Raw genomic sequence first — 55,414 nt, 5'->3', positions numbered from 1 at the left:
TGCATTATTTATTTATTTTTCATTATTTATATTTTTATATATTTAACTATTTTTTTTAATATTTAAAATATTTTCATTAAGTTTAGCATAAAAAGAACATAATTAAATAAATGATATTTTTATTATTATATGGATTTCTTTATCTTAAATTATATTAAATTTTTATCTTATTTTAAGAGAACAAAATAATAATTTAATAATGATTCAAAGGACAACACAACAAGAAATAAACTATAAATTGTGTTATTAAAAAATATTTAAATAAATAATACTATTTATTATTAATGGTTACATTTTTATTATAATAAAATAATAAATAAATAATATAAATTATTATTTTTAAATAAATAAATTTTATTTTGTATTCATTCATCATTTTCTATTTCAAACAATCTTCATTTTCTGTTATTTTTTTTTAATTTCTCATACTTCTGTCCAAAGAAAATGAGAGATAATATATTAATTGTATTAAAATATATTATATAAAAGAATATAATTAGTTAAATAAAAATCATGATATTAAAAAGCTATAATGATACTAAACAATTAAATACTTAATTTTTATTTTTTACATATTGATAAAGAGGTAAAATATATCTGAAATTAACAAAAGTTTATTTTCTTTTCTTTCTTCCAAAAACAATTTTTGCTTAAATTTCTGACCACACAAATTGTAAAAGTTTTGATATGTCAAAATTATTTTTTTATAAAAAAATAAATTATTATTTGCCGATTCTTCTAACAAACACACTAAACCACCATGTTAACTATATACGTAATAAATGAAGGGATACAATACAAAATTTTGGATAAACAAAATTTAATAATTATTCAATTTAATAATTATTCAAAGTACAACGCAACAAGAAATAAACTATAAATTTTGTTGTTTGAAAATATTAAAAAACATTCAAATAAATAACAGTAATTTTAAATCTTCCCCGCAGATAAGATGATATTTGCACACGTTCACATATCATATCTTTTAACTTACTTATTTATATTTTAAATATTTATAATTAATGGTTAGATTTTTATTATAATAAATAAATAATTAAAATAATAAATAAATAATATAAATTATTATTTGTAAATAAATAAATTTTATTTTGTATTCATTCGTCATTTTCTATTTCAAACAATCTTCATTTTTTTGTTATTTTTTTTTAATTTCTCATACTTTTGTCCAAAGAAAACATGAGAGATAATATATTAATTGTATTAAAATATATTGTATAAAAGAATATAATTAGTTAAATAGAAATGATGATATTAAAAAACTAATGATACTAAACAATTAAATACTTAATTTCTATTTTTCACATAATCGTGTATGTGAAATTGATAAAGAGGTAAAATATATCTGAAATTAACAAAAGTTTATTTTCTTTTATTCCTTCCAAAACAATTTTTGTTTAAATTTGTCACCACAAAAATTGTCAAAGTTTTGATATGTCAAAATTATTATTTTATCAAATAAAAAATATTATTATTTTTCGATTCTTCTAACAAACAGACTACACCAACCAACATGTTAACTATATACGTAATAAATGAAGGGATACAATAGAAATTTTGGATAAACAAAATTATAATAAATATTAAAAAACACATGAAACAATTATTAAAAACCAGTTGTAAATTATTAAAAGTCGCTAAAAAATTAAGAAAGAAAAATAGTTGATCCCATTAATTTAGCACAGTGTAAATATAAATTAACTAAGAAAATTAAGCTCTCATTTAATAAAATATAAGGACTCCATTCTCTAGTGTAAATAGCAAGGTATACTATAACCTCCATGAGAAAAGTAAGTGAAGGAAAAGTGAACTTAAAGTTGTTTTTTATTGAAAAGTGAAAATAAAAAAATTTGAGAAAGTGAAAATGGGAAATTTTGATAGAAAAATGTAAAGAAAATTAATGTATTTGGATTGAGATATGTTAAAGTTTGTTTGTGAAACTTTTTTTATTGAAATTTATAATTAATGTGATGTGAACAAACCCTACAAATAGAAACAGACTAGTATTGGAGGGTGGGGGTCGACCATTATACGATTCAACGCTTTGCGGCTATTCTAAATTGTGATGTGATGAATATTCCTTTCAAATACCTTGGGATACCGGTCGGGGATGTCATAGGAAGGAAGTGTTTTGGGATGGGGTGGTGGAAAGAATAAAGAGTAGATTGGGAAGATGGAAAGGTAGGATTATCTCGATGACCGGGAGGATTTGTCTAATCAAGTCGGTTCTTTCACCTATCCCTTTGTTTTATTTTTCTATGTTCAAAATACCTTCGGTTGTGGCGAAGAAGATCGTGAAACTGCAGAGGAACTTTTTGTTGGGATGGAGGTTTGATGGGCGAAAGATTGCATGGATGTCCTGGGAAAAGGTTTGTGAACCTTTAAAGGTTTGTGTCCTTGTTGGGGAAATGGATTTGGAGGTTGGGTTCTTCCAAAGGTGGTTTGTGGAAGGAGGTGTTAGATTCCAAGTATGGAGGCTGGAGAAGCCTGGAAGTGTCCAACACAAACAAGGAAGTGTGGGGGATGAAGGAATGGGGTGATAGTTTCGAAGATTGCTTTAAGTGGGAACTCGGTAATGGGAAGGGTATTAAGTTCTGGGAAGATAGATGTGTAGGGAATGTCGCCTTGAAAGGAAAATTCCCGAGATTTTTCTCATTGTGTGGTGATAAAGATATTTTTTTGGAGGGTTGTGGGAATTAAGTCGATGTTGTTTGGAGGTGGAATTTAGTGTGGCGAAGAAGTTTGTTTGACTGGGAGATGGTTCAGGTGCGTCATCTGCTCAAGGAGATAAATGGGTTTAGCCTTATTTTGGGTTCTGCTGACTCTTGGTCTTGGAAAAATGGTACGTCTTTAAATTTTTCGGTTAATTCTCCTTATGGTATTGTCAGGGGGAAAAGAATAGGGGAGTAACCGTTTTCTTACAAACTTTTTTGGAGTTTAAAGGCCTTGCCCGCGGCCCAGGTGTTGGCATGGAGGGTGTTGGAAAACAAGATTGCTACTAAAGTTAATTTGGTTAGGCGTGGAGTTGCGGTTCAAAGTATTCTCTGTTGTCTATGTGGTGCACATGAGGAATCTACCAATCATCTGTTTTTTGGTTGTAGAATAGCTTGGCTAGTCTGGAATCAATGCTTTACATGGTTAGGTTTGGTGTCGGTTACCCCTCTTGATTCCTTCTCACATTTCATTCAGTTCTCTATTTATAATGCATCTACATTTGTTAACTCTGTTTTAGGGTGTATGGATTGTTGTGGTAAGAGAGATTTGGAGCCACAGGAATAAGGTCATCTTCAGTGGTGGAGTGGTGGATCATTTAGAAATATTCTCTTTGGCTCAATTAAAGGTTTGGTCTTGGGTTACTTCTAAGAATCACATTGCTCAATTTTCTTTCTCTGAATGGTGCCTTGCTCCTTTACCTTGTCTAAATATGATGTAATTTATTTTACTTTGATAGTCTTTGGTCGGATGTTTACGTGGGGTGGTGTATGGTGGTTGGTGATGTTGATGTTGTTTTGCTTTGCCAGGTTGGGTTCCTAGTGTAGTTGATTTAAGTAGAGTTAGGTGTTTGTTATTTTATGATAGGTGGTGGTTTCGCTCTTCCTGTTGGGAGTGGTCTGTAAGGTTTGGTTTGCTTTTGTCTACTGTTTTGTATAAGGGTTGAATCACTCCTGAAGTGGTTCTATTTATTCATTCTTTCTTGCTGATAAAAAAAACAGATTTTTGGTATGAGGAGTACATCCATAAAGAGAAACAAACTCTACAAATAAAAACAAACCCTACAAATAAACACCTTTGTAAGAAAAAATTGATTAGTCAACAAAAATTGAGAAGGTGACGTATCATCTCTCAATAAAACCTTCATCACACAACTTGTAACTTTTTTTTGTCCTTTCATAAATCATGCACACATGACTACACCATTTTAAACTATCTTTGACTCATCCGGCCAATAAATCACAGTATCACGCTACTGATAGCTTATGGAATGAATAAATGAATGACCATGTAAACAGTGTTGCACAGACCAAAGATTTGTGAGTTCCAAAATTCTATATGACCGATTAGGTCTGGATACATAATCAATCCTAGTTAAGATGATTAAGGTTACACCTACTCATGTGCTTTTTTTTATACGAGAAAAACAATAATTATGAACAAATTAATTAATATATTATTAAAAAAGAAATATGAGAATTTGATAGAATAAATGAATAATTGTAATATTAAATGATATAGTATGTTTTTTTCTAATTTATTGCAATTAATTTCATAATTTAATTTATGTTGTGGATGGAAGAAAGAATTAATTGAATTCTATCTCATTTTATTTAGCAAGCAGTCAAATATCTTATCTTATTTAAAATTCTACATATTTCTTACTGAATGGTTATTTTCTGTTTTTTACATATTTACAAGTGATAATGGATTTTAAAAATGTTCTTTTAGGGATGTTAAAAACATTACAAACAATTATTTGACATTCTAATAACATTAAATAAAGTTTATTATTTTAGTTGATATATATATATATATATTTAACTTTCACCTAATATTTTTCTGAATTATAGAAGAGTTTAGTTAATATGATAATTTAAAGTGAATTTATGTCTCTTACCCATGAGAGTAAACATTCAAAAGAATTTTACTTAACTTTGTTTTGTTTTTATATTTTTAACAATGATTTTACAATAATTATGGTAGGAATACACATCCTTATTATAATAATAACATCATGCACTATGTTGCACAGGATAAAGAAAATAAAAAAAAAAATAAGAATTCATCTTTTCTTATAATATTTCTATAAGAGTTTATCATTCTTTTATGTATAAAAGAAAATAAAAAAAAAGAGTACATACATTATTTATATTTTTATATATTTAACTAATTTTTAATATTTAAAATATTTTTTCATTTAGTTTAGCATAAAAAGAATATAATTAAATAAATGATATTTTATTATTATATGGAATTCTTTATCTTCAATTATATTAAATTTTTATTTATGTTATTAAAAAATATTAAAAAACATTTAAATAAATAATAGTTGCACACGTGTAACTTACTTATTTATATTTAAAGTACTTATTATTAATGGTTACATTTTTATTATAATAAAATAAATAATATAAATAATTATTTATAAATAAATAAATTTTATTTTGTATTTATTTATGATTTTCTGTTTCCAACAATCTTCATTTTCTGTTATTTTTTTTTTTAAATAAATAAGAGTATCACGTTTGGTGGAATGAATAAATGAATAACCATGTAAAGAGTGCTGCAAAGACCACCAAAGTATCACGCTGATATTGGAATCAATCAATAACCATGTAAAGAGTGTCGCGCACAGACCACGAGCGCCGTATCAAAGCATTTGAGCAGTTTTCCTGTCGCAAAGCCAACCAAGAAAACCAATGGCGAAGTTCTTCCCTTTATATTGTTTGAATTATAGAAGAGTTTAGCGAATACAATAATTTAAATAATTTATATCTCTTACCTACTTAATGATAGTGAACATTAACAGAATTTTACTTAACTTTGTTTTGTTTTATGTTTTTAACAACATACATTGAATTTACTTATTTATATTTTAAATATTTATTATTAATAGTTAGATTTTTATTCTAATAAATAAATAGTATAAATTATTATTTGTAAATAAATAAATTTTATTTATACTATTCATCTTTTCCAATTTCAAACCATCTTCATCTCCCTTTCTGTTATTTTTTTTTTATTTCTCATATTTCTGTCCAAATAAAATATGTAAGCAAATATATTAATTGTATTAAAATATATTGTATAAAAAAACATAGTTAGTTAAATAGAAATCATGATATTAAAAAAATAATGATACTAAACAATTAAATATTTAGTTTTTATTTTTCACACAATTTTCTTTATCAACTTATTTCGTTTTTACTTTTTCTCCTTTCAAATATCTTATCTTATCTTATTTAAAATTCTACATATTTCTTACTGAATGGTTATTTTTTGTTTTTTACATATTTACAAGTGATAATGAATTTTAGAAAAGTTCTTTTTAGGAATGTTAAAAACATTACAAACAATTATTTAACATTAAATAAAGTTTATTATTTTAGTTGATATATATATATATATATATATTTATTTATTTATTTATTTATTTAACTTTTAACCTAATATTTTTTTGAATTATAGAAGAGTTTAGTTAATACGATAATTTAAAGTGAATTTATATCTCTTACCCATGAGAGTTAACATTCAAAAGAATTTTACTTAACTTTGTTTTGTTTTATATTTTTAACAACGATTTTACAATAATTCTTGTAGGAATACACATCCTTATTACAATAATAACATCATCCACTATTTTGCACAAGATAAAGAAAATAAAAAAAATAAAAATTCATCTTTTCTTATAATTTTTTTATAAGAGTTTATCATTCCTTTATGTATAAAAGAAAATAAAAAACAATAAATGCATTATTTATATTTTTATATATTTAACTATTTTTTTAATATTTAAAATATTTTCATTACGTTTAACATAAAAAGGACATAATTAAATAAATGATATTTTATTATTATATGAAATTCTTTATCTTCAATTATATTGAATTTTTATCTTATTTTAAGAGAATAAAATAATAATTTACTAATGATTCAAAGGACAACCCAACAAGAAATCAAGAAATAAACTATAAATTGTGTTGTTAAAAAATATTAAAAAACATTTAAATAAATAATAGTTGCACACGTGTGCATGTATTTTAACTTACTTATTTATATTTAAAATATTTATTATTAATGGTTACATTTTTATTATAATAAAATAAATAATATAAATAATTATTTATAAATAAATAAATTTTATTTTGTATTTATTTATGATTTTCTGTTTCCAACAATCTTCAATTTCTGTTATTTTTTTTTTTAAATAAATAAGAGTATCACGTTTGGTGGAATGAATAAATGAATAACCATGTAAAGAGTGCTGCAAAGACCACCAAAGTATCACGCTGATATTGGAATCAATCAATAACCATGTAAAGAGTGTCGCGCACAGACCACGAGCGCCGTATCAAAGCATTTGAGCAGTTTTCCTGTCGCAAAGCCAACCAAGAAAACCAATGGCGAAGTTCTTCCCTTTATATTGTTTGAATTATAGAAGAGTTTAGCGAATACAATAATTTAAATAATTTATATCTCTTACCTACTTAATGATAGTGAACATTAACAGAATTTTACTTAACTTTGTTTTGTTTTATGTTTTTAACAACATACATTGAATTTACTTATTTATATTTTAAATATTTATTATTAATAGTTAGATTTTTATTCTAATAAATAAATAGTATAAATTATTATTTGTAAATAAATAAATTTTATTTATACTATTCATCTTTTCCAATTTCAAACCATCTTCATCTCCCTTTCTGTTATTTTTTTTTTATTTCTCATATTTCTGTCCAAATAAAATATGTAAGCAAATATATTAATTGTATTAAAATATATTGTATAAAAAAACATAGTTAGTTAAATAGAAATCATGATATTAAAAAAATAATGATACTAAACAATTAAATATTTAGTTTTTATTTTTCACACAATTTTCTTTATCAACTTATTTCGTTTTTACTTTTTCTCCTTTCAAATATCTTATCTTATCTTATTTAAAATTCTACATATTTCTTACTGAATGGTTATTTTTTGTTTTTTACATATTTACAAGTGATAATGAATTTTAGAAAAGTTCTTTTTAGGAATGTTAAAAACATTACAAACAATTATTTAACATTAAATAAAGTTTATTATTTTAGTTGATATATATATATATATATATATATATATTTATTTATTTATTTAACTTTTAACCTAATATTTTTTTGAATTATAGAAGAGTTTAGTTAATACGATAATTTAAAGTGAATTTATATCTCTTACCCATGAGAGTTAACATTCAAAAGAATTTTACTTAACTTTGTTTTGTTTTATATTTTTAACAACGATTTTACAATAATTCTTGTAGGAATACACATCCTTATTACAATAATAACATCATCCACTATTTTGCACAAGATAAAGAAAATAAAAAAAATAAAAATTCATCTTTTCTTATAATTTTTTTATAAGAGTTTATCATTCCTTTATGTATAAAAGAAAATAAAAAACAATAAATGCATTATTTATATTTTTATATATTTAACTATTTTTTTAATATTTAAAATATTTTCATTACGTTTAACATAAAAAGGACATAATTAAATAAATGATATTTTATTATTATATGAAATTCTTTATCTTCAATTATATTGAATTTTTATCTTATTTTAAGAGAATAAAATAATAATTTACTAATGATTCAAAGGACAACCCAACAAGAAATCAAGAAATAAACTATAAATTGTGTTGTTAAAAAATATTAAAAAACATTTAAATAAATAATAGTTGCACACGTGTGCATGTATTTTAACTTACTTATTTATATTTAAAATATTTATTATTAATGGTTACATTTTTATTATAATAAAATAAATAATATAAATAATTATTTATAAATAAATAAATTTTATTTTGTATTTATTTATGATTTTCTGTTTCCAACCATCTTCATTTTCTGTTATTTTTTTTTTAAATAAATAAGAGTATCACGTTTGGTGGAATGAATAAATGAATAACCATGTAAAGAGTGCTGCAAAGACCACCAAAGTATCACGCTGATATTGGAATCAATCAATAACCATGTAAAGAGTGTCGCGCACAGACCACGAGCGCCGTATCAAAGCATTTGAGCAGTTTTCCTGTCGCAAAGCCAACCAAGAAAACCAATGGCGAAGTTCTTCCCTTTATATTGTTTGAATTATAGAAGAGTTTAGCGAATACGATAATTTAAATAATTTATATCTCTTACCCACTTAATGATACTGAACATTAAAAGAATTTTACTTAACTTTGTTTTGTTTTATGTTTTTAACAACATACATTGAATAATATTATCATTTTTATTATTATTAATAATAATATAGATATTATTATTAATAATATAGATATTAGTAGTATTAATAATAATATAAATATTATTAGTATTATTGGTAATATAAATATTAGTAATATTATTAATATCATATATGATATTAATATTATTAATATCATTAATATTATAAATATTGTTAACATTATTAATATTATTAAATATTATTAATATTAATAAATATTATTAATATTAAAAAAATATTAATATTATAAACATTATTAATATTATAAATATTATAAAAATTATTAATATTAATAATATTATTAAATACTGTTTTAAGAAGTATTTATAATATTATTAAATATTATTAATATTATAAATATTATAAATATAATAAATATTATAAATATTATAAATATTATGAATATTATAAATATTATGAATATTATAAATATTATGAATATTATGAATATTATAAATATTATAAATATTATGAATATTATGAATATTATAAATATTATGAATATTATAAATATTATGAATATTATGAATATTATAAATATTATAAATATTATGAATATTGTAAATATTATAAATATTATAAATATTATAAATATTATAAATATTATGAATATTATGAATATTATGAATATTATGAATATTATAAATATTATGAATATTATAAATATTATGAATATTATGAATATTATGAATATTATGAATATTATGAATATTATGAATATTATAAATATTATGAATATTATGAATATTATGTATATTATGAATATTATGAATATTATGAATATTATAAATATTATAAATATTATGAATATTATAAATATTATAAATATTATAAATATTATAAATATTATGAATATTATAAATTATAATAATATTATTAATATCAATAAAAATATTTTAATTATTATTATTAATATTAACATAATTACTCCTAATATTAATATTAATAAAATATTATACTAATAATAATTAATATTATTATTATTATTCGTAATATTAATATTGTTATTATTAATATTAACTCCTTTACATACCTTTTTAATCTCAAGAAAAATTAAAACTATGCATGTAAAGACTATGAGAAATTAAACATGCATGTAAAGACTATATAATTAAAAATGACATGTATTAGAACTGTAAATAAAGTTTATATATAATTATAAAGATCAAATGAGAAATTAAACTTTAATATAATATCAACTTTAACATATTATATATTTTTCATCTAATATATGTTCATGTTATATATATTGTGTTGTTTGAAAATATTAAAAATCATTTGAATAAATAATATTTTGTTTTTAATCTTTCCAACAAATAAGTTGATATTTGCACATATACATGAACATCTCTTTCAATTTATTTATTTATATTTAAAATATTTTATTATTAATGATTACATTTTTATTATAATAAAATAAGTAAATAATATAAATTCTTAATTGTAAATAAATAAATTTTATTTTGTATTTATTCATCCGTTTCTATTTCAAACCATCTTTATAATCATTTTCTTTCGGTTATTTTTTTTCATATTTCTGTCTAAAGAAAACTTGAGATAATATATTAAATATCCTAAAATATATTGTATAAAAAATATAATTAATCAAATAGAAATCACAATATTAAAAAATTAATAATATTAAACAAGTAAATAATTAATTTATATTTTCCACAATATTTTCTTTATCAACAGATTTATTTTCTTACTTTTTCTCCTTTCAAAATCAATTAAGACACAAATATAAACATATACTTAATAAAATTATTATAAATATTATAAACATTATAAATATCATAAATATTATAAATTATCATATTTACTAAACTCTTATATAATTCAAACAATATATATAACATCATATTTATATATAAACTTTCTTTATAGTCAAATTACATGTCATTTTTAAGTCTTTAGTCTTTACATGCATAATTTTAATCTTTTTTGGAATAAAAAATTGTATGAAAAAGAGTTAAAAAGGGTGATTTAAGTTTACGTACTAAAAATAATGTTTATATGATTATTGATTGATTTATTGATTCTAGTATCAGCGTGGATATTTTGGTGTCTCTGTAGCACTATTTACATGGTCATTCATTTATTTATTCCATAAGCTATCACTAAGCGTGATACTGTGATTTATTTTAACAAAATAACAGAAAATGAAGATGGTTTGAAACAGAGAATGATGAATGAGTACAAAATAAAATTTATTTATTTACAAATAATAATTTATATTATTTATTTATTTTATTATAATAAAAATGTAATCACTAATAATAAGTATTTTAAATATAAATAAGTAAGTTAAAATACATATCATGTACACGTGTGCAAGTATTATTTATTTTAATATTTTTTAATAACACAATTTATAGTTTATTTCACAAACAAACTTTAACCTATCTCAATCCAAATATAATTCACTTTCTTTACATTTTTCTTTCAAATTTTCCAACTTTCACTTTCTCAAATTTTTTATTTTCATTTTTTAATCAAAAACGACTTTAAGTTCACATTTGTTAGTTTCAGATATAAATATTGTAAACAAATATTGTAAATATTGTAAATAAATATTGTTAATATTGTAAGTAAATATTGTAAATATTGTAAACAAATATTGTAAATATTGTAAACAAATATTGTTAATATTGTAAGTAAATATTGTAAAACATGGTAAATATTGTTACCATTGTAAAATTGACATTGTAAATATTGTAAACATTATAATATTTACTAAAGTCTTCTATAATTCAAACAATATATATAACATCATATTTATATATAACTTTCTTTATAGTTCAATTACATGTCCTTTTTAAGTCTTTAGTCTTTACATGAATAATTTTAATCTTTATTGAGATTAAAAATGTATACAAAGGAGTCAAAAGGGGTGATTTAAGTATACGTACTAAAAGATAATGTTTACATAGTTATTGATTGATTTATTGATTCCAGTATCAACGTGGATACTTTGTTACTTTGTTTTGTGTAGCACTGTTTACATTGTCATCCATTTATTCATTCTATAAGCTATCACCAAGCGTGATACTGTGATTTATTTAAAAAAAGTAACAGAAAATGAAGATTGTTTGCAACAGAAAATGATGAATGAGTACAAATTTATAGTCCAATTACATGTTCTTTTTAAGTCTTTAGTATTTGCATGAATAATTTTAATCTTTATTGAGATTAAAAATGTATACAAAGGAGTCAAAAGGGGTGATTTAAGTATACGTACTCAAAGATAATGTTTACATGGTTATTGATTGATTTATTGATTCCAGTATCAACGTGGATACTTTGTTTATAATGTTTACAATGTTTACAACATTTACTATTTACAATATTTATATCTGAAACTAACAAATGTGAACTTAAAGTTGTTTTTTTATTGAAAAATGAAAATAAAAAAATTTGAGAAAGTGAAAGTTGGAAAATTTGAAAGGAAAATGTAAAGAAAGTGAATTATATTTTAGATATGTTAAAGTTTGTTTGTGAAATAAACTATAAATTGTGTTATTAAAAAATATTAAAAAACATTTAAATAAATAATACTTGCACACGTGTAAATGATAATGTATTTTAACTTACTTATTTATATTTAAAATACTTATTATTAATAGTTACATTTTTATTATAATAAAATAAATAATAAATAAATAAATAATATAAATTATTATTTATAAATAAATAAATTTTATTTTGTACTCATTCATCATTTTTTTGTTTCAAACAATCTTCATTTTCTGTTATTTTACACTTGGTGATAGCTTATGGAATGAATAAATGAATGACCATGTAAACAATGGTACAGAGACAAAAATATTCATGCTGATACTGGAATCAATAAATCAATCAATAACCATGTAAACATTATTTTTCAGTACGTATACTTAAATCACCCCTTTTAACTCCTTTTCATACATTTTTTATCTCAAGAAAGATTAAAATTATGCAGGTAAAAACTTAAGACTTAAAAATGAGATGTAATAGAACTATAAAGAAAGTTTATATATAAATATGATGTTATATATATTGTTTGAATTATATAAGAGTTTAGTAATATTTATAATATGTTTATAATATTTATAATATATTTATATATGTTTATAATATTTATCATATTTATAATATATTTATATATGTTTATAATATTTATAATATTTATAATATATTTATAATATTTGTAATATTTGTAATATTTATAATATTTATATCTGAAACTAACAAATGTGAACTTAAAGTTGTTTTTGATTGAAAAATGGAAATAAAAAAATTTGAGAAAGTGAAAGTTGGAAAATTTGAAAGAAAAATGTAAAGAAAGTGAATTATATTTGGATTGAGATATGTTAAAGTTTGTTTGTGAAATAAACTATAAATTGTGTTATTAAAAAACATTTAAATAAATAATACTTGCACACGTGTACATAATCATGTATTTTAACTTACTTATTTATATTTAAAATACTTATTATTAATGGTTACATTTTTATTATAATAAAATAAATAATTAATAAATAAATAATATAAATTATTATTTGTAAATAAATAAATTTTATTTTGTACTCTTCATCATTTTCTATTTCAAACCATCTTCATTTTCTGTTATTTTTTAAAAAATAAATCACAGTATCACGTGATAGCTTATGGAATAAATAAATAAATGACCATGTAAAGAGTGCTACACAGACCAAAATATCCATGCTGATACTGGAATCAATAACCATGTAAACATTATTTTTTAGTACATATACTTAAATCATCCCTTTTAACTCCTTTTCATACAATTTTTTATTCCAAGAAAGATTAAAATTATGCATGTAAAGACTAAAGACTTAAAAATGACATGTAATTGGAATATAAAGAAAGTTTATATATAAATTTGATGTTATATATATTGTTTGAATTATATAAGAGTTTAGTAAATATGATAATTTATAATATTTATAATGTTTATAATATTTATAATATTTATAATAATTTTATTAAGTATATGTTTATATTTGTGTCTTAATTGATTTTGAAAGGAGAAAAAGTAAAAAAATAAATATGTTGATAAAGAAAATCATATGGAAAACATAAATTAATTATTTAATTGTTTAATATTATTAATTTTTTAATATTTTGATTTATATTTAATTAATTATATTCTTTATACAATATATTTTAGGATATTTAATATATTATCTCAAGTTTTCTTTAGACAGAAATATGAGAAATTAAAAAAAAAAAATAACCGAAAGGAAATAATTATAAAGATGGTTTGAAATAGAAACGAACGAATGAATACAAAATAAAATTTATTTATTTACAATTAAGAATTTATATTATTTACTTATTTTATTATTATAAAAATATAATTATTAATAATAAAATGTTTTAAATATAAATAAATAAGTTGAAAGAGATGTCCATGTATATGTGTAAATATCAACTTATTTGTTGGAAAGATTTAAAACAAGTATTATTTATTTAAATAATTTTTAATATTTTCAAACAACACAATATACATGAACCTATTAGGTGAAAGGTATATAATATGTTAAAGTTGATATTATATTAAAGTTTAATTTCTCATTTTTGATCTTTATAATTATATATAAACTTTATTTATAGTTCTAATACATGTCATTTTTAATTATATAGTCTTTACATGTATAGTCTTTACATACATAGTCTTTACATGCATAGTTTTAATATTAATAATATTTATTAATATTAATAATATTTAATAATATTTAATAATATTAACAATATTTAATAATATTAACAATATTTAATAATATTAACAATATTTAATAATATTAATAATATTAACAATATTTAATAATATTAATAATATTAACAATATTAACAATATTTAATAATATTAATAATGTTAACAATATTTATAATATTAATGATATAAATAATATTAAAAATATTTATATTATAAATACTATTAATATCATATATGATATTAATAATATTACTAATATTTATATTACCAATATTACCAATAATATTTATAATAATACTAATAATGTTTATACCAATAATAACCAATAATACTAATAATATTTATATTATTAATAATACTACTAATATCTATATTATTATTAATACTAATAATATCTATATTATTAATTTTAATATTTATATTATTTATAATAATATCTATATTATTAATAATAATAATAAAAATGATAATATTATAAAAGAACTTGTTTGTGGTTAAGCTTTTTTGTTCCTCAAAGAACTTGTGTTGTATGTAATAACAAATTTGATTGTAATGTGGATATTATGAAATCTATATGGATCTTTTGATAGTTCTCTTCAAATATCTTAATATCTACTTCACTCAATTTCAGTGTTTTTGGTCAGGATATGACAATAACTGACTCACAACACCGACTGCATACCACAAAAGAATAAGACACTCTTCTCATTCTTTATTTTATTCTTCACTGGTCAGACATTGCATTGTGTTCAGCAAGTGGAACACTAACACGTTTTTTCTTATCCACATTAAATCTCTTGAGAACTTTCTCAATGTATTTCTATTGTGACATTCATATCAATTTTTTGAAATAATCTTTGATCACCTTCCCAAGGACATGATTTTCAGGATTAAGTCTTTCGTGACAAAAAAACTTTTTTAAATATTTTTTAACATGAAAAAACCTATTAACTTGAGAATTTATTATATATTCGTTTTTTTTTTTAATTTCTCACATCTTTAAGTGTAATATATTAAGTGTCTTAAAATATATTACATAATAAAAATTATTAGTTAAATATAAATTACAATATTAAAATTTGAATGAAGAAAAATCATTAATATTTTAAAAGTCTTAAAAATTTCATTCATAATCAATCAAATTTATTAAGTATGTTTATGTTTTTGTCTTTATTGATTTTGAAAGGAGAAAAAGTAAAAAAGAAATAAGTTGATAAAGAAAATTGTGTGAAAAATAAAAATTAAATATTTAATTGTTTAGTATCATTAGTTTTTTAATATCATGATTTCAATTTAACTAACTATATTTTTTTATACAATATATTTTAATACAATTAATATATTTGCTTACGTATTTTATTTGGACAGAAATATGAGAAATAAAAAAAAATTAACAGAAAGGGAGATGAAGATGGTTTGAAATTGGAAAGGATGAATGAGTACAAAATAAATTTTATTTATTTACAAATAATAATTTATACTATTTATTTATTAGAATAAAAATCTAACCATGTTTTATACTAAACTTAACGAAAATATTTTAAATATTAAAAAATATTTAAATATATAAAAATAAAAATTATGAAAACTAATAAATAATGCATGCATGAAGGAATGATAAACTCTTATAGAAAGATTATATAAGTAAAGATGAACTTTTTTTTATGTTTTTTCTCTTGTGCAAAATAGTACATGATGTTATTATTGTAATGAGGACGTGTTTTCCTATAAGAATTATTGTAAATTCAATGTATGTTGTTAAAAATATAAAATAAAACAAAGTTAAGTAATTTTTTTTTTTTGAATATTTACTATTCATTGAGTGGATAAGAGATATAAATTTACTTATAGAAAGATTTAAAACAAGTGTTATTTATTTGAATGTTTTTTAATATTTTCAAACAAAAAAAATTATAGTTTATTTCTTGTTGCGTTGTCCTTTGAATCATTATTAAATTTTATTTTATTCTCTTAAAATAAGATAAAAATTTAATATAATTTAAGATAAAGAAATCCATATAATAATAAAAATATCATTTATTTAATTATGTCTTTTTTTTTATGTTAAACTTAAAAAAATACTTGAATACATAAAAAAAAATATAATGAAAACTAATAAATAATGCATGCACTATTTTTTTTTCTTTTCTTTTATATAGTGATAAACTCTTATAGAAAGATTATAAGAAAAGACAAACTCTTATTATTGTCATGATATCATTATTGTAATGAGGATGTGTTTTCCTAAAAGATATAAATTTACTTTAAATTATCATATTTACTGAACTCTTCTATAATTCAAACAAATATATATAACATGAATATATATTAGATGAAAGTTATATATTATATTAAAGTTATGATATTATATTATAGTTTAATTTCTCATTTGTTCTTTATAATTATATATAAACTTTCTTTATAGTCCTATTACATGTCATCTCTAATTTTTTAGTATTTACATGCATAGTTTTAATCTTTATTGAAATTAAAAATGTATCTAAAGAAGTTAAAATGGGTGATTTAAGTATACATACTAAAAGATAATGTTTTTGTAAATATAGGAATCAAATGAATAATTAAACCTATATTTAAACCTATATGATCAATCAGAGTGACTACAAGATGCAATTTGGCTTAATATAGTATAAACTTTCAGGATATTGCTGTAGTTTATGCTGTTATGACTACAAGATCAATTGATATGGATTGGAAAATGAGGACACTTCGTGTTTTGCCAATGTTTCTTGTGTCTGCACTGGCATCTGCTGCCAGCATTTATAAGCTTCACAAGGATGTGTAAATATTTTAAGCTTTATAGTTAACATGCATCACATTTTTATCTATATTTAATAATCAAAGTTTTGTGTGGTCAACAGTAATTGAGTATGAAGTGTCATTTATGTTTATGGGATTTTAAAGTTTTTGTTATAAGTCCAGGATTGATGTAATTGGGTGGTACTCATTGATCTAATTCATCTCTGCCATTAGAATTTTGTCCAATAAAATAACATGAGAATATTTTCAATTAAAATAGGATGACAAGTTTCAAAGTGAGTTTAAGTAAAACTTGTTGATACACTTCTGTGTCAATGCCTTCAATAATTGATAGAGCCAGTGTAAAAGTGTGTAGTTTAGTACTTCCTAAGTGAATGCTTTTTTATGAAATAATGCCTTATATTCTTCATGCTGTCGTATTCATAGCTCCATGCAAATACTGATCACAGTAGTATTTAAAGTTCATTAGAAGTTCCTGCAGTTCATGTAATCATAATGTTGAAACGTTTCTAATGAAACTTGTCTAAATACAGATGCATGATGGAGCAGCATTTGATACTAATAAGTAATTTCTCACTGGTAATAATTAGTTTCCATGACATTCAACACCCATGTTTCTATTTTCCTGAAGAATCAATAATGTCAGCATGTGAATAAAGTCATGTGACTGAGTGCTGTAAAGGTTCATTTATTTAATTGATTTTAAGCTGTTGTGTCAATGTGTAACTCTATAGTGCATTAGTGAAGAGCAGCCCTTGATGGTATTCATTTGTATGTATGTTAATACTATTGTGTGTTATGCTTGTGATCTATTCAGAGATATGATCCAGACCCAGCTGCAAAAGCAGCTGCTGCAACTGTTTTAGCATCTAAGGTGGGTGCAGATTCTGATTTGAGAGTGTATCTGGTAGATGAACTCAATTGCCGTGTTCCAATAGAGAAGAGCAATGATGTTGAACTTATGCAGTCCTCTGGACTTGGAAATGGGAGGCAAGTTCAATCTAGATGCACTAGTCCAAGGGCATGCAGGCACACCAAATCCTGGTGATGAACCTGTTGTTGTTGAACACCACCAACCTCAAAGTTCAAACACACAAGATGGTGGATGGATTGCAAGAATTGCAGCTTTGCTTGTGGGTGAGGATCCAGCACAGTCTGATGCCCTTTTGCATTAGATCATGTTGATGTGTATTTTTATCTATTATTATTTTCTTTGAGGTCTATCTCGGAAGGAGGATTTCCCATTTATCACACTGTCATGCCCTAAACAAACCTAAGCAAGTGGATGAGCCTATCTCTGGTGGTCTTACTTCTCCAAACACGGGACTCTCAAAAAACAGACAATAGTGTCAGTGATGCATTTAAGAATATTAGGGTTTCTGCAGCCGAGAGTGTAATCACAGGCTGTAGTCCTGGAAGTGCTTCTAGCTCTGAGATTGGGGAAGTAACAGAAGGGGCAAATATGGATGAGAAAGTTTATTAAAACAACGGCTCTTTTTATGATCCAGCTGTTGGGATCACATGTCTCCACACAAACTAGGGATCACATGTCTCCACACAAACTAGCCGTTGGTTTTCTTGGTTTGCTTTGCCAAAGGAAAACTGCTCAAATGCTTTGATACTGCTCGTGGTCTGTGCACGGCACTTTTTACATGGTTATTCATTGATTCCAGCGTGGATACTTTGATGGTCTTTGCAGCACTCTTTACATGGTTATTCATTCCACCAAGCGTGATACTCTTATTTATTTTAAAACAAGAATAACAGAAAATAAGATTGTTGGAAATAAAAAATCATAAATAAGTACAAAATAAAATTTATTTATTTACAAATAATTATTTATATTATTTATTTTATTATAATAAAAATGTAACCATTAATAATAAGTACTTTAAATATAAATAAGTAAGTTAAAATACATGCGCGTGTGCAACTATTATTTATTTAAATGTTTTTTAATAATTTTTAACAACACAATTTATAGTTTATTTCTTTATTTCTTGTTGCCTTCTCCTTTGAATCATTAGTAAATTATTATTTTATTCTCTTAAAATAAGATAAAAATTTAATATAATTGAAGATAAAAAATTTCATATAATAATAAAATATCATTTATTTAATTATGTCCTTTTATGTTAAACGTAATGAAAATATTTTAAATATTAAAAAAATAGTTAAATATATAAAAAATATAAATAATGCATTTACTGTTTTTTTTTATTTTCTTTTATACATAAAAGAATGATAAACTCTTATAGAAAGATTATAAGAAAAGATGAATTTTTATTTTTTTTTTCTTTATCTTGTGCAAAATAGTGGATGATGTTATTATTATAATAAGGATGTGTATTCCTACAATAATTATTGTAAAATTGTTGTTAAAAATATAAAACAAAACAAAGTTAAGTAAAATTCTTTTGAATGTTCACTATCATGGGTAAGAGATATAAATTTACTTTAAATTATCGTATTAACTAAACTATTCTATAATTCAAAAAAATATTAGGTGAAAGTTACAAAAAATATATATATCAACTAAAATAATAAACTTTATTTAATGTTATTAGAATGTCAAATAATTGTTTGTAATGTTTTTAACATTTCTAAAAATAACTTTTCTAAAATCCATCATCACTTGTAAATATGTAAAAAACAGAAAATAACCGTTCAGTAAAAAATATGTAGAATTTTAAAGAAGATAAGATATTTGATTGCATGCTAAACAAAATGAGAAAGAATTCAATTCATTCTTCCTTCCATCCACAACATAAATTAAATTATGAAATTAATTGGAATAAGTTAGAAAAAACATACTATATAAATTAATATTATAATTATTCATTTATTCTATCAAAATCTCATATTTCTTTTTTAATAATATATTAATTAATTTGTTCATAATTACTGTTTTTTTCATAAAAAAAAATCACATGAGTAGGTATACACCTTAATCATCTTAACCAGGATTGATTATGTATCTAGACCTAATCGGTCATATAGAATTTTGGAACTGTTTACACTGTTTACATTTTTTTTTATCGATAAAGAATAAATAAAATAAAATGAGACACTTCAGGGTGTCCCAACCCTTATACAAAACTCAAAAAACAAGTTTTCTAGCACCCTACCAACTAAGGATCCAACAAACATTGCACTACAGATCAAGATAAAATCCCAGTACAAGATATATAAACTCAACAAATACAGTTACATCAACCCCTCAAAGAGGTCACACCCTCAATCAAGGACATACATCCAACAACTAAACAAGGTTTTTGCCATCATGAAGTACCATAATCAAGTGTCAAACTCGACAAACCAATACAAGACACAACATCCAACAACTAAGCCATTTGTAGCAAGCTGAATTGTACCAAATAACCAAGTGCTAACATCAACAAACCGATCCTACGAGAAGAGTACATAAACCAAAGATGACCTGCAAAAGGCACATAGCAGCTTCTCAAACTGGACACAACAGTAACAAAAAACGACACATATACATTTGCCACAGCTCAAACACCCTAAAGATTCCAACACCAAACTGATAAGCATACATAAAAAACACTTCCTTTACCGCAGTCCAGAACAAAACCATCAGTCCGACCTTGCCAAATAGAAATGACCCAGACAACCTGCACAAACACACAATACCTTCCAAACCTGGATAAGAATACACAAGAAACACCAAATATTAATCTTTCAAATACCTCATATAACATTGAGGTTCCAAGCACCAGTCTGAGTAGGAAAAATTAACCACATTTTCCTTTGTCGTGACGTAGGACCAAGTCTTCCTTTGTGTCAAAGAGAAAACCTCCACTATATCTACACGCCCGTTATAAAAAACAACCCTATTCGTATGGTTCCAAATTTCACTTACTATGCCTACCCAAATACCCCCCACCTACCAATAGCATGTTTCGCACCTATAGGTTTAAACATCTTAAAGTGCAATTGTGCATCACAATGTAGGACCGAAGAATACCCCAACCACTCGAGACACATTCCCCAAATTCTCCAAGAGACCCTACACTCAAAAAATATATGCCTAACGGTCTCTTCCTCCACACCACATAAGGGACATCGAGCACACACCATAGGTATACCACGTCTCAAGAGATTGTCCTCAGTAGCTATCACATTACATAACACCTTCCAAGCCGTAACTTGTGATGATGGTAAAATCTTTAACTTCCAAAACTCCACAAATGGGTCCCCAACCAGGATAGACTCCTCCCCCAAGAGAATATTATAGGCAACCTTCACAGAAAATTTCATACAACCTGTATCCCTCCAAAGCCATTTATCAATTGTACTTTCACCTTCTCTTGTTAACCTCTTGTTCTCCAATTCCTGCAATAAAAGATCAGTCAGACTAGATTCCCACACAAAAAGATTTTTTCTCCAGCTCAACTTCCACAACCAATTATTATTGTTCCAAATCCCAACTTGTGATATGGTGCGACCAGTATCCAAAGATAACGAGAAAAGTCTAGGGAATTTATGTTTTAAGGAAACATTGTCCACCCATTTATCCTTCCAGAACCTAATTTCTTTTCCATCCCCTACTTCCCACCATGGTCATTCATTTATTCATTCCATAAGCTATCAGCAACCTGATACTGTAATTTATTGGCCGGATGAGTCAAAGATAGTTTAAAAGGGTGTAGTCTTGTGTGCATGATTTATGAAAGGACAAAAAAAGTTACAAGTTCTGTGATGAAGGTTTTATTGAGAGATGATACGTCACCTTCACAATTTTTGTTGACTAATCATTTTTTTCTTACAAAGGTGTTTATTTTTAGGCTTTGTTTTTATTTGTAGAGTTTGTTTCTCTTTATGGATGTACTTCTCATAGCAAAGATTTGTAGGGTTTGTTCACATCACATTAATTATAAATTTCAATAAAAAAGTTTCACAAACAAACTTTAACATATCTCAATCCAAATACATTCATTTTCTTTACATTTTTCTTTCAAATTTTCCCATTTTCACTTTCTCAATTTTTTATTTATTTTCACTTTTCAATCAAAAACAACTTTAAGTTCACTTTTCCTTCAATTACTTTTCTCATGGAGGTTATAGTATACATTTCTATTTACACTAGAGAATGGAGTCCTTATATTTTATTAAATGAGAGCTTAATATTCTTAGTTAATTTATATTTACACTGTGCTAAATTAATGGGATCAACTGTTTTCCTTTCTTAATTTTTTAGCGACTTTTAATAATTTACAACTAGTTTTTAATAATTGTTTCATGTATTTTTTAATATTTATTATAATTTTGTTTATCCAAAATTTATATTGTATCCCTTCATTTATTACCTATATAGTTAACATGTTGGTGTAGTGTGTTTGTTAGAAGAATCGGCAAATAATAATATTTTTTATTTGATAAAAAAATAATTTTGACATATCAAAACTTTTAAATTTTTGTGGTCACAAATTTAAGCAAAAATTGTTTTGGAAGAAAGAAAATAAAATAAAATTTTTGTTAATTTTAGATATATTTTACGTCTTTGTCAATATGTAAAAAATAGAAATTAAGTATTTAATTGTTTAGTATCATTAGCTTTTTAATATCATGATTTCTATTTAACTAATTATATTTTTTTATACAATATATTTTAATACAATTAATATATTATCTCTCATTTTCTTTGGACAGAATTATGAGAAATTAAAAAAAAAATAAGCGAAAATGAAGATTGTTTGAAATAGAAAATGATGAATGAATAGAAAATAAAATTTATTTATTTACAACTAATAATTTATATTATTTTATTATAATAAAAATGTAACCATTAATAATCAATATTTTAAATATAAATAAGTAAGTTGAAACACATGATGATGTACACGTGTGCAAGTATTATTTATTTAAATATTCTTTAATAACACAATTTATAGTTTATTTCTTGTTGCGTTGTCCTTTGAATCATTATTAAATTATTATTTTTTTTTCTTAAAATAAGATAAAAATTTAATATAATTTAAGATAAAAAAAATTCATATAATAATAAAAATATCATTTATTTAATTATGTTTTTTTTATGCTAAACTTAATAAAAATATTTTAAATATTAAAAAAAATAGTTAAATATATAAAAATATAAATAATGAAAACTAAATAAATAATGCATGCACTTTTTTTTATTTTATATTCTTTTATGCATAAAGGAACGATAAACTCTTGTAGAAAGATTATAAGAAAAGATGAATTCTTATTTTTTGTATGTTCTTTATCTTATGCAAAATAGTACATGGTTTTATTATTGTAATAAGATTGTGTATTCCTACAAGAATTATTGTAAATTCAATGTATGTTGTTAAAAACATAAAACAAAACAAAGTTAAGTAAAATTCTTTTAATGTTCACTATCATTAAGTGGGTAAGAGATATAAATTATTTAAATTATCATATTCGCTCTTCTATAATTCAAACAATATATATATATATATATATAACATGAACATATATATTAGGTGAAAATTACAAGTATATATATATATATATATATATATATATAAACTAAAATAATAAAGTTTATTTAATGTTATTAGAATGTCAAATAATTGTTTGTAATCTTTTTAACATCACTAAAAGAACAATTCCAAAATCCATTATCACTTGTAAATATGTAAAAAAAACAGAAAATAACCATTCACTTATCTAAGAAATATGTAGAATTTTAAATAAGATAAAATATTTGATTGCATGCTAAACAAAATCTGATAGAATTCAACACTTCATTCTTTCTTTTCCATCCACAACATAAATTAAATTATGAAATTAATTGCAATAAATTAGAAAAAATATACTATATCATTTAATATTACAATTATTTATTTATTCTATCAAATTCTCATATTTATTTTTTAATAATATATTAATTAATTTGTTCATAATTATTGTTTTTCTCATAAAAAAAACCCACATCAGTAGGTGTACACCTTAATCATTTTAACCATCTTAACCAGAATTGATTATGTATCCAGACCTAATCGTTCATATAGAATTTTGGAATTTTGGAACTCACAAATATCTGGTTTTTTTATTTCTTAGCACAGAAAAAACCTAAATTCAACGGTCATTAGGCATGCAAATTTGTGAGATAAGGACATAATGGTGATTCATCATTAATGGTCACAAGAACAGAACCTTCCAAAGACCTTCAAACAGTTAATCCAAGTAAGGGGGTTGTTTTTTTTTTATCAGCAAAGAATGGAATTAAAATTAGAGGAGATACAAAGGGGTATCTCAACCCTTTTACATAAAACACCCTCATAGAAAAAAGAGGTTGAACTGTTTGCAATAAAACGCTGCAAAAGCTAGCATTAAAACAACACCATACCTCTAATTACACTAAGAAAACAAGAACACACAGAAGCAACAACGTCATTAGGCATCCCCACATGCCACAGCACCTCCTTCCTCCTCTCATTCTATATAGTCTAGCAACAGAAAACATAGGTCAAATCTGCATAAGTCAGAGATTTGTGTTGTTTGAGCAATGTCCACCAGCCAATCTCTTGTTTTTGCTATTCATCTGTATTGACTCGCCATTGCAAAAGTGTGGCCAAAAGCGGCTTCCCGGTGTTGGCATTCATCATTCACCTCGCCACGCGACGAGTTACCCATGCACATTGCATAACTTCGGCGACCACTGACTACACACAGATGGAGAGCGCCGCTTCCTCGACGGACGATCTTGTTGACCTTTGCATAACTTCGACGAGCACCGACTACGCACGCATGGAGATCGCCGTTTCATCGACCGGCGATCATGTTGACCTATGGAGAACGCCGCTTTATCAACTGGCGATCATGTTGACCTTTGCATACGTTCGGCGACCACCGACTACGCACACATAAAGTTCGCCGTTTCATCGACCAGCAATCATGTTGACCTTTGCATAACTTCGACGACCACCGACTATACACATATGGAGAACGCCGCTTCATCGATCGGCGATCATGTTGACCTATGGAGAACGCCGCTTTATCAACCGGCGATCATGTTGACCTTTGCATACCTTCGGCGACCACCGACTACGCACGCATAATCGGTGCCCGCTGCTTCAAAGGCTGCATAGCAATTCTTGTCTTCTGCTCTCTCCCACTTCAGCCATGCATTAACTTCAGTGATTGCATTTCCAACTAAGCCATGGAGTTTTTGAGCATGGTCCACCAAAGATTATGGGGTTTTTGCCTTCAGTGGTTTTTGAACATGGAATTTTGTCAACGCTATAAGACTACCTCATTTTGTACCGCCCTGATACTAAACAAGCTCTGTTTCTGACATATTTCTTCCAAGGAGCACCAGAAAACTATGGATCCCCACTAAAGGCTGCAGAATTCAGAAGAATAAAACACACACTCCTTCTACACCCCCATCTATCCCTCAGATTTACGCTACCGCAGTAACAAACACAGCAAAAAGATCCATCTAGAAATAACAGGAACAGCAGAGGCCTGTCCCAGGGGAGTACCAAGTCCACTTTCAGGGATAAACTCCCGAAACCGGCTACTGCCAACAGCAAAGGCGCGAACACCTTAAACCTGCTAAAAAACCACCCTCACTTCCTTACTACGCCATACCTGTTCCAGCCCTTGCTTCAACCACTCAGCGAACCAAAAGGAGGCACTGGTTCGGATACAAAAGCCAGTCCGAGAAAGCGTACGAGAAATCTGATGTTTTGTGCTTTAACCACAACCAGGACTGCAGCTGAGCGTTCTGGAAAATCTCATCGGGTCAGGCACCCCTTGTCTAAACGCCACTATGTTCCTGTGCTCCCAAATACAGCTAACAACGGCCGCCCAAAAACCTAGCCATACTTGATTCTGTTGACTGGACAAATGGGTTAGATGAAAATTCATAAAGTGGTTCATGAGATCTTTATTTTGGACACCTAGAATACCAATCCACCTATAACACTGAGACCACACTTGTTGAGCAAAATCGCATTCTAGAAAAAGGTGTTGAGAGGATTCCTCCGACAGATTACAAAGAACACAATGAGTTGATGTCACCTGCACACCTCTTCTCAACAAATTAACTCTATTAGGAATTCTATCAATGAGAATTCTCCAGGCTGTCGTAAGTACCTTGGGCATGGCTTTAGCTTGCCATAGGAGACTAAACACACCTTCTCTTGCAGTTGAGCATTAGTGATTATCCAACATAGAGTACGCTGACTTAACAGAGAACATACCCTTCTGGTCCCCCTTCCATAGTAGTTGGTCAAGGGAATCCTTCCACACAGCGCCCGTACTAAGTCTGGACAAGAGATCATCCTCCATATCCGTCTCCCATTGGAATCTACCCCTCCTCCAGTTCAGATTCCACTGCCAGGTAGTCTCTTCCCATACTCCTACCTCCCCCACCCTTTTACCTTGATCAAGAGACAAGGAAAAGAGTCTAGGGTAAACCGATCTAAGGCATTCATTCCCAAGCCACACATCCTCCCAGAATCTCACTCTGGCTCCGTTACCTACTTTCCACCCAATGGCCTTTTGGAACCAACCGTCTTCGACACCTTCACCACAGATTTTAGTGAGATCCTTCCACCACCATGATTGGTACTTCGACCTCAGGTTCATATTTTCGGCTCCTGTATCGTATTTAGATTATATAATCTCTTTCCACTTACCTCCTTCACTACTCATGAGCCTCCATCTCCATTTAGCCAGGAGGGCCACATTAAAGTTCTTCATATTCTTCACCCCCAAGCCTCTTAACTCTAGGGGCTTACACACATTATCCCAGCTTACCCAGGATATCGACTTAGTCTGCTTTCCCCACGCCCATAGGAACTTCCGCTGAATGCTACTGATTTTATTGTACACTGCTACAGGAGCTTTAAAAATGGAGAGATAGAACAGAGGAATGGCTGTGAACACTGATTTCAACAAACAGATTCGTCCTGCCATTGAAAGAAATCTCCCCTTCCAAGAACTAAGTTTGGCTTCGACCTTTTTAACTACTGGATCCCAGAACTGTATCTTCCTCGGGTTACCACCCACCTCAACCCCCAGATATTGGAACGGAAGCTTCATCGTATTACAATTCAGAGTTTTGGCATACGTGCTCATGGCAAACCCGTCCACTTTAATACCGGACAACTTGGACTTATGGAAGTTGACTTTCAGACTCGATGCAATCTCATAGCACCGAAGGATAGCCTTAATTGCAAAAATGCTATCAAAGGAATCCTCACACAAAAAAAGTGTGTCATCTGCGAACTGTAGCAGACAACATTCAACATTATTTCTTCCCACCTTGAGCCCCCTAAGGACATTCGTTCTCAGCGCTTGTCTGACCAAACCTGCTAAACCTTCAGCAACCACTAAGAAAAGGAATGGAGCCATTGGATCTCCCTGTCTCAACCCCCTAGAAGGTTTGAATTCCTCCGTAGGGCTCCCATTAACCAACACAGATACTGACGATGAAGCCAAGCATCCTTTAACCCACGAGATCCACTTAACATGGAAGCCTAGCCTGTGTAGCATATCGAACAAAAAACTCCATCTCACCGAGTCGTATGCCTTTTCAAAATCCACCTTGAAGCACACCCCACTTTTACCATTTCTCTTTATATCCTCAAGGATCTCATTGGCCATAACGACACTGTCCAATAATCCTCTTCCACTAATAAAGGCTGACTGACATTCATCAATGATAAACGACATAATATTCTTCATACGGCTTGACAAGACTTTAGTAATAATCTTGTATATTACACCAACAAGAGAGATGGGTCTGAATTGATCGAGCGAGGACGGATCTCTTACTTTGGGGATAAGCGCAATGAAGGAAGCATTGCAACCTTTCGGAAGAGAACCAGTCTTATGGAAAAGTTGCACTGCTGCCATAACATCCACCTTAAGCACTTCCCAACAACTCTTAATGAAATTGAAGTTGAACCCGTCCGGGCCCGGGCTTTTTGAGCCTCCACATTCCCATACGGCATTCTTCACTTCTTCCTCAGTGAAGCTGACTACCATATTCCTGCTTACCTCCAAGGGCAACGACCTGAATTCCACTGAACCCAAATGTACACCAAAGTCCTGCGTAGCCATGAATCTCTTCTCAAAGAGAGACTTTACTTCCCTCCTTACAACTTCTGGTTCCTCACACCACTGAGAGTTCACCACAACTCCTTTGACCTCATTTTTTAACCTTCTCCATCGAATCGCAGAATGGAAAAAATTGGAGTTAGAGTCCCCATGCTTTAGCCAATTCACCCTTGCTTTTTGCCTATAAATGGAATCTAGCTTTCTATTAACCAACCCCAGTTGACTGATCAGATCCAGCCTTCTCTGCCTTCCCTCGTCCTCTAGAGCATCAATGTCATCCTCCCCGTCTAAATTCTCAATTTCCATCTCAATACGTCTTTTTTCCGATTCCACACAACCAAAAACCCTTCTATTCCACTCTTTAAGATCAGCCTTTAAGAGTTTCAGCTTTTCTTTCAGAGCGGAAATGCGATTACCTTCCACCTGATATGATTCCCATTTAACCTTTACCATTGCAATGAACCCTGGTTCCTTCAGCCATACATCGAGGGTTCGAAAAGGTTTAGGCCCCCAATCTTTAACACATGATTTTAAGACTAGAGCACAGTGATCCGAGACGACTCTCTGTTGCACATACTGTTTGGATGCTGGCCAAATTTGGAGCCACTCTTCAGAGACCAGAAATCTATCCAGTCTACTCTTTGCTGTGCCATTCGCTTTAAACCATGTAAACCTTTTCCCTACGCCAGGAATGTCCATCCAACCATTATTTTGAATAAAATTGTTAAAACCTGCAATCTCCTTCTTTTGACTTGAGTGGCCTCTAATCCCTTTCCTATCCTCGGGCCTCCTAACAGCATTGAAATCACCACATAGACACCAAGGCAAATTCTGGTACGATTGCTTGAGAGTCGTTAATGCTTCCCACAAGAGAATTTTATCATGTAAATTACATGCTGCATAAACATTTACCACCACACAATGACATTTTGTTTCAAGATGATAGCCCGCTATAGCGATAAAGCCAGTCCCAATAGCGCGGCTTCCATACTCAAATGTTTCCTTATTCCACATTGTTAACATACTTCCTGCCCCATTAATCCCTTCATGATGGATCCATCCAATATTACTACTCTTCCACAACAGAAAACATCTGGCATCTGAGAAAGAGGAAGTTTTCGTTTCCTACAAACAGAGGAAAACAGCACCCTCCTTAGACACAAGGTGACTCAAATACCTTGCTTTTATCCCCCCTCCCAACCCTCTAATATTGAGACTGATTATAATCATGGTAACTCCTTCACACTTCCCACCCAAGAAACCTCTTTATCATCCTTATCCCTTTCCTCTAGCCGATCCAATTCTTCAACTAGATTCCCCTCGCCCCCTGAACACTCCAATCCGAGATTGCGTCCCAACTCCCAGATTCGCACTGATTCCGCATCATTGACATCCAGCTTCAACCGATCGTTGCAATGATGAATGTCTGTGCTCGATTCCGCCAAGGAACAGTGGCTAAGCCTAGAGACAGGGTTTACCCCATGATGGAGTGTTCCTACTCCCCCATTCGACCTCCACTTTGGTTGTGCATTTTGCGTTCCCATCCCTCCCATAGACCTCAGTCTACGAAATTCCGATGATGACTTACAACCAACTTCTCCTTTAGACAAAGCGTCGTGTTCCACACTTGATTCTACACCGTTGGTCCTCTTGCACCACTTAACACTTTCGCTTGATTGGGGGGTCCGAGCTCCCCGTAGATGAGCTCTCTCTCTCGCTACTACAGTGGACAGCTTGGCATGGGTTAACATCAGATTCATTCACCCGTGTTTGCATCTCTGCACAATGATCCCCCTCTTCCTTCGTACGATGTGGATTTGACGCAGCCATGGTAGCAAGCCCTTCCTTCCCACTGCGACTAACCGTTTTTCCCCCGTTGCTTCCTGACATTGGGCCCCTTATAATTCCTTCTTTACTAACCGTACCTCTCATTGTTGATTGGGCCTGACCTTGCTTCGGCCCATTTGTTGGGAAGTTGCACCCATAAGCCCCTTCTATTAGGTTAGCCAACGAGTCCTGGAATACCTTGCATGCCTCGTTGACTTGGCTCACAGCAGCTAAAGCTGCTCCTCCTTCAGACCCTCCTTGCACACGTTTTGCCATTTTAAGGAAAGAGAACCCACCTTTAGACTAACACCCAGTATCGCTCGCAGCCTTATTCTCTAAAACTTTCGGTTAGTTGGTATCGAGGTTTGGGTCAACCCCACCACCTCGGGGTCCTCATCCCGCCGCGGACCACCGTCTTCGCACTCTTCCCCTTCATCGGACAACCTTTCGGCGTGGTATGTTTCCTCCACCACGGTATCCGATGACGATATACTATCGGAGGATTCGTAGTGATCATTGTGACACAAACATTCTCCTCGTTCTCTACTAGGTATCTCCTCTGTAATGACAACATTACAGACCTGCCCGTTGATCCTATACTCCTTCACCATATCCACTTTGCATGCTTTGCGTACTCTAACCTGCAAACGGGCGAACTCCAAGTTTTCCCATTGTCTAGTAGACTCATCAATCTGTACCAGGGATGCTACTTCTCCAACCACCTTCTTGAAACACTGTTCACTCCACAAGGTTAAAGGGATCCCATAGCACCTTACCCAAACTATTTTATGCTTTGCGACATGAGATTCGGACCAGGGTTTGATGTCATCGAAAAGGGAGACGAACCATTCATTATTGAGCTTAATGATATCCTCCATTCTATCACCGTCTTTGGGCGTTAGAAGCACAAGGTTATCACCCATAAATCTAAGCTTGATTCTGCTCATACCCCCCTTTAAAAATTCTTCATTCAAAGTATCAAAGGACATAGAAGAGGACATCCATCCAACTGCACTCAAAGCCAACCACGCCGGTGTGTTAGGTATTGTTTCAAAAGCAGGGCCAGTCCAAGCAAGGGGGTTGTGATAGCAGTGTTCTCCACCATGTTTGCCATTACACTTATCTTAATTACTTTTATATGTGAAGTTGTGCAGAGTCAACCCTCATCAGCTTAATTCATTCGCAGCTCTTCTGTTCCACGCATGCTCCTTTTGCACCTCCTCCGTTACCGATAAGCAAAGTATATGAGTGTTTATTTCCAACAAATTTTATTTAAAACATAAAAGAAAATAAAAAATTAATAAAATTAAACCTATTAACTTTAGAATTAATTAATATATTCGTTTACTTTTTAAAAAAATTCTCACATCTTAAGAGTAATATATTAAGTGTCTTAAAATATATTACGTAATAAAAATGATTAGTTTAATATAAATTACAATATTAAAATTTGAATAAAGAAAAAATCATTAATATTTTAAAAGTCTTAAAATTTTTATTTTTAAACAATCAAATTTATTAAGTATGTCTATGTTTGTGTCTTGATTGATTTTGAAAGGAGAAAAAGTAAAAAAAAAAATTTAATAAAGAAAATGTGTGAAAAATATAAATTAAATATTTAATTGTTTAGTATCATTAGTTTTTTAATATCATGATTTCTATTTAACAAACTATATTCTTTTATACAATATATTTTAATACAATTAATATATTTTTTCACATGTTTTCTTTGGACAAAAATATGAGAAATAATAAAAAAAACAACAGAGAGGGAGATAAAGATTGTTTAAAATAGGAAAGGATGAATGAGTACAAAATAAAATTTATTTATTTACAAATAATATTTTATATTACTTATTTATTATTTTAATTATTTATTTATTATAATAAAAATCTAACCATTAATTATAAATATTTAAAATATAAATAAGTTAGTTGAAAGACATGATATGTGGACTTGTGTAAATATCATCTTATCTGCGGGAAAGATTTAAAACAAGTGTTATTTATTTGAATGTTTTTTAATATTTTCAAACAAAAAAATTTATAATTTATTTCTTTATTTCTTGTTGCGTTGTCCTTTGAATCATTATTAAATTTTGTTTTATTCTCTTAAAATAAGATAAAAATTTAATATAATTTAAGATAAAGAAATCCATTATTTTTTTTCTTTTATTTTATACAGTGATAAACTCTTATAGAAAGATTATAAGAAAAGATGAACTCTTATTATTGTAATGAGGATGTGTTTTCCTAAAAGATATAAATTTACTTTAAATTATCATATTTACTGAACTCTTCTATAATTCAAACAAATATATATAACATGAATATATATTAGATGAAAGTTATATATTATATTAAAGTTATGATATTATATTATAGTTTAATTTCTCATTTGTTCTTTATAATTATATATAAACTTTCTTTATAGTCCTATTACATGTCATCTCTAATTTTTTAGTATTTACATGCATAGTTTTAATCTTTATTGAAATTAAAAATGTATCTAAAGAAGTTAAAATGGGTGATTTAAGTATACATACTAAAAAGATAATGTTTTTGTAAATATAGGAATCAAATGAATAATTAAACCTATATTTAAACCTATATGATCAATCAGAGTGACTACAAGATGCAATTTGGCTTAATATAGTATAAACTTTCAGGATATTGCTGTAGTTTATGCTGTTATGACTACAAGATCAATTGATATGGATTGGAAAATGAGGACACTTCGTGTTTTGCCAATGTTTCTTGTGTCTGCACTGGCATCTGCTGCCAGCATTTATAAGCTTCACAAGGATGTGTAAATATTTTAAGCTTTATAGTTAACATGCATCACATTTTTATCTATATTTAATAATCAAAGTTTTGTGTGGTCAACAGTAATTGAGTATGAAGTGTCATTTATGTTTATGGGATTTTAAAGTTTTTGTTATAAGTCCAGGATTGATGTAATTGGGTGGTACTCATTGATCTAATTCATCTCTGCCATTAGAATTTTGTCCAATAAAATAACATGAGAATATTTTCAATTAAAATAGGATGACAAGTTTCAAAGTGAGTTTAAGTAAAACTTGTTGATACACTTCTGTGTCAATGCCTTCAATAATTGATAGAGCCAGTGTAAAAGTGTGTAGTTTAGTACTTCCTAAGTGAATGCTTTTTTATGAAATAATGCCTTATATTCTTCATGCTGTCGTATTCATAGCTCCATGCAAATACTGATCACAGTAGTATTTAAAGTTCATTAGAAGTTCCTGCAGTTCATGTAATCATAATGTTGAAACGTTTCTAATGAAACTTGTCTAAATACAGATGCATGATGGAGCAGCATTTGATACTAATAAGTAATTTCTCACTGGTAATAATTAGTTTCCATGACATTCAACACCCATGTTTCTATTTTCCTGAAGAATCAATAATGTCAGCATGTGAATAAAGTCATGTGACTGAGTGCTGTAAAGGTTCATTTATTTAATTGATTTTAAGCTGTTGTGTCAATGTGTAACTCTATAGTGCATTAGTGAAGAGCAGCCCTTGATGGTATTCATTTGTATGTATGTTAATACTATTGTGTGTTATGCTTGTGATCTATTCAGAGATATGATCCAGACCCAGCTGCAAAAGCAGCTGCTGCAACTGTTTTAGCATCTAAGGTGGGTGCAGATTCTGATTTGAGAGTGTATCTGGTAGATGAACTCAATTGCCGTGTTCCAATAGAGAAGAGCAATGATGTTGAACTTATGCAGTCCTCTGGACTTGGAAATGGGAGGCAAGTTCAATCTAGATGCACTAGTCCAAGGGCATGCAGGCACACCAAATCCTGGTGATGAACCTGTTGTTGTTGAACACCACCAACCTCAAAGTTCAAACACACAAGATGGTGGATGGATTGCAAGAATTGCAGCTTTGCTTGTGGGTGAGGATCCAGCACAGTCTGATGCCCTTTTGCATTAGATCATGTTGATGTGTATTTTTATCTATTATTATTTTCTTTGAGGTCTATCTCGGAAGGAGGATTTCCCATTTATCACACTGTCATGCCCTAAACAAACCTAAGCAAGTGGATGAGCCTATCTCTGGTGGTCTTACTTCTCCAAACACGGGACTCTCAAAAAACAGACAATAGTGTCAGTGATGCATTTAAGAATATTAGGGTTTCTGCAGCCGAGAGTGTAATCACAGGCTGTAGTCCTGGAAGTGCTTCTAGCTCTGAGATTGGGGAAGTAACAGAAGGGGCAAATATGGATGAGAAAGTTTATTAAAACAACGGCTCTTTTTATGATCCAGCTGTTGGGATCACATGTCTCCACACAAACTAGGGATCACATGTCTCCACACAAACTAGCCGTTGGTTTTCTTGGTTTGCTTTGCCAAAGGAAAACTGCTCAAATGCTTTGATACTGCTCGTGGTCTGTGCACGGCACTTTTTACATGGTTATTCATTGATTCCAGCGTGGATACTTTGATGGTCTTTGCAGCACTCTTTACATGGTTATTCATTCCACCAAGCGTGATACTCTTATTTATTTTAAAACAAGAATAACAGAAAATAAGATTGTTGGAAATAAAAAATCATAAATAAGTACAAAATAAAATTTATTTATTTACAAATAATTATTTATATTATTTATTTTATTATAATAAAAATGTAACCATTAATAATAAGTACTTTAAATATAAATAAGTAAGTTAAAATACATGCGCGTGTGCAACTATTATTTATTTAAATGTTTTTTAATAATTTTTAACAACACAATTTATAGTTTATTTCTTTATTTCTTGTTGCCTTCTCCTTTGAATCATTAGTAAATTATTATTTTATTCTCTTAAAATAAGATAAAAATTTAATATAATTGAAGATAAAAAATTTCATATAATAATAAAATATCATTTATTTAATTATGTCCTTTTATGTTAAACGTAATGAAAATATTTTAAATATTAAAAAAATAGTTAAATATATAAAAAATATAAATAATGCATTTACTGTTTTTTTTTATTTTCTTTTATACATAAAAGAATGATAAACTCTTATAGAAAGATTATAAGAAAAGATGAATTTTTATTTTTTTTTTCTTTATCTTGTGCAAAATAGTGGATGATGTTATTATTATAATAAGGATGTGTATTCCTACAATAATTATTGTAAAATTGTTGTTAAAAATATAAAACAAAACAAAGTTAAGTAAAATTCTTTTGAATGTTCACTATCATGGGTAAGAGATATAAATTTACTTTAAATTATCGTATTAACTAAACTATTCTATAATTCAAAAAAATATTAGGTGAAAGTTACAAAAAATATATATATCAACTAAAATAATAAACTTTATTTAATGTTATTAGAATGTCAAATAATTGTTTGTAATGTTTTTAACATTTCTAAAAATAACTTTTCTAAAATCCATCATCACTTGTAAATATGTAAAAAACAGAAAATAACCGTTCAGTAAAAAATATGTAGAATTTTAAAGAAGATAAGATATTTGATTGCATGCTAAACAAAATGAGAAAGAATTCAATTCATTCTTCCTTCCATCCACAACATAAATTAAATTATGAAATTAATTGGAATAAGTTAGAAAAAACATACTATATAAATTAATATTATAATTATTCATTTATTCTATCAAAATCTCATATTTCTTTTTTAATAATATATTAATTAATTTGTTCATAATTACTGTTTTTTTCATAAAAAAAAATCACATGAGTAGGTATACACCTTAATCATCTTAACCAGGATTGATTATGTATCTAGACCTAATCGGTCATATAGAATTTTGGAACTGTTTACACTGTTTACATTTTTTTTTATCGATAAAGAATAAATAAAATAAAATGAGACACTTCAGGGTGTCCCAACCCTTATACAAAACTCAAAAAACAAGTTTTCTAGCACCCTACCAACTAAGGATCCAACAAACATTGCACTACAGATCAAGATAAAATCCCAGTACAAGATATATAAACTCAACAAATACAGTTACATCAACCCCTCAAAGAGGTCACACCCTCAATCAAGGACATACATCCAACAACTAAACAAGGTTTTTGCCATCATGAAGTACCATAATCAAGTGTCAAACTCGACAAACCAATACAAGACACAACATCCAACAACTAAGCCATTTGTAGCAAGCTGAATTGTACCAAATAACCAAGTGCTAACATCAACAAACCGATCCTACGAGAAGAGTACATAAACCAAAGATGACCTGCAAAAGGCACATAGCAGCTTCTCAAACTGGACACAACAGTAACAAAAAACGACACATATACATTTGCCACAGCTCAAACACCCTAAAGATTCCAACACCAAACTGATAAGCATACATAAAAAACACTTCCTTTACCGCAGTCCAGAACAAAACCATCAGTCCGACCTTGCCAAATAGAAATGACCCAGACAACCTGCACAAACACACAATACCTTCCAAACCTGGATAAGAATACACAAGAAACACCAAATATTAATCTTTCAAATACCTCATATAACATTGAGGTTCCAAGCACCAGTCTGAGTAGGAAAAATTAACCACATTTTCCTTTGTCGTGACGTAGGACCAAGTCTTCCTTTGTGTCAAAGAGAAAACCTCCACTATATCTACACGCCCGTTATAAAAAACAACCCTATTCGTATGGTTCCAAATTTCACTTACTATGCCTACCCAAATACCCCCCACCTACCAATAGCATGTTTCGCACCTATAGGTTTAAACATCTTAAAGTGCAATTGTGCATCACAATGTAGGACCGAAGAATACCCCAACCACTCGAGACACATTCCCCAAATTCTCCAAGAGACCCTACACTCAAAAAATATATGCCTAACGGTCTCTTCCTCCACACCACATAAGGGACATCGAGCACACACCATAGGTATACCACGTCTCAAGAGATTGTCCTCAGTAGCTATCACATTACATAACACCTTCCAAGCCGTAACTTGTGATGATGGTAAAATCTTTAACTTCCAAAACTCCACAAATGGGTCCCCAACCAGGATAGACTCCTCCCCCAAGAGAATATTATAGGCAACCTTCACAGAAAATTTCATACAACATGTATCCCTCCAAAGCCATTTATCAATTGTACTTTCACCTTCTCTTGTTAACCTCTTGTTCTCCAATTCCTGCAATAAAAGATCAGTCAGACTAGATTCCCACACAAAAAGATTTTTTCTCCAGCTCAACTTCCACAACCAATTATTATTGTTCCAAATCCCAACTTGTGATATGGTGCGACCAGTATCCAAAGATAACGAGAAAAGTCTAGGGAATTTATGTTTTAAGGAAACATTGTCCACCCATTTATCCTTCCAGAACCTAATTTCTTTTCCATCCCCTACTTCCCACCATGGTCATTCATTTATTCATTCCATAAGCTATCAGCAACCTGATACTGTAATTTATTGGCCGGATGAGTCAAAGATAGTTTAAAAGGGTGTAGTCTTGTGTGCATGATTTATGAAAGGACAAAAAAAGTTACAAGTTCTGTGATGAAGGTTTTATTGAGAGATGATACGTCACCTTCACAATTTTTGTTGACTAATCATTTTTTTCTTACAAAGGTGTTTATTTTTAGGCTTTGTTTTTATTTGTAGAGTTTGTTTCTATTTATGGATGTACTTCTCATAGCAAAGATTTGTAGGGTTTGTTCACATCACATTAATTATAAATTTCAATAAAAAAGTTTCACAAACAAACTTTAACATATCTCAATCCAAATTCATTCATTTTCTTTACATTTTTCTTTCAAATTTTCCCATTTTCACTTTCTCAATTTTTATTTATTTTCACTTTTCAATCAAAAACAACTTTAAGTTCACTTTTCCTTCAATTACTTTTCTCATGGAGGTTATAGTATACCTTTCTATTTACACTAGAGAATGGAGTCCATATATTTTATTAAATGAGAGTTTAATTTTATTAGTTAATTTATATTTACACTGTGCTAAATTAATGGGATCAACTGCTTTCCTTTCTTAATTTTTTAGCGACTTTTAATAATTTACAACTAGTTTTTAATAATTGTTTCATGTAATAATAAAAATATCATTTATTTAATTATGTATTTTTTTTATGTTAAACTTAAAAATATACTTGAATACATAAAAAAAATATAATGAAAACTAATAAATAATGCATGCACTATTTTTTTTCTTTTCTTTTATACCGTGATAAACTCTTATAGAAAGATTATAAGAAAAGATGAACTCTTATTATTGTAATGATGTCATTATTGTAATGAGGATGTGTTTTCCTAAAAGATATAAATTTACTTTAAATTATCATATTTACTATACTCTTCTATAATTCAAACAAATATATATAACATGAATATATATTAGATGAAAGTTATATATTATATTAAAGTTGATATTATATTAAAGTTTAATTTCTCATTTGTTCTTTATAATTATATATAAACTTTCTTTATAGTCCTATTACATGTCATCTCTAATTTTTTAGTCTTTACATGCATAGTTTTAATCTTTATTAAAATTAAAAATGTATCTAAAGGAGTTAAAAGGGGTGATTTAAGTATAAATACTAAAAAATAATGTTTTTGTAAATATAGGAATCAAATGAATAATTAAACCTATATTTAAACCTATATGATCAATCAGAGTGATTACAAGATGCAATTTGGCTTAATATAGTATAAACTTTCAGGTGGTACTCATTGATCTAATTCATCTCTGCCATTAGAATTTTGTCCAATAAAATAACATGAGAATATTTTCAATTAAAATAGGATGACAAGTTTCAAAGTGAGTTTAAGTAAAACTTGTTGATACACTTCTGTGTAAATGCCTTCAATAATTGATAGAGCCAGTGTAAAAGTGTGTAGTTTAGTACTTCCTAAGTGAATGCTTTTTTATGAAATAATGCCTTATATTCTTCATGCTGTCGTATTCATAGCTCCATGCAAATACTGATCACAGTAGTATTTAAAGTTCATTAGAAGTTCCTGCAGTTCATGTAATCATAATGTTGAAACGTTTCTAATGAAACTTGTCTAAATACAGATGCATGATGGAGCAGCATTTGATACTAATAAGTAATTTCTCACTGGTAATAATTAGTTATGAGAGCTATTCTTCACAGATCTAATGGATTCCAATTTAAAAAGTGCAGTTTTTCACCCACAACTAGTGCTCAAAATTTTATAATTCATATGCCAACTGAAAATAACATTTTCTTATTGTTCCTAATTATCAGCTAAGATGAATATTTTTTTTTTATCCATGACATTCAACACCCATGTTTCTATTTTCTTGAAGAATCAATAATGTCAGCATGTGAATAAAGTCATGTGACTGAGTGCTGTAAAGGTTCATTTATTTAATTGATTTTAAGCTGTTGTGTCAATGTGTAACTCTATAGTGCATTGGTGAAGAGCAGCCCTTGATGGTATTCATTTGTATGTATGTTAATACTATTGTGTGTTATGCTTGTGATCTATTCAGAGATATGATCCAGACCCAGCTGCAAAAGCAGCTGCTGCAACTGTTTTAGCATCTAAGGTGGGTGCAGATTCTGATTTGAGAGTGTATCTGGAAGATGAACTCAATTGCCGTGTTCCAATAGAGAAGAGCAATGATGTTGAACTTATGCAGTCCTCTGGACTTGGAAATGGGAGGCAAGTTCAACCTAGATGCACTAGTCCAAGGGCATGCAGGCACACCAAATCCTGGTGATGAACCTGTTGTTGTTGAACACCACCAACCTCAAAGTTCAAACACACAAGATGGTGGATGGATTGCAAGAATTGCAGCTTTGCTTGTGGGTGAGGATCCAGCACAGTCTGATGCCCTTTTGCATTAGATCATGTTGATGTGTATTTTTATCTATTATTATTTTCTTTGAGGTCTATCTCGGAAGGAGGATTTCCCATTTATCACACTGTCATGCCCTAAACAAACCTAAGCAAGTGGATGAGCCTATCTCTGGTGGTCTTACTTCTCCAAACTCGGGACTCTCAAAAAACAGACAATAGTGTCAGTGATGCATTTAAGAATATTAGGGTTTCTGCAGCCGAGAGTGTAATCACAGGCTGTAGTCCTGGAAGTGCTTCTAGCTCTGAGATTGGGGAAGTAACAGAAAGGGCAAATATGGATGAGAAAGTTGATTAAAACAACGGCTCTTTTTATGATCTAGCTGTTGGGATCACATGTCTCCACACAAACTGGCCGTTGGTTTTCTTGGTTTGCTTTGTCAAAGGAAAACTGCTCAAATGCTTTCATACTGCTCGTGATCTGTGCACGGCACTCTTTACATGGTTATTCATTGATTCCAATATGAGAGTGGATACTTTGATGGTCTTTGCAGCACTCTTTACATGGTTATTCATTCCACCAAGCGTGATACTCTTATTTATTTTAAAACAAGAATAACAGAAAATAAGATTGTTGGAAACAGAAAATCATAAGTATAAAATAAAATTTATTTATTTACAAATAATTATTTATATTATTTATTTTATTATAATAAAAATGTAACCATTAATAATAAGTACTTTAAATATAAATAAGTAAGTTAAAATACATGCACGTGTGCAACTATTATTTATTTAAATGTTTTTTAATATTTTTTAATAACATAAATAAAAATTTAATATAATTGAAGATAAAGAATTTCATATAATAATAAAATATCATTTATTTAATTTTATTCTTTTTATGCTAAACTAAATGAAAATATTTTAAATATTAAAAGATTAGTTAAATATATAAAAATATAAATAATGCATGTACTGTTTTTTTATTTTCTTTTATACATAAAGAATGATAAACTCTTATAGAAATATTATAAGAAAAGATGAATTCTTATTTTTTTTATTTTCTTTATCCTGTGCAAAATAGTGCATTTATTATTGGAATAAGGATGTGTATTCCTACAATAATTATTGTAAAATCATTGTTAAAAATATAAAAACAAAACAAAGTTAAGTAAAATTCTTTGAATATTTTACTCTCATGGGTAAGAGACATAAATTCACTTTAAATTATCATATTAACTAAACTCTTCTATAATTAAAAAAATATTAGGTGAAAGTTACAAATATATATATATATATATCAACTAAAATAATAAACTTTATTTAATGTTATTAGAATGTCAAATAATTGTTTGTAATGTTTTAAACCTCCCTAAAATAACATTTCTAAAATCCATTATGATTTGTAAATATGTAAAAAACAGAAAATAACCATTCAGTAAGAAATATGTAGAATTTTAAATAAGATAAGATATTTGATTGCATGCTAAACAAAATGAGATAGAATTCAATTAATTATTTATTCCATCCACAACATAAATTAAATTATGAAATTAATTGCAATAAATTAGAAAAAACATACTATATCATTTAATATTATAATTATTCATTTATTCTATCAAATTCCCATATTTTTTTAATAATATATTAATTAATTTGTTCATAATTACTATTTTTCTCGTATAAAAAAAATCACATGAGTAAATATACACCTTAATTATCTTAATCAGAATTGATTATGTATTCAGACCTAATCGATCATCTCCACCATGTTTGCCATTACACTTATCTTAATTACTTTTATAAATGAAATTGTGCAGAGTCAACCCTTGTCAAATTCATTCTCAGCTCTTTTATTTCAGAGTTGTTTGAGGTTTATAGATGTAAAACTATCATAATCCTTGAAAAAATAATTTTAAGTGAGTTTCCATTAGAAATCCGATATCAAAATTTTTGTTATTGTAATTATTATAATAAAATTTATTTTGTAAAAAGAAAATGTACTTCAATTTGATTAAAATCCTACTTTTTTTAAATGATTTTAATTTTATAATAATACTTATTTTTTTTATTAATATAATAAAACTAAATCTCGACATATTTATAAAGCATTTAATTACTAAGATATACCTAGTATAGTAAGATTTCGCTTGTCTTCTTTCACTTTTTTTTTAAAGAAAATTTTAAATTTATTATTTATAAGTGTAGTTCTATCTTGGTAAGTATGCATATTGACCTAATCTAGTTTCATCCTTTTAATATTTAATTAACTTTTAATGATTTCCAATGATAATAATTATAATAATAAAATAGTGATAATGTAAAAGGGATAAAAAAGTGATTATGTAGGGGTAACCTCAGGCACAGGAGCTGAGCCCTCTGACTCAAACTTGACCCATCCGTTTTCCCCCTTCTTAGTTCTGACATGACATTTACATCCAAACCCACCCAACCTCTGTCCCCTTTCAATCCCTTCTCTCTCTCCTTTCTCTCACTCTCACCCTTTCCGCTTCTGCTTCCTCAAAGGTACTTCTGTAATTTTCTCCATTCACATTCAGTAATTCTCTACAAATAAAAAATACTTAAATCAAATTAAATAATTCTTCTTAATCCTCTCTTTTTATTCTCTTTCTCCACAATCTCAAGTGTATTTTGATCTTGCAGTTCATATAGCAGCTTCCTTCCTCTCCTCTCCACAATCTCTTTCATCTCTCTCTCTCAGGTATCCATCCTTTCTCCCTTCTTATCATCCTTCTACCAACTTCTGCTTTTTTCTGTTTTGGATTTTCGTCAATTTTCCAAACCTTCATCTTTTCCAAACACTCTCATTCCTTTCTTGAATTGGACACAAACACAAAACTCTAGGGTTCTACGCAGCTCACCCTTTTCTCCAATTCGGTTTGTGTCTTTTTCTGCGCTGCAATGATCGCCCAAACCTTGGTTTTCGATAATGTGTCTGCTTCGTGGCCATTACTTTTTTTTTAATTTTTTTTAATACCTTTTATGCTATCATGTACTTTAATAAGTTGAGAGTTATATTGCTTGCATGTATGCGCGTAAGTGATGCAAGTGATGTATGTGGCATGAACATGAATATGCATGGGATATAGCTTATTAAAATGGACATGGTTTGTTGAATTGGTATTTTTGAGTGTTTTACCCTGAGAAAGTTTTTCGGTTTTGTCAGAATAGATTGTATTTTTACTCTAGAATGAGTAGACCGACAACCCGAAGTAAAAATAAAAGACATAGACAAGGGGATGATGGCAACGGTACTGCTGAAATATGGAGGTATAACACCAACTTTCTAGTTTGTGAAATGAAAATTTATATGCTGGTAGCTCTTTATAGCTTATTGATTGTTTTGAAATGTCTTTTCTGGATAGGAAAATTCACAATAGCGGTGTGGTTGCTGAGGATGATATGAATCAGTTATATATGATCTGGAAGCCGGTTTGTTCAGGCTGTCGGGTCAACACCAAAGACAACCCTAATTGCTTCTGTGCGTTGATTCCACCTCAAAATGGAACCCGGAAATCTGGGTTATGGCAAAAGATGTCAGATTTTGTTGAAAGTCTTGGCCATGATCCAACTAAGGATCTTCGTGCAACTGCCAATTGTCCTGCAGGTCTCACAAATCTTGGCGCAACATGCTATGCCAACAGTATACTTCAGTGCTTGTACATGAATCAATCTTTTCGAGAAGGCATCTTTTCTCTAGAACGAGATGTTTTAGAACAACAGGCTGTGCTGGATCAGCTGACTCGACTTTTTGTGCAGTTGCATGTTAGCAAAATGGCTTTCATAGATTCTTCTCCATTTGTAAGAACGCTTGAATTAGATAATGGAGTTCAGCAGGATAGCCATGAATTTCTGACATTGCTCCTCTCTTTGCTCGAGGCTTGTTTAAGCCATTCCAAAGTGCCAAAGGCAAGAAGGATAGTGCAAGATCTTTTTCGGGGAAGTGTGTCTCATGTGACAACGTACGAATCATTCAATCTCTGCAACTTATTACTAGTGGACAATTATTTTTTTTTTCTTGTAAAATTATAGTTTTTGAGCCTTTTATATATTGCTATGTATGCTATAGTCTATTATTTTAATTTTTCCCCCTCTCACTCCTTACACCCATGTATTAAACTAAGAACCTAACAGCAATCACAAATGATGCTAACATGCAATATGGTTGTTTTTAGAGAATCCTTACAAAATGTATATATTAGTGTATTTTCTCTGAGAGTGTTTCTTATTTTTTCTTTGATTATCTTACATTAATATGTATGTTACTTTAATTCTGTATAACTGGTCAGAATGCTGGAGTAACTTCTGTAATTTATGTACATATTATGGTCTTCATATTAAATTATGTCTGACCAGTGACCATGTTTATGAGTTATGAATATGATTCTCACATTTCTTATAATTTAATGGCGTTTTATGCAGGTGTTCACAATGTGGAAGAGACTCTGAAGCTTCTTCCAAGATGGAAGATTTCTATGAATTGGAGTTGAATGTCAAGGGATTGAAAAGTTTAGATCAGAGTCTAGATGAATATCTCACTGTTGAAGAGCTTAATGGAGACAATCAATATTTTTGTGAGTCATGTAAAGGAAGAGTTGACGCTACTCGCAGCATCAAACTGTGTACATTGCCCAAAGTACTTAATTTTCAACTCAAACGCTACGTCTTCCTTCCTAAGGTATTGATAGACTATTTTAGTAATTTCCCGTGTTTTTTATTATTACTCTGAGCATTGTTCAACTAAGTGTGCATTTTCAATTATTTATAATTATTATTTTTTGATAGAAATAACTAATAAGCATCTGACAGAATGATAAGGAATTTACCAAAAGTTAGTAAAAAAAATCTCTGTTTGGATATCTTTATCAGCCTTGAAAGGGAAGATCATATGGTGAAATGCGATTTTATCCCTATGTATATTGCATGTACAATTTCTGTCCTTTTAAGAAACTGTGCACAAGTGTTCAGGAAATCTTTTCTCTAAAATATTTTTCCTCTTTACAAATACTAGATTAACTTAATTAAATACAAAAAAAATCTCTCTTAGATGTGTCTTGTCATTTAAACCAAACATTTTAATCTAAAAGAAGCTCTGGAAGGACCTTGATTTGTTTTCTGCTGTTCTTTGTATGCAATTTTGTTCTTGGTTATTTCTCTTAATATCTGATCCTTTTTATCTTGTACATCTCTCAGTTCTCTAATAATTTTTTTTATTAAAGAAAAGTAAAAGAGGACATATTTTGAATGGTTTAGAAGTATTACTTTTTTACTGTTTGTTTCAGTTTGCAAAACTCTTGTGATTCTTGATAGTCTCAGTGGTTTGTTATTCTAGAGTTTCTGTTATCTGAAGTGTGAATCTATATTAGTTACATTTTTTTTTCTCTCTTCTGAGAGGACCTTTCCCACATACCCCCAAAATTTTAACCATCCATTCTGACTGTCTGATAAAAAAAAGTAAAATCAATTCTAACCTCATTAATGTTATTCTTGTTCTGAAAGTCTTGCTGATATGTTTGATTGGTTGTCTTCCATGATTTTCTCCAAATTGTCAACTCTGCTCTCCTTGGCGTTCTTTCTCTTACTCATTATATGCAGCAGCCACAATGCTCTTAGATCAGAGATATAATACCACTTGAAAATTATTATTTTTTGATAGAAATAACTAATAAGCATCTGACAAAGAATGATAAGGAATTTACCAAAAGTTAGTAAAAAAAAATCTCTGTTTGGATATCTTTATCAGCCTTGAAAGGGAAGATCATATGGTGAAATGCGATTTTATCCCTATGTTTATTGCTTGTACAATTTCTGTCCTTTTAAGAAACTGTGCACAAGTGTTCAGGAAATCTTTTCTCTAAAATATTTTTCCTCTTTACAAATACTAGATTAACTTAATTAAATACAAAAAAAAATCTCTCTTAGATGTGTCTTGTCATTTAAACCAAACATTTTAATCTAAAAGAAGCTCTGAAAGGACCTTGATTTGTTTTCTGCTGTTCTTTGTATGCAATTTTGTTCTTGGTTATTTCTCTTAATATCTGATCCTTTTTATCTTGTACATCTCTCAGTTCTCTAATAATTTTTTTTATTAAAGAAAAGTAAAAGAGGACATATTTTGAATGGTTTAGAAGTATTACTTTTTTACTGTTTGTTTCAGTTTGCAAAACTCTTGTGATTCTTGATAGTCTCAGTGGTTTGTTATTCTAGAGTTTCTGTTATCTGAAGTGTGAATCTATATTAGTTACATTTTTTTTCTCTCTTCTGAGAGGACCTTTCCAACATACAACCAAAATTTTAACCATGCATTCTGACTGTCTGATAAAAAAAATAAAATCAATTCTAACCTCATTAATGTGATTCTTGTTCTGAAAGTCTTGCTGATATGTTTGATTGGTTGTCTTCCATGATTTTCTCCAAATTGTCAACTCTGCTCTCCTTGGCGTTCTTTCTCTTACTCATTATATGCAGCAGCCACAATGCTCTTAGATCAGAGATATAATACCACTTGAAAATTATTATTTTTTGATAGAAATAACTAATAAGCATCTGACAAAGAATGATAAGGAATTTACCAAAAGTTAGTAAAAAAAAATCTCTGTTTGGATATCTTTATCAGCCTTGAAAGGGAAGATCATATGGTGAAATGTGATTTTATCCCTATGTTTATTGCTTGTACAATTTCTGTCCTTTTAAGAAACTGTGCACAAGTGTTCAGGAAATCTTTTCTCTAAAATATTTTTCCTCTTTACAAATACTAGATTAACTTAATTAAATACAAAAAAAAATCTCTCTTAGATGTGTCTTGGCATTTAAACCAAACATTTTAATCTAAAAGAAGCTCTGGAAGGACCTTGATTTGTTTTCTGCTGTTCTTTGTATGCAATTTTGTACTTGGTTATATCTCTTAATATCTGATCCTTTTTATCTTGTACATCTCTCAGTTCTCTAATAATTTTTTTTATTAAAGAAAAGTAAAAGAGGACATATTTTGAATGGTTTAGAAGTATTACTTTTTTACTGTTTGTTTCAGTTTGCAAAACTCTTGTGATTCTTGATAGTCTCAGTGGTTTGTTATTCTAGAGTTTCTGTTATCTGAAGTGTGAATCTATATTAGTTACATTTTTTTTCTCTCTTCTGAGAGGACCTTTCCCACATACCCCCAAAATTTTAACCATCCATTCTGACTGTCTGATAAAAAAAAATAAAATCAATTCTAACCTCATTAATGTGATTCTTGTTCTGAAAGTCTTGCTGATATGTTTGATTGGTTGTTCCATGATTTTCTCCAAATTGTCAACTCTGCTCTCCTTGGCGTTCTTTCTCTTACTCATTATATGCAGCAGCCACAATGCTCTTAGATCAGAGATATAATACCACTTGAAAATTATTATTTTTTGATAGAAATAACTAATAAGCATCTGACAAAGAATGATAAGAAATTTATCAAAAGTTAGTAAAAAAAAATCTCTGTTTGGATATCTTTATCAGCCTTGAAAGGGAAGATCATATGGTGAAATGCGATTTTATCCCTATGTTTATTGCTTGTACAATTTCTGTCCTTTTAAGAAACTGGGCACAAGTGTTCAGGAAATCTTTTCTCTAAAATATTTTTCCTCTTTACAAATACTAGATTAACTTAATTAAATACAAAAAAAATCTCTCTTAGATGTGTCTTGTCATTTAAACCAAACATTTTAATCTAAAAGAAGCTCTGGAAGGACCTTGATTTGTTTTCTGCTGCTGTTCTTTGTATGCAATTTTGTTCTTGGTTATTTCTCTTAATATCTCATCCTTTTTGTCTTGTACATCTCTCAGTTCTCTAATAATTTTTTTTATTAAAGAAAAGTAAAAGAGGACATATTTTGAATGGTTTAGAAGTATTACTTTTTTACTGTTTGTTTCAGTTTGCAAAACTCTTGTGATATTTGATAGTCTCAATGGTTTGTTATTCTAGATTTTCTGTTATCTGAAGTGTGAATCTATATTTGTTACATTTTTTTTTCTCTCTTCTGAGAGGACCTTTCCCACATACCCCAAAAATTTTAACCATCCATTCTGACTGTTTGATAAAAAAAATAAAATCAATTAACCTCATTAATGTGATTCTTGTTCTGAAAGTCTTGCTGATATGTTTGATTGGTTGTCTTCCATGATTTTCTCCAAATTGTCAACTCTGCTCTCCTTGGCGTTCTTTCTCTTACTCATCATATGCAGCAGCCACAATGCTCTTAGATCAGAGATATAATACCACTTGATAGAACTGAGATCAAATTGTAATCTAGAAACAGTAATCAAGAAACAAAAATGTCTTTTGTTGTTACTAAAGAATTTCTCAGAGTAACAGCCCTCATAAGAATTAGTTTCAGGTATTTGGAGGAACCTGAACCCTCCTGCACAAAACTATAGGTCATTCATAGTTGCTCACAATTGCCTAGAGATCCATTTACATTCGGATGAAGCATAACACATCTTCATCTCTCAAGAAATGGAACATGATTTGTCATGTTTCTTTCTTAAAATAGTGGTTTTTTTAATGGTGTTTCCCTATATATGCTGCAATGTTTGATTTTCTTTATCATTCATTTGTGTTCTGATAGTATATTTGTGTAATATCTGTGTTGACAGACTACAACAAAGAAGAAAATTTCTTCTGCTTTCTCGTTTCCTTCTGAACTTGATATGCGACATAGAATGTCTGAGCTGTCTCAATTCGACTTGGTGTATGACTTGTCAGCTGTATTGATTCACAAGGGAACTGGTGCTAATAGTGGTCATTACATTGCTCATATTAAGGATGTAAACACTGGACAATGGTGGGAATTTGATGATGAGCATGTTACTAATTTGGGTTGTCATCCATTTGGCGAAGGGTCTTCAAATTCTACCTCTAAATCCGTCAAGACTGATGCAATTCATTCTAATTGTTCTCAAGCGACTGACAGTAATGGAAATGGTTTGAATGCCTCTCATTCACAATCTTCACCTGTGGAGACATTTTTGTCTAGTGATGCGTACATGTTGATGTACCATCTTAAACATACAAAAAATGTTGGTGAAATTGGGAGTGTAATTTGTGGTGCTAAGCATGATGAAAGAGAGGGTGTGGAAGTTGCTTTGCAAAATGGTGCTTCTCTTGCATCTCATCTTTGTAATGAGATTCAAAATTTCAATGTCTCATATGATGAAGCTTGTCAGGAGTACAATAAGAAGAAAGAGTTGGAATTGGGTCGTATTACTGGAAGGAGACAGGAGGTACGATCTGTTTTAGCTGAAGCTCCTGTTCAACCACTGGAAAAACCATTTTATTGGATTTCTAGCGAATGGCTTCGCCAGTGGGCTGACAACATTATTCCAGTGTTAGTGCTTATTCCTTTCAAACAATTATTAGAGTAAGGTTAATTGATGTATTAGTATTTTATAGGAGTCTTACTTTGCAAGGTATATGCAGTCCTCTTGACAACTCGTCTGTCCAATGCTCACATGGGAAAGTCCCAGTTTCAAAGATTACCTCAATGAAGCGAGTGTCTGCTAAAGCATGGGATACCTTGTTCTCCAAGGTAATTTTTTGTTGGTCTGCTGTTACATATTTTTTGTGAATTATTAATTATCTACATGTGGTATAGTGCTGTTAGGGTTTGTGTTTGGTGCTCAAGATATGATAGGATGATACTGGGATAAAAACAACTATGAATATGATAGAATCCAAGCATGATAAGGTTAAGTCAGTCAAATGTTTGGTGCACCTTAGATAATTAGATAACTAAATTATGTTACCTTTTTCTGTATTCAACATGGACCAAATAATGGTAAGATATGATAAAAATTATGTTCAAATGACAAAAATACTCTTCCATTAAAATTACATATAGTTTCTCATATTTTATTGTTTTTTAACTTAGTTCCTCCCTTGATGTGTTTCCTTTATTGACTTTTGAAATTCAGTATGGTGGGGGGCCAGCATTATCTCATGATAACCACTGCTTGGATTGCCTGATTCATGGGGCTATGACAGTGGTTTCAGCTGATACCTATCGCGATAGAAGAGAATCAATGAAATCACTTGCACGGGATATTTTAGATGGAAACTGCCTGGATGGAAAGTATTACATATCCAGACCATGGTATGATAACAATTTATGCCATTTATGCTGGGGATTTTTTTGGGGGGAAGTGTTCTATTTCTTGTAGTTCAGAAATAGTAAATATCTAGACTTGCTGAACTCTATCATCTGTTTTCAGTAGATCCAATTTTTTCTTCACTATGCTATACGCAACTAATAGTTCAATAGTTTGTCTATAAACATAATTTACAATCATATGATCTAATGCCGCTAACATCACCTACTGGAAAAAAGCTTGGAGGTGTTTTTTTTTTCTTCACTACACTAATAGGATGGTTTCAAAGCAATGGTTTGTATCTTGTCATGGTGAGAAACGTGCTTTTGTAGGTTGCAACAGTGGTGGAAAAGAAAAGTCCTTGATGCTCCATCTGAAGCTGATGCTGGACCAACAGCACCCATTAGTTGTCCACATGATGAACTGTTGCCTGAGAAAGCTCCTGGTGCTAAGCGGGTGCTTATTCCTGAAAGTTTTTGGTTCTTCTTATATGAAGATGCTGTTTCTGTAAAGCCTGATGATCCTTTGGGTGGCCCAAGTTTTTCTTCAGATTCCAAAGAGTGTTCCCAATGCAGTAATGAATTATCAGAAGTAGCATGCTTGGAGGACTCCTTGAGGTTTTATCATTCATTCATTGCTACTAATGTAGAGCTTCATGCAGACAAATTTTAAACTGACTTATTTCTTTATGCTGCAGATTAGTTAAACAAAAGCAACGTCAGAATCATGACAAATTATTCCAGGCTAAAAGTCTGCCACTTTCTCTAAACTGCAAGTATTTCTTGGTGCCTTCATCATGGATTTCACAATGGAGAAATTACATCAATCCAACCCTGAAGAATTCAGATAAACCTGAAACTTTAGATGGGGCAATTGATTCATTGTTATGTGAAAAGGTACTTTGTTATCTGTCATATTTTGCAACTTTCTCCACAGTATGCATTTAGTTTGCTCTAGTTACTAAATATGATTTTGACTGGTGTTTGGTTAAAATTGAAAAAAAATATTTTTGCTACTGTTGAGAGGATATTTATTGCTTAAAGTTATCCTATCCAGTATATGAAAGGGACTTTATTATCAGATATTACTCTAAACTTACGGAGTAATTGGATCTGCACACTGATAACCTTTTCATTCTTTCTAATTTAATTCTTGGGAAATTGGTATGATGAAATTTGTGTTTTTGTTTTGCATCAGCACTCACAGCTTCTTGAAAGACCTCCTGAATTGGTTTTCAGAAGGGGTGCAATAATCCAGAGGGAGTCTTCTGTAAGTTGATTAAAGTAACATTAATTTCTGTAATTTCTTCAAGCAATCTTGTATTTGTGACGAACTAAATTTTTTTGTATTTGTGACGAACTAAATTCACTCTAGTACTGTGCTTCAAATCCCTTTAAAAGTTTAAACAAGTAAATTATTTGTTCTTGTCATTCATTTTGCTTCTTTCTCGTTTTTCACATTTCAATGCAAGTAGTTTTAGTTACTTTGAAGTTCAATTTCCTGCCTCTATGTTAACTCCATCAATTTTGTGGGTTCTAGGTAGGTGGCTTAACCATTGTATCTGAGAATGATTGGAAATGCTTTTGTGAAGAATGGGGTGGTATTGAGAACAAAGGAATATTTGCAACTATTGATCACACTAATGATCCAGACAATGTTTTGACTGGATCCAGTGAAGAGATGCTGATATGTAAGGATCAGTTGGGCACAGAAGATAAAATGAATTATGATAATGGAACTGGACAAATCTTCATCAAGACTTGTCCTGAGGTAATCCAAAACTCTACCTTAGTTGAGTGGCTATATTGATGGCTCCCATGTCCAATTCTTGCACATTTTTTAGAAAATAAATCTTACATTTGTAGGTTTTCATTCTTATATTGTATTTTAGATGACTTTCAAAAGCGTATTGTTGGTTTTCTTATTTTCCCCTCTGCTAGCTCTTAGCTTCTTTCATATCATTGATATCACAGTAACTTTTTGTTTGAGAACATTTGGTTCTTTAGGTGTTGTTGAATGAATACTTCACATGTGGAAAAAAGGGACTCACAATTTGAGCATCTAACTTGACTAATAAAATGTCTTTGAATTGATAATGTTACTGATGTTTGAAAGGTGTCTATTTTGTTTGGCTGACTAATAATATACCCCCTTTGCCACATTGTCCCATATCTCAATAATCTACATTCATCATCACATTTTTGTGTTTAGTTTAGTTCATTCTTATATTCTTGTGCTAAATTATCTTTCTTTTATTATATAATATATTTTAATCCTTGCTTGAGCTATAATTTTTTCAGGTTTGTGAAAGTTGCATTGGAGAAAGAGAGAGCTGTAAACTAATGCAAAAGCTTAATTATTGCAATGAGGACATATGTGTAATTCTTGTCCGTGGTAAGGAGGTACCAAGATCAATGTTGGAGGCTTCGAAAGGGTTTGTTGAAACAGATCGGCGAGTTTCCAAGCGTTCCCGTAAGACTAAAAATGGGAGTTCAATTAGTCTAAAAGTTTCTGCTTCAACATCTTTATATCAGCTGAAAATGATGATATGGGAATCCTTTGGGGTAAGTCTAGCCTATGTTATATGCATATTGCTTTAGTTCTGTTTAAATGTTCGAAGTAAGCATATGCTGAAAATGGCTAAGGAGTTTCCATAATAGTTAAGGGTCATGTGCATATTATTATATATGTTAAATGGTTTGCTACCAAAGCATTAAACAATTCTTGGACCTTTGTTTCCACAGAATAGTATTGAGCTTTTAGTTATGAAAATAGGAATTCCTGTAAAATTTTAAAAGTAAATTATGTTTCTTATCCCTGAAAATTTAGGTAATTATGATTTTGGTTCCAATGATGTTCTTGCTTAAGAAGATAGAAAATGAAAATTTGGAAAAATGAGATGAGAGTGAAATGTTGTATGGCGCTATATACGAGTTGTATTTGTACACCATCATTCTTTTCTGTGTGTGCTAAGCAAGTGGGATATGGATTATAAATGAAGAAAAAGAGTAGTAGTGATAATTCAGTTCATCTTTTGAAAATGTTGTTGCTTCCCCTTTTGTCATGAGAGAACATTTGCTATAAAAGATAACAGCTTCATGATATATGTATATTTTTGTTCATTTTTGTTCATGAATCTTATTAATGGTAGTTGTCCTGTCAGGTTGTTAAGGAAAACCAAATACTGCATAAAGGTGATAGGATAATTGATAGTGACAATGAATGTGTTACCCTCGCCGATGTGAACATTTTTGCGGGAAATCAGATTATAGTGAGAGACTCTGAGATCCACGAAAATCGAGATATTGCTGGTAAGCTATTTGCTAGTGGCAATACGGTTCTTCATTCTATTATGTTATTGTTAGTAGACGAGTAACATGGAAAATAGCCTTTTAAAGTGGTAGTGTAAGTTGCATAATTATGTTAATCTTTTTTGCAGATGAGCTTTGCGATGATAAAATGGATCTGCAGCATACCGAGGAGGGGTTCCGTGGAACACTACTCACAGCAAATGTTTCATCCCAGGTTGTTTAAGAACTGCACTTTCAGCAGCTGATATAACATCTTTTTGTTGGTGTATATTATATATCTAAAAGAGAAGCTGGATGAAGTAGTTCGGTACCGTGCAACCATCATTTAAATCCATGTGTCTGGTTTCTGTCAAGCGCTATTTTATCCTTCAAAGCCTGGGTAAGGCAAATTTTGGAATGTATTAATGTACTATTAACTTTGCATCGTACTTCTGTGGTTATTTGGGAAAGTGGTTATTTCTGTATGAATTCAACATTGTGACAAAAATTAATATTGTTTTCAGTGTACTTTTTTATTATGAGTATAAAGTTCGTATCTAAATCCTAGTTTACCTCTTCAAAAAATTGTGGTTGACCTAGTTATTTTTTTGGGTTACCTCAGTTTTCAACATGAATTATTTATTATTTTTTACCAACTTAAAGAGAACCTCATATTGTGTATGTGCATTAACCGGTTTTACTCTTGATTAAAATGTAATATATATTAGAATCACCCAAGAAATATATGTTATGGAATCTAATGAGAAACTTGATGGATTTTTTCCATTGTATTGATAGCTGTGTTTCTTCCTGCACCCCATCATTTTTGAAAAAAAACTATTTACTTTTTTTAAAAATGATTTTTTTATTACTCTTTCTGGAATGTTTTCGAAACATACTTTTTTGGAATATATTTTATAAATTCTTTACTACTCAATAAAATGTGTTCAGAAAATAATATTTCAAAATGGTTTTTTCTTTGGATTTTGAATTTCTTATTCTGAAAACACTTTTATGTAGGGGTGTAGTAAGGGGATACATGAAGAAACACCCCACCTGTTGGGAGTTATGATCCGGATTATAATGGTGATTTATTTTCATTTCAATTAATAGTGATTAGTTTTCGTTTTATTTTCAAGTTTTTATTAATTTGTCATTTTAAAATTTGCTAGAACAAATGAAACAGCAGTTATCTCCCCATAAAGTTTATATTTGAAAAGAAATCAAACAAGTAGTTTAATCAGTTTGACATTGTCTCTGGAAGTTGTATAATCTTGATGTGGAAGTTGCAGGGTTATGGAACTATGTAGAAGTATATAATCCAACGTTTATGACTTGACGATCCTCACTCCATATATTACTATTATAAAATTTATTTATATCTTATGATAATTGTTTATTGTTTTTTTTAATGGTTTGAGTCCAACGGACCTATAAACAGGTTAGGACTCTCTTAGTAAGGAGACACCCTAAACTCTATTTTATATTTTTACTCTTAACTTTTTGTTAAGAATTTATCATCATTTTTGTGCTCCTACTCACTTAAGCATCGGACCTTCCCCTTTCATCGGAAACAACCGAAAGCTCGTTCCCTGATGAACATGTCGTCATTGTTAAGTTGCACTCCCCGAGTTATTTTCGATAGGAACATTTAGCGTCCACCTGAGATTTGGATAAAACTTTTTCCCAGGACCACCATAGCAACTAGATAGAGGCTATCCTCTGAAGAAATGAGGAAAGCATGCAAAAGGTAATTGAGAAAGTCCTCAGACAAATGCAGG

The 55,414-nt window shown here is 29.1% G+C and overlaps 1 protein-coding gene and 3 pseudogenes across 3 annotated transcripts; all 4 read left to right on the top strand.

Moving 5' to 3' along the window:
* Nucleotides 1-2,213: 2,213 nt before the first annotated feature.
* LOC137822254 (uncharacterized protein At2g24330-like) lies at nt 2,214-18,982 on the top strand (annotated as a pseudogene).
* Nucleotides 18,983-32,934: 13,952 nt separating this feature from the next.
* Nucleotides 32,935-34,682, top strand: LOC137822252 (uncharacterized protein At2g24330-like; annotated as a pseudogene).
* Nucleotides 34,683-39,461: 4,779 nt separating this feature from the next.
* On the top strand, nt 39,462-40,561 carry LOC150025201 (uncharacterized protein At2g24330-like; annotated as a pseudogene).
* Nucleotides 40,562-42,554: 1,993 nt separating this feature from the next.
* Nucleotides 42,555-54,218, top strand: LOC137820612 (ubiquitin carboxyl-terminal hydrolase 26). 3 transcript variants are annotated; one of them, XM_068624776.2, is made up of 15 exons: nt 42,555-42,732; nt 42,871-42,928; nt 43,394-43,497; nt 43,593-44,189; nt 44,650-44,905; nt 48,853-49,583; nt 49,676-49,784; nt 50,170-50,348; nt 50,676-50,960; nt 51,041-51,239; nt 51,541-51,612; nt 51,883-52,113; nt 52,644-52,907; nt 53,507-53,654; nt 53,783-54,218. In XM_068624776.2, exons 1-15 carry the CDS (start codon nt 42,632-42,634, stop codon nt 53,875-53,877), a joined length of 3,429 nt encoding a protein of 1,142 aa, XP_068480877.2. In that variant the 5' UTR covers nt 42,555-42,631; the 3' UTR covers nt 53,878-54,218. The 3 variants fall into 3 exon arrangements, with proteins under 3 accessions (XP_068480877.2, XP_068480878.1, XP_068480879.1); XM_068624777.2 differs by having other exon boundaries at nt 42,566-42,732; nt 43,399-43,497; XM_068624778.2 differs by lacking the exon at nt 42,555-42,732 and having other exon boundaries at nt 42,814-42,928; nt 43,399-43,497.
* The last annotated feature ends 1,196 nt before the right edge of the window (nt 54,219-55,414 follow it).

The sequence above is a fragment of the Phaseolus vulgaris genome, chromosome 9 (genome assembly GCF_051622355.1).
Source record: "Phaseolus vulgaris cultivar YP4 chromosome 9, ASM5162235v1, whole genome shotgun sequence".
Taxonomy (NCBI): Eukaryota; Viridiplantae; Streptophyta; class Magnoliopsida; order Fabales; family Fabaceae; genus Phaseolus; species Phaseolus vulgaris.
This window is presented reverse-complemented; position numbering and strand designations above follow the sequence as displayed.

What these genes read in the sequence shown, in the direction of transcription:
- LOC137820612 (XM_068624776.2), top strand. Translation starts at nt 42,632, where the DNA reads ATGACATTTACATCCAAACCCACCCAACCTCTGTCCCCTTTCAATCCC. An exon ending in GCTACGTCTTCCTTCCTAAG is followed by an intron (nt 44,906 to 48,852) that starts GTATTGATAGAC and finishes CTGTGTTGACAG; the next exon opens with ACTACAACAAAGAAGAAAAT. An exon ending in TCATCAAGACTTGTCCTGAG is followed by an intron (nt 52,114 to 52,643) that starts GTAATCCAAAAC and finishes TAATTTTTTCAG; the next exon opens with GTTTGTGAAAGTTGCATTGG.